This window comes from Petromyzon marinus, unplaced genomic scaffold (genome assembly GCF_048934315.1).
Source record: "Petromyzon marinus isolate PM22_M1 ecotype Great Lakes invasive population unplaced genomic scaffold, UKy_Petmar_22M1.pri1.0 PM_Scaffold_25, whole genome shotgun sequence".
NCBI lineage: Eukaryota > Metazoa > Chordata > Hyperoartia > Petromyzontiformes > Petromyzontidae > Petromyzon > Petromyzon marinus.
This window is the reverse complement of record NW_027423224.1, coordinates 478,006-550,094: the sequence shown is the minus strand read 5'-3', so window position 1 is coordinate 550,094 and position 72,089 is coordinate 478,006. Positions and strand designations below refer to the sequence as shown.

General features: G+C 47.0%; 1 protein-coding gene and 1 long non-coding RNA gene across 2 annotated transcripts; one reads left to right on the top strand and one right to left on the bottom strand.

The window, feature by feature from the left end:
• The first annotated feature begins 48,387 nt into the window (after nt 1-48,387).
• LOC142923031 (uncharacterized) lies at nt 48,388-50,708 on the top strand. Its single transcript, XR_012940480.1, has 2 exons — nt 48,388-48,564; nt 50,623-50,708. It is a non-coding gene; the product is annotated as an uncharacterized LOC142923031 (long non-coding RNA).
• A 9,592-nt stretch (nt 50,709-60,300) lies between these two features.
• On the bottom strand, nt 60,301-69,680 carry LOC142923048 (protein NLRC3-like). The gene is given in 2 exon segments (XM_076063987.1): nt 60,301-67,180; nt 69,398-69,680. A coding segment is annotated over 1 exon segment (867 nt). The 5' UTR covers nt 66,873-67,180; nt 69,398-69,680; the 3' UTR covers nt 60,301-66,005.
• Between the last annotated feature and the right edge of the window lie 2,409 nt (nt 69,681-72,089).

Genomic DNA, 72,089 nt, shown 5'->3' with positions numbered 1-72,089 from the left:
GGAGGAGTGGGTGGAGAGTGGAGAGTGGAGGAGTGGGTGGAGAGTGGAGAGTGGAGGAGTGGGTGGAGAGTAGAGAGTGGAGGAGTGGGTGGAGAGTGGAGAGTGGAGGAGTGGGTGGAGAGTGGAGGAGTGGGTGGAGAGTGGAGGGTGGAGGAGTGGGTGGAGAGTGGAGGGTGGAGGAGTGGGTGGAGAGTGGAGGGTGGAGGAGTGGGTGGAGAGTGGAGAGTGGAGGAGTGGGTGGAGAGTGGAGAGTGGAGGAGTGGGTGGAGAGTGGAGGAGTGGGTGAGGAGTGGAGAGTGGAGGAGTGGGTGGAGAGTGGAGGAGTGGGTGGAGAGTGGAGGAGTGGGTGGAGAGTGGAGAGTGGAGGAGTGGGTGGAGAGTGGAGAGTGGAGGAGTGGGTGGAGAGTGGAGAGTGGAGGAGTGGGTGGAGAGTGGAGAGTGGAGGAGTGGGTGGAGAGTGGAGAGTGGAGGAGTGGGTGGAAAGTGGAGAGTGGAGGAGTGGGTGGAGAGTGGAGAGTGGAGGAGTGGGTGGAGAGTGGAGAGTGGAGGAGTGGGTGGAGAGTGGAGGAGTGGGTGGAGAGTGGAGAGTGGAGGAGTGGGTGGAGAGTGGAGAGTGGAGGAGTGGGTGGAGAGTGGAGGAGTGGGTGGAGAGTGGAGAGTGGAGGAGTGGGTGGAGAGTGGAGGAGTGGGTGGACAGTGGAGAGTGGAGGAGTGGCTGGAGAGTGGAGAGTGGAGGAGTGGGTGGAGAGTGGAGAGTGGAGAGTGGAGGAGTGGGTGGAGAGTGGAGAGTGGAGGAGTGGGTGGAGAGTGGAGAGTGGAGGAGTGGGTGGAGAGTGGAGAGTGGAGGAGTGGGTGGAGAGTGGAGGAGTGGGTGGAGAGTGGAGGAGTGGGTGGAGAGTGGAGAGTGGAGGAGTGGGTGTAGAGTGGAGGGTGGAGGAGTGGGTGGAGAGTGGAGGGTGGAGGAGTGGGTGGAGAGTGGAGGAGTGGGTGGAGAGTGGAGGAGTGGGTGGAGAGTGGAGGAGTGGGTGGAGAGTGGAGAGTGGAGGAGTGGGTGGAGAGTGGAGGAGTGGGTGGAGAGTGGAGGAGTGGGTGGAGAGTGGAGAGTGGAGGAGTGGGTGTAGAGTGGAGGGTGGAGGAGTGGGTGGAGAGTGGAGGGTGGAGGAGTGGGTGGAGAGTGGAGGAGTGGGTGGAGAGTGGAGGAGTGGGTGGAGAGTGGAGGAGTGGGTGGAGAGTGGAGAGTGGAGGAGTGGGTGGAGAGTGGAGGAGTGGGTGGAGAGTGGAGGAGTGGGTGGAGAGTGGAGAGTGGAGGAGTTGGTGGAGAGTGGAGGAGTTGGTGGAGAGTGGAGAGTGGAGGAGTGGGTGGAGAGTGGAGAGTGGAGGAGTGGGTGGAGAGTGGAGAGTGGAGGAGTGGGTGGAGAGTGGAGGAGTGGGTGGAGAGTGGAGAGTGGAGGAGTGGGTGGAGAGTGGAGAGTGGAGGAGTGGGTGGAGAGTTGAGAGTGGAGGAGTGGGTGGAGAGTGCAGGAGTGGGTGGAGAGTGGAGAGTGGAGGAGTGGGTGGAGAGTGGAGAGTGGAGGAGTGGGTGGAGAGTGGAGAGTGGAGGAGTGGGTGGAGAGTGGAGGAGTGGGTGGGTGAAGAGTGGAGCAGTGGGTGGGTGGAGAGTGGAGGAGTGGGTGGGTGGAGAGTGGAGGAGTGGCTGGGTGGAGAGTGGAGGAGTGGGTGGGTGGAGAGTGGAGGAGTGGGTGGGTGGAGAGTGGAGGAGTGGGTGGGTGGAGAGTGGAGGAGTGGGTGGGTGGAGAGTGGAGGAGTGGGTGGGTGGAGAGTGGAGGAGTGGGTGGGTGGAGAGTGGAGGAGTGGGTGGAGAGTGGAGGAGTGGGTGGAGAGTGGAGGAGTGGGTGGAGAGTGGAGTGGGTGGAGAGTGGAGTGGGTGGAGAGTGGAGTGGTTGGAGAGTGAGTGGGTGGAGTGAGTGGAGAGATATAAGCAGCTGTGAAAGTTTGGGATACCACTACTTGAAAAAAAAATACTGTACCATTGAAAATTAGTTTAATGTTTGTCTCTGACCGAATTCGCGTGCACAAATCAGATTTGAAACACGGCAGAACGAATTCTGCCATAGCTGTGGGTGATCACGATATAGTTTTCTCCGATACCAAGATTCTCTGCAAACCCACGGGTTTTTATCAGAGATTTGTCCACGAGGCAATTCAGATTTACAAACACAGACACAATTTCAACCGAGAGGATGGTTTCAAATTAAGCAATCATTGGAAAGATGTTCTAAATCAAACCACACATTAAACTAATTTTCAATGGTAAAGTAATTTTTTTTCTTCAAGTAGTGGTATTCCAAACTTTCACAGCTGCTTATTTCACTCCACACACTCACTCCGTTCACTCACTCCACTCACTCCACTCACTCACTCCACTCACTCACTCCACTCACTCCACTCACTCCACTCACTAACTCCACTCACTACTCCCCCCCCCCCCCCCCCCGCTGCTGGTCCGTCATGGTCCCCACCCGCTCCTGGTCCATCATGGCCCATGCACCTCCTACGTACATCATGCTCATTTTTATGCTAATTCCTTTGTCAAGCGTTTTGCTTCCTCCCATATAGCTTAAAGGACGCGACCTGGGCTTGGCTGTTTTCACTCCAACGCTGTCCTCATGACAGCACGGTCCCTTCACCTGATGAAGGCCACTTGTGTTGTGGCCAAAACGTCGTGATTTTTGTTATTTTCTTTTTTACCTACGTGACGTTACCGAATAGAACCAAAGAGTATGGATCCTTGCAGCCACGAAAGCTTCAAATCTAGAATTGATAACCTCTACGGGGAGGGCTTTCACCTATCTGTTAGAGCTTTCAACAGACAACGGGACAATAAGTCAAAGCTCATCGATACGCTGACCTTCCTCAAAAGATTCTGCGAAAACAAGGTAATACCCATCGCTTTCACACTAACATCTGCTGCTGTATCCTCACCGAATTCTAAACAGATTCTGTTTAAGGCCAGCCTATCTTTAATCTCAGAGAGGATAAGACTACTCCGTTTTGACTCGATACTTTAGACAGGACTCTCCTACAAGCTCATTTAACGCTAACACAAAAAATGTCACCTGCTGATTGGAACCACGTAGACAACATGACTGCTTCTTCTGCCGATTCACTTTCAGTCAAATACAAAGCTAACCTGATTTCTTAATTCAACCACCTATCGAAGAAGAACCCAGTCCCACATATAACAAAACTAGACGTTAACAAAATCGTCATTAATCAGAGTAGCACCCCGATTTCGGACAATCTGAAAACAGTACTGGCTAGAGGGCTAAATTTTGCTGTCACCCCGAAACATATTCCTGTAGATATCATCTCTCAGGTCGATGCGGCCCTTAAAGGCATAGGACATATCCAAGCATACGTTGCGAGAGCTGAAATAGCCACTATTCTTAAGAATGCTAAGAAATTTTGATTGAAAGCTTTCGTGCCTGCAGTAATTCATATTCTTAGCTCTTTCGGTAAAGTCACGTTGAATGGAAACAATAAAATATATAAAACAATAAAAAAAATCTCACGACGTTTCGACCATAACACAAACCGTCGTCATCAGGTGTGTTGGTTTGCATCAATTTATTTATTTTTAAACGGTGTATTTTAAACGGTGTTCTTTGTAAGCCATCTGGCTACCATGAGAGATTCGTTCATGAGGCTATCCACATATACAAGCACAGAGACAATTTCAACCGAGAAAATGGATTATGGCTTAGCAATCATTGGAAAGATTTGATAAACCATTTCAGGTCTTAATTGATTGTTCACGCTTACAGTGGCTTTCAGACAGCATACATTAATTTTTCGTCTCCCCCCTCCTCTTTTCAGAACATAGATGGACTACTCCTTCTAAATAAACTGCCAAATCGCTGCGCGTGGCGCTGACGTTTTTTTTTTTATAAATATATAAATGCACCGTTTAAAAATAAATAAATTTATGCAAACCGCCACCCCTGATGATGACCGTTTGTGTTATGGTCAAAACGTCGTGAGAATTTTTTATTGTTTTATATATATTTTATTATTTATTGTTTCCCTTCAACGTGACTTTACCGAAAGAGCTAAGAATAATGCTAAGAAACCCATTAGCAACATAGGCAAAAATGAACGCTCTGAACTCGCGAATTTAAAAACCAGAAGTGATATAGTCATCCTCTCAGCCGACAAAGGCAACGCTACTGTAATTATGGATAAAGATTGTACAACAACAAAATCCAGAACCTACTCAACGATTGAAGTTACTCAAACATTAAAAATGACCCTACTAATAGCCTAACTATAAAAACCAACAAGATCATCACAAGTTCGACCTCCCTAATCGAACCAACTAAACGTCCCTCCTTAAAACCTTCTGCTGCAAGACCCCCTAGATTTTATGGTCTCCCCAAGATTCATAAAGAATGCACTCCACTAGAACCCATCGTATCCACGATCAACTCCCCTACCTATAAGCTAGCACGTTTTCTGTCAGATACCTTGCTACCTTTCACTGGCAAGATCTCCTCAGCAGTACTTAACTCAGCTCATTTGGTCTCTATGGTCAAAGACGTTGTACTGTCCCCTGACGATATCCTTGTCAAGCTTCGATGTGGTCTCTCTGTTCACCAAGGTCCCGGTACCTGATACTATTGAAATAATTGAAAATTTGGTCCAACATGGACTAGACCCCGATACACCTGCGCTGATTAGACACTGCCTCACCAATACCTACCTACTTTACTTGGAATGGCAGCTTCTACAAACAAAATGAGGGTACCCCCATGGGTTCTCCCTTATCACCAGTGATAGCCAATGTTTTCATGGAGAAATTTGAATCAGACGCCATCCAGACTTCCACCCTCAGACCTTCCCTGTGGAAGAGATATGTGGATGACACTTTCGTCATTTGGCCTCATGGCCTCCCAGCTTTGAACCTTTTTCTACACCACATCAATTCTAGACATCCCGCCATCAAATTCACCATGGAAGTGGAGAAAAATGGCAAGCTACCATTCTTGGATGTTCTGTTTGAGAGGAGACCTGATGGCTCACTGGGGCATTCTGTCTACAGGAAACCCACCCACACAGATTCCTACTTGAAACCTGATTCCCACCACCACCCAGATCAAAATAATTATCTCATCAAAACGTTATACCACAGGGCACATTGCATTTCGGACCAACAACACCTGACCAGTGAATTAAAACATGTACACCTGGCCCTCAAGAGAAACGGATACTCTGACCATACCATCCGCCAAGCTGTTTCTCCCTCCATACAGAAACAACCACTTGATACTCCGGTCAAAACCATCACTCTACCATATATAGCAGGCGTTACTAAAAAGTTCTCCAAAATTCCAAACAAACACAAGATCCTGGTCCGGTTCAATACAGTGCACAAAATCCGTGACCTGATCCCATCCGTGAAGGATGTCGTTCCTGACTTACAGTACCCCGCGGTTTACAAATTGAGCTGCACTTGTGGTGATTGCTATATCGGGGAGACGAAGCGACATGTCTGACAGAATTCGCGAGTACAAATCAGATTTGAAACACGGCAGAACGCATTATTCTGCCGTAGCTGACCACTGTTACAATGCTGTGGGTGATCACGATATAGTTTTCTCCGATACCAAGGTTCTCTGCAAACCCACGGGTTTTTATCAGAGATTTGTCCACGAGGCAATTCAGATTTACAAACACAGACACAATTTCAACCAAGAGGATGGTTTCAAATTAAGCAATCATTGGAAAGATGTTCTAAATCACTCACTCCACTCACTCACTCACTCCACTTACTCACTCACTCCACTCACTCCACTCACTCCACTCACTCACTCACTCCACTCACTCACTACACTCACTCACTCACTCTACTCCCCCCCTCCCCCCCACGGTGCTGGTCCATCATGGCCCATGCACCTCCTACGTACATCATGCTCATTTTTATGCTAATTCCTTTGTCAAGCGTTTTTCTTCCTCCCACACAGCTTAAATGACGCGACCTGGGCTTGGCTGTTTTCACTCCAACGCTGTCCTCATGACAGCACGGTCCCTTCACCTGATGAAGGCCACTTGTGTTGTGGCCGAAACGTCGTGATTTTTGTTATTTTCTTTTTTACCTACGTGACTTTACCGAATTGAACCAAAGAGTATGGATCCTTGCAGTCACGAAAGCTTCAAATCTAGAAAAAAAAGCATTACTACAGATAATACATAGGAAGGCCTTTATCTAGCAGTACAGCAAGTGGGTCTGTGAATTCCATCTGGTTGCAGAACTGTGAGTGTTATTCTCTCATGTGCAAGGTGGAGTTTCTCCCGGTACTCCGGTTCCCTCCCACACAAAGCCAAACACCTGTTTCATGGAAATGGTCAGCCGTTCCAGGGCAGGCTTAAAAAAAGTCTTGGGATGCCGGTGATGTTATCGCAGATAGATGGACAACATTGTTATTATCATATTTGAAATTCTCTCTCTCTGCTAAGAGCACTCTTTCCCTCTCCTCCACACAATAAGCTGAGACAAAGAACCCCTAATAGCCATACAGGCTCTAGAGTCAAGTGCTCTTTGGGAAAATGGCTCAGCCTATTTCTTATCTCGTAACACCCATGTCCCCAAAATGCAGCTCTCCCCTGAGCGCCGTCTTTAGCAAATACACTCGGCTCCACATTCTCCTTTACTGCATCAATCCATCTCTTTTCCAGCCTGTGTGATGTCCGTTTATAACTCTCTATCTGCCCCAACATAAGCTACTTGAGCATGTGGAGGCTGGGTATGTTGGCTAGATGACCCAGTCAACTCAAGCATTGCCCGTTGGAAGAGCTCACGTGATGTGAGCTCACAATCCAGCCTGGTTAAACCCAGGATGGATGGGCATAAGTAGGAGAGGGGGACGATGCCAACCCCAACTGCAAGCGATGATGAAATTATGTATTACAACTTTCATCAGCTGGCTGAAACCAGGCCACTGTCGATTTTAATGGGGTCCGAGATGGACACCCACCACCAGAGTGGAAGACTCTCAAGCGCATCTTCCTGTGACCAAGCCACCATTACCTGACTCCCGATAATGGGGAGGTGAGCCCACCGTTACTTGAGATTCGCAGCTTCCCACACCGCATTCATTGTTTTATTCAAAAGAAGAGTTACTCCCTGTTTTGCAGTTTCCAATCCCATGTTTAGGACTGTCCATGCCTCAGTGGTTGGTACTATGCAACCTACGACTAAAATTAAAATGGACATCCAGAACGCAATGAGAAGAGGCACTCGAGAACAAGGAGACGAGGAAGTATGAAGAGGAAATCTTCAGCAGAATCAGGGGGGAAAAATTTAAAAACCTTAGTATAGCAGGGAGAGAGATCGCGGAGACACGGACTTTGGAGACAACTCGGTGTTTATTTACCAGCTTCACATTCCCTATTGCCGTACTAAAACTGGAGGAAGGGCCTTTGCTATTGATGCCCGTAGGGTCTGGAATGCTATTGCCAATAAACTGCAACTTGAATCACTACCTATGAGATCTTCACTCAAAACTGCTCTAGAGGAGTTGTACAACCCTAGCTGCCACTGCTATTCAGTGGCCTAAAATATGGCTCTAGATTTTGGTGTTATAATTAATTTATGTAGTTTATTGTAAAAAATTCGGTCACAGTCCCTATGATCACTGTTACATTGGATTTATGGCTTTTATTTTGGTGATTTCGAAATGTTTTTTTTGTTTTGGCCATGTTTTTTATTGTAGTATGGAGTTGACTGATGGCCTTAATTTTAGATGTCTTGTGGTTGTTGTTATTTTGACTTGCATCCCACTGGGATTTTTGCGCACAGCGTTGGTGTACGGTGCTATTTCAGGAATATTTTGATATTTTTTTCCTGTATTTTCTGTTTGCACAGTCACATAATCGCTTTAAGACGTTTTCTTGTTCATGTTTTTTGTTTGTTGCGGTTGCACCCGATTCAAGAGCCGAATGGCTCACAGGGCTATACCAAATAAATGAACTATGAACTTATTATTGGTACTTACAGCACACACGGCGTCGCTAGGCAACCGAGCGCGAGGAAAGGGGGGTAGAGATGGTGTTTCTTCATTTGAGTTTAGAAAAAAGTTGATTGGCAACTTGCAGCAACAAAAACATCATCGTCAACATCATCAACATAATGACTCATTCCTATTGGGTTCCAGTTATGGTGGTTGCTTTGGTGACGGTGGTTACTACGATGATTGCTGTGGTGATGGTGGTTTGCTGCTAGAGTGAATGTGGTTTATATGCTGTGATTGCAACTATGTTGATGGTGATTGCTGTGTTGTCATTGCCATATTGGTGGCTGTGGTGATGGTGGTTGTTGCTAGACTGATTGTGGTTTCTACGCTGTGGTTGCTGCGACAGTGATGGTGGTAACTACGGTGATTACTGTGGTGATGGTGGTTGCTGCTATGGCGATGGAAGTTGTTATAATCATGGCGGTCTCTACGGTGACCATCGCGGTGATGTTGGTTGCCGCGATTGCTACGGCGGTTGCCGTGGAGATGCACGCAGTGGTCCTGGCAGTGGAGCAGATCCAGGAGCTCCTGGGCGAAGGACTCCTGGGTGCGAGTCCAGGACGAGACGCGAGACTCGCCGCTGGAGAACTCCGCCTTGAGAGATTCACAGTTACGCGATCAGAGCTGCCTCAACGCATCCAGGGGGTCCTGAGAGAGACACGGAGACTCGTGAACTCGCACAAAGACGCACGCTAAGACTCGCAAATAAACTCACCTCATGATTCACAGACTTGCACAGAGACACGGAGGCTTAAACAGAGACACACAGACTCACAGCTTCACGAGCAGCGCTGCCACTCGCTCACAACTCGCCCACCCGCTCATCCACTCACTCACCCTCCCACTCACCCACCAGCCAGTTACCCATTCACCATCCAGCAATTCACCTACCCCTTCACCACCCAACCACTCAACCGCCTGCTCACCCACTCGCTCACCCAGCCACTCACCTCCTAACCCACCCACCACTCATACACCTACCCGCTTGCTCGCTCACCCACTCACCACCGGCTCACCAACTCGCTCGCCGATTTGCTCACCACTCACTCGTCCACCAACTCGTCCACCCACTCACTCGGTCACCCACGCTCTCAACCACTCACTCACCATCCACCCATTCCTTCATTCACACACTCACCAACCACCTACTCACCCGCCCATCCACTCACCAACCCACCCGCTCACCTACCCACCCACTCACCCACCCGCTCACTTACCCGCTCACTCACCCACTCACACACCTGCCATCTGCTTACCCACCCACCCACCCGCTCGTCCACCCACCCGCTCACTCGCTCATTCACCTACTCACACACCCACCATCTTGCTTACCCACCCATCCACTCACCCAATCACTTACCCACTCACTCACCACCCTCCTGCCCACCCGCCCACCCACTCACCAACCATACCCGCTCACCAACCCAAGTGCTCAACCACCCACCTGCTCACTCACCCACCCACTCACACACCTGCCACCTGCTCAACCACCCACCCACTCACCCATTCGCTCATCCACTCACTCACACATCCACCCAACCACTCACCACCCACCCATTCATCCACCCACTCACCACCCACCCACTCACCACCCACCCACATCCACCTGCTCACCCACCCATCCATCCACACATTCACCCGCTCACCCATCCACACATTCATCCGCTCACCCACCCACACCCATCCGCTCACTCACCCGCTCTTGGGAGGATAGACTTTTAGTTAGTAAAACATCTGTAAACAAATCAGGATTACTTGTTTTACAGATGATAAAATAGATCAGTAGACAGGGGCTGTATGCGTTTCTACGTTGTAATTTATATTCTGCACAAAGGCGACTCCACAGCAGCTGTGGCGAGGCAAGGCCGGCGATCACGAGAGCCAGGTGACAGCAGATAACTCGAGAGAAGCACGCGTTATCGTCTAGCTGTGGGTGTGCTCAACTGCACGTGTTTGTGGCTAAATGCGAGAATGTGGATCGGTGTGTTATTAAATTACGAGGCTGCAATAAGATCCTTGTATGTATGTCGACCTTCTGTTGCACCGTGCTTAGCCAACCGTGATAATCGGACATTACTCAATTGTATTTTACATCGAGCAATCAGCACCCCTACGTGCAGAGCAAAGCCGCTTGCAGGTGAAATGCTGAGTCGCCTTCTTATTGTGCAAAAAAAAAAGTTGCCACTGGGGGTGCCCTTTAGAAGTGCAAAGGGGATTGCATTCCTCGCAAACCACGTGGCCCAGCTTTGCCTTTGAGAGGCAGTCGCGCCGTGCAGGCGTCCCAGTGTCAGCGCTGTCACCACCGTCACCATCGTCACCACCGTGACTATCGTCACCACCGTCACTATCATCACCACCCACACCATCGTTACCACCGTCACCACTTTCACCATGGTTACCACCGTCACCAACGTCACCACCCACACCATCGTTACCACCATCACCCTCCACGTGTAGGATTCACGGAATTTGAAGGGACGGGGAGTAATATTAGATGAAAAGTCATACATAGGTGTGCAGCATGCATGCACCCACCCTCTCCAACTTATCTAGACCAACAGCTCAGAAAAACTGAATTTGTGACCAAGTTGTCGTTTAGACCGGCGGTCCCCAACCTTTTTGGCACCAGGGACTGGTTTCGTAGAAGACATTTTTTCACGGACTGGAGGGGGGGTCATCATTGGACCTTTCCCCCTTTTCAAAGAAACTCTCCAGCGACGTTTGTTTTTTGCTCATTTTGGCGAGGGTTAGCTTGTGGGCTTTATACCAAAACTGTGACTGAGACAAGTGCGCAGTGCGGGAGGGAGGCGCGAACGGAAGTGGTAAATACAATAATGGGCAGGCCACGCGCAGACTATAATAAGTTACGGATTCCGACTTCTCATAAGGAGCGCGCAACCTAGATCCCTGGCATGCGCAGTTGACAGTAGGGTTCGCGCTCCTATGAGAATCTAATGCCGCCGCTGATCTGACAGGAGGCGGATCTCAGACGGTAATGCAAGCGATGGGGAGCGGCTGTAAATACAGATGAAGCTTCACTCGCTCACCCACCGCTCGCCTCCTGCTGTGCGGCCCGGTTCCTAACAGGCCACGGACCGGTACCGGTCCGCGGCCCGGGGGTTGGCGACCCCTGGTTTAGACCACAGACTCAAAGCGTTGAGAACACGTGGCCGTCCCAGCAACAGGCAGCAGTGAGACAAAGACAACTGTGGACCGGTTTCGTCTAATTAGGACTCATTAGTGCAGGACGGTAATCAATACTTTCTCTTGCCATATGCCTCTGGCAGCCCCATATATGGAGATGACCTTTACACTATGGTGACCCCATACACAGTTGTCTAAAGGTAACAGTAATCAAATCTGTAAATGATGAGAAAACCAATCACAACAAATATAAATTATGCAGGCTGGAAACAATAGATTTCACAATGGTATCAGTTAAAATAGTATACTTGTTTTTTTACGGTAAAGTCACGTTTACACGTTCAGATACAAAAACACTCCGCATGTACCCTCCCCGAGCGAATCTAAGTAATTAAAATAAAACAAAAACAGCACCATGCATTACTGCTCTACTTTGTAGTCGCGAAAGTCTAGTGTGACAAGTCTTGATCAAATCGTGTTTATGCATATACACGTGCCTGAGTAAACATTTTAACGATGATAATCCTCTACAATTGAAAAAAACATCGCATTAAGAAGATGTGTGTGGGAATATTTACAAGGCCTAAAAGTTGCACAGCGCATACGACTTAGGGGTCTATAGCTGTACGCACTGCCGTGCAGTTGAAATCCTTTAAATTGTGAGAAAAAATCACACGCGGACAGAGTTATTTGTGGTTGGCGCACTGCTTTATGAACCACATATGTATTAGACAGTCACCCACAGAAGTTGATATAACAGAGCTACCTCTAATTACAAATGTAATTTTCTTCTTGATTTCCCCGCATCTGCCCTCATTCCCCTCCACCAAATAAAAAAATATTCTGCACGAGTTATTTTCAATCTCCCCTTTAATTCTCACAGTTTGCCTCTCCTCCTTCAACTCCAATGGCTTCTCGTTCACTACCACTGTCTTTTAAAATACCTGTCGCTGGTCTTTAAACCTCTCCATGGACTTGCCCTACATAATTTTGCCTCTTTCATCTCCTTCCATGTCCTCTCTCGTCCTCTTTGTTCCCAATCTTCTGTCTCTGTCCCTCCTCTTTGTGCCAAACCTCATTTATGGTCCATCTACTTAACCTTCTTCCATTCCTCCCATAAAGCCCCACCTCTTCTCCATTGCCCATTCTCTACCTCTTCTCTCCCCTTAAGCCTCAACTCCTTCTCGTCCCTACTCTTCTCCGATCCCATTGCTGTCTATCGCTGTCACTTATTCCTCAAACTTTGTACACCCCTGCCATCTAAATCATTCCATTCTGTCACCGCCTTGTGCTTGTTATGTCAAGAGAGAAGGCACTCTATAAATATACACCAAAGCCACCACCGCCACCAAGAAAAGGAACAGATTTATTTGTTGGGTCTGGAAGTGGCCAAAGTGCAAGTCGGCCATGAAAAAAATTTACATTTAAAATTACACCGCCACCAATTAAAACATTAAACACAAACACAAAGGTTGTCTGTATAACCTCAACGGACTCTTGAGGCAAGTGCTTTTAGCGAGCAACTATGAAAGCCAGCATGGTACACAATGGGGAGGGTGGCCAGCACCATGCCTGGCCGCCTTTATCTCCCGAGTAGTGATGTTTACACACCGCACCAGGTACTCATTGGAGGCTGAGTCGACCTCGGGTTAGCCCAAAACCACTTTAGTTCATCGGTACTGGTGTTGCCAAGTTCATAGCGCAATACGCGAAACACTATACAATTACCGGATAATACGCATACCCACACAGGCTTGTGCATGTGTGGGTGGGTTATTTATACAGCAGTATGCAGTATGGCAGTCAGTCGGCACCTTCCGCAATGCACGTTTGTTATTCATGAGGGTGCACATCCTGATGTATTCACTGGATGATCACCCGAAGCCACCATGTGAGCTGAGAGTTTCTCGATCTTACCGGGTACTCGATAGAGCTGAGAAATGCACTGCGGTCAATACTCAGAGTCATCATTTAGAGGTAGGGACCCAGAGATGAAGAGAATCCTTAGCAGTCCGTACATGTTAATGGATAGCAGTGATGGTCCCAGCTGCTGACTTGTACACCAGGGGTGAAGAATTGAGACAAGGCTGTGGTCCCAAGATAATTTCACTCCTTCCATTTGTTTTGTATTGAGTGGCATCCTGACGGGTACGACACGGTTCAGACGCGGCCACCAGCTCAAAAAACACATACAGAACAAACCCTGCGCAGAGAAGCATGCAGAGACGCGTGTTCGAAATCACACCAAGACAGAGGAACGCGCAGATGAGAGAACATACACAGAGGCAAGATCCCTCCTCATGTTGACCATGATGAGAAGGAAAGAGCAACACGCAGATGAAAACGTTTCTGGAAGTGACGATGGCTGATGATCAAGAGTAACTTGGAGGGGAGGAGGTGGGAAGCTCATGCACAGGAGGTGCTGGGGCCGATTGTCACAGCGCAGGCGTCACGAGAAGTGACGTTGGTTTGGGGAGGCCTTCATCAAACAGTGGATTTACCACTGGTGATGATGCCCATAATGATGATGAATGCATGGGCAGTCCACTCACATTCGTGCATAATCAGGTGCACGTCCACTCCCCTAGTCACCCCTCCACCCACCTCACCCCCATTCCTCGAGTCACTCTCACCTCGACTTCTCCACTCTATCGCCAGTCGCCCTGAAGAGGCCCAACTCCGGAGCCTCCCCCAGTGCCACGTTCACTCTCAGCACGAACATCGTGCGGTGCCACCCCCTCCTCTGCTGCATCCCTCCAACTCTTCCTCCGCCATTGCGAGAATCAGCTCCACGAAGGGTCCCACGCTGTCCCCGTCCCTCAATGGACTCGTGTCCTTTGTTGATGAAGGCCATTTAATAAAATAATGATAATTAATTATGCACACACACACAGGTCACCAAAGTAGCCTCAATAGACATGTTAGGGCAAGTTGTGGAGCCTTGTGCTGTGGAACACACGAGGGGGTGGTATGTATTTTGTATGTTGAACTTCTTTTGCACGGTACGTAGCCAACCGTGCTAATCGGAGGTGCAGGGGAAGGGCAACAAAGTAAGCACAAAAAGTAGTTCTAAAGAAATGAGTTTTCAATTTAGATGTAAAAGTGAACAGCTCCAGTGGCTTCTAATATCAGAAGGAAGAGCGTTCGAGACGGCCGCAGAAGCGCTTCTGAAAGTGTGATGCAGCGACCGCCTTTGTTCGATGGTTCGCCAAAATCCGCTGTGGGAATGTGATGTGGCCAACACCATGCACGCGGCCACCTTTGTCTCTCCCAATTGCTGATGTTTATTATAGACACTGCACCAGGTACTCTTTAGAGGGTGAGTCGACCGAGGGAAGGTTCAGGACTGGGTCACACAGACACACACACAGAAAAAGATGCCCTATGTCAAATCCAGAGGCTTCTAAGAAAATGGAGGTGTAAGACGGACACAGCTATTACATGGATGAAGGTGTAATACAGATATTTGTGTTAAGGTGGTGCTGCTCACCTGAAAACAATAACAAAAATCCCAACACTCATTCATCTGTTTAATCTTTGATTGGAAAACGCTGGGCGAGACCTGCGACAATCGAGTGAGCTCACCTACTCGCTCACAAACACAACACTCAACCCAGTCAATCAACATGTTACACACCCTAAATATGACCCGCCTTGTCCTGGGGAAGACCTGCAACATGCTACTGAGCTCACCTCTTCACTCACCTACTCACCCACTATTGCTATGTCATCCACACACCCACACACTCGCTTATCTTAAAAGACCTCAATAATTGACATTTAGCTCTTGAAGATATTGCTACATGCAATAAAACGCGAGTGTGTGAGTGATTGAGTGATTGATTGAGTGTGTAAGTGAGCGTCTGGTTGCGTGAATGAGTGAGCATGTGAGTGCGTGTGTGAGTGTGTAAGGTGAACGGTAGTGTATCGGCGAATGTGCTGTGCTACAAATCTGGTGATCCGAGTTCAAATCTCGTTCACCAGTCTATGGGTCTCTGTGTAAGTCTTTACCTCTCTGTAAGTCTATGGGTCTCTGTGAGTCTACAGGTCTGGTAATTTTACTGGTCTCTGTGTGAGTCCATGGGTCTCAATGTGAGTTCATGGGTATCTGTTATCATCATCTGTGTTTGAATGAGTCGATGGCTCTGTGTGATTGACTCCAAGTCTCTCTGTTCGAGTGAGTTTATGGCTTTCTGTGCGAGTCTATGTCTACGTGACTTTACCGAAATAACCAAAGAGTAATTCCTGCAGTCACGAAAGTGCCAAATCAAGTTTGAGTCTATGTCTCTCTGTGTAAGTGAGTACAACATATCCTTGCTTAACGCGGGGGTCGCGTTGTCGAAAATTGCTGCTTAAAGCTATTTTACGTCAAGCAGAAAACTTTTCTACAAGGAAAAACGGTAAATGGGGAGGCTCCGTTTTAGCACAAGAGAACTTTCATTATTATTTTTAATTGAGAGTACAGTACACTGTTTTCTATGTTTATTTTAAATGTGTTGTGTATATGTAGAAGATCTATCTTATAATCTTTATTTATACTGGAGGAATCTAAAAAGCCCTTTTTCACAGATTTCCAGTTGGGGTGGTACAGAAAGTTACAAGAACAAACGATGCAAAAACACAATCGAAGTGAAAAGTATAGGAAAGGTAAGCAAATCACAAAAAAATAAAAATAAACTATTTTTATCTTACCTAGTAAAGCCCTCTAAGCTATTAGCTTCTATTTCAGAAGCGAACTGGCCACAAATGATAGATGAATGAAGTAGCTTATGACGTGGAAATTTATAGCAGCCAAATAATAATAAAAAATTGTGTTACATTCATCAATATACATACAAAGGACGTGAAAGGGAGATATGATGAGTGAAAACTATAAGGGAGTGAGTGAGATGACACTACACACATGCTGGAACAAAGGCTGAGGAAGAGGATGACACGCCACGTAACACAGCGCGCACCGGTACAGCATCAGCTCCCAGCAATACAGAACAATGCTGCCAACACCCACACCACTCATAAGAGCAGTCCGTCATGTGCTACTCCAGTTATAGTGGGTGTGGTGTGCGCTAAGCGAAACACATTACATAAAAGACGAGGATGTACTGCATATAGTCCTCTGCGTGAGTGAGTCTATGTCTCTCTGTGTGAGTCTGTGCGAGTGACTCTATGGTTCTCTGTGTGGGTTAATCAATGGTTCTCTGTTTGAGTGAGTCTATGTGTCTCCATGTGAGTGAGTCTATGGCTCTGTGTCAGTGAGACTTTGGCTCTCTGTGTGAGTGCTCTCTCTGAGTGAGTCTATGGCTCTCTGTGGGAGTAAGTGGGTCTCTAAGGCCACCACCATCTTGCTCCCTGCCCAGTGCGTCCACCTGGTTGAGCTGCAGAAGTCTATTGTCCACCGCTCCAGACCGCACAGATATCCAGACGTCCACCTCCAGCACAGACACCGGCAGATTCTTAAACCTGGTTGTGGAAGTAAGGACACGAGAGGGGTAATAGTCAACCACCATTACCACCATCAATACCACCATTACAACCACCAAAATCACCGCATTCGTTAAAACCACCATCAATATCACCACCTCCACCACAACGATCACAATCAAAATTACAATCACAATACTCTTTGGTTCTTTCGGTAAAGTCACGTAAGTATAAAAAATAATAGATCACGACGTTTCGATCGCAACACGAGCAACCATCATCAGGCGAAAAAATATAGCGAGAAAGCTGCTGAAACACGAAGTTATATTGGCTTGAGACAAGCTCAGCCCAAGGGTAAGTGGGCGGGGCTAGAGGTATAATTTGCATGTAAATACAACACCACATCGTGGAAAAGGAAAGAGAGACAGACACCGAGAGACATCCACACACACAGAGAGGCACACACAAAGAGACACACGAGAGACGCATATAGAGAAAAACACACCGGCAGAGAGAGACACCCACACAGGTAGATGCAGAGAGAGAGACACAGAGAGAATTACATAATTGCCCATGAATTACTATGGTGTGACAATGCCAATTACCAATGTCAAAGGGAACATCAATGAATGGTAAATGTGGGGTAATATCCCCAGAAGAGCATGTAGACTACATTAAAAAATCAAATAATCAGGCAATATAATATCACATATGGGTTCAGTTTAAAGTTTACTTATGACAAATAATACTGAAATAATTGTGCTCCATAGATTATCTTAATGGCCAAGTTACATAACCATCATGGAATCACTTAAGCTGACCATTTAAAAAGACATTAATTGCAAGATGTTGAGCAAAGGAAATTGTTTGGAAGTTCATCTCACACTAAGTACATGTTATTAATCTAAATCTGCATAGTTCTCGATCAGCAAAGTCGCAAACATGTTTTACCACAAGCAAGGAGTTCGGTGTAAAGCTATCTAGAGTATGTTTGGCTGGTGCTACACATTTCTACGTGATTAGCCATTTCGCTGATCTATCATTTGTGGACAGGTCGCTTCTGAAAAACAGCCACATAGCTCAGTGGGTCTCACCTGGTAAAATAAAAATAGTTTATAGAGTTCGTTCTGCCTTAACGCGTGTTTTCATAACGCTATTTGGATATGGCACGATGGATGTAATAGGGAACACGTTTTATAACACGGATGCTAAGTGGATATAACGCGATTGAGTCAACAGAACCACGTCGCGCGAGTAGGAATGTGCGGTTGTACGGCTGCCTGGGCACAGCATCACACGAGGCATTGGGATGCTGCTGGATGCTTCCTGATGCTCCCCACGCGCCTCAGTCTTTGTTCAGCCGACACACGCATCTCACGCTGTTATCACGGACTGTGCTTTACCCTGTATTAGTCATTGTAACGAGGGAGTTTACATAACGCGGTGTTCTTCAGCAACGCAACTACCGCGTTATAGAACACTGCAGTAAATATTGTCGCGGTGTGGAAGGAGCAATGAACGTCATCTTGTGGCATGGAAAGGCATCGCAGCCCTAGCGAGCAGCCAGAGACAAAGCCTGCACGCACGGCAAAGTTGTGATTGACCCGGAGACTATTAGCAAGTGACACGTATGGACTAATGGTTACTCTAAATGACGATGTTGACGTTGGTTATAACGTGCTACAAATATGCTAAATGCACATCGCATTAGTTCTGACAAATAGCGTACGCTTTTTTAAAAGTTATCGTTTACAATGGTTAATTTGTATATCATGCCAAGTGAGTAATTTGCGTGTGGACCCTGACAGCGGCACTCAATGTCCAACTCTTGCGAATGCTCTCAGGGGATCTTTACCGTGCGCTGCGTTCACTCACTCAGCCCCAATCTCCCTGTCGTGAACTCACCACTCACCCACTCACTCACCTCACCCTTCAACTCATTCACCCTCCTCACCTATTAATTCTCCTCATTAACTCACTCACCCTGCAATCCACTCCCTCACCCCCCCTCTCCATCACCCGGCACTCACCGCCTGTCCGTGACCACCTCTCCCGTGCCTACAACCACAAACACCACCACCACTCCCGTGCCTACAACCACAAACACCACCACCACCTCTCCCGTGCCTACAACCACAAACACCACCACCACCTCTCCCGTGCCTACAACCACAAACACCACCACCTCTCCCGTGCCTACAACCACAAACACCACCACCACCTCTCCCGTGCCTACAACCACAAACACCACCACCACCTCTCCCGTGCCTACAACCACAAACACCACCACCACCACCTCCTGCTGCTGTCGCGGTCTCCGCGTGGCGCCGCGGGCCCAGGGGGAGGCCTCGCGGCCCAAGAGCGGCGCCACGGCTCCCCCCCTCCCGCGCCTGGCCCCTCCCCCTCGTCCCTCCTGGCTCCTCCCCCTCGTCCCTCCTGGCCCCTCCCCCTCGTCCCTCCTCCCGCTCGCGACGTGGAGTGAACTCAGCCCCGCCCCCCCCGCCCCCCGCGTCCCCCCCCTCCGCCCCCCCCACCCTGCGCGGCCCCGCCGCCCATTGCAAGAATGGCGGGAAGCGGACGCGGGGCCTACCGCGCGCCGCCTCTCGCGTGATTGGCTCGATTCGCGTCACGTGGGGAAGGCGGAAGAAGAGTATGGGGGAGGAGCTGCGCGGTTAGGGGCGGGGCCGTATAGTCACGTGGTTGGCAATGATCGACAATAAGTGGGCAGGGATGGCCGTACGTCAAAGCGTACGTCACATCCGGTAATGACGTTAGTATAAATAACACGCCCCTTCGTGACGTGTCTCACACTTCCTTCTGTCCCGGGTGCCGTCAACACGAGCTGAGCATGGCGCTGCTGATCGTTGGCGTTCTGGTCTTGGCCATGCTTGGGATGGAGATCTTCATTTATCGTCGTTTTACGCTTTCCATCTCAGACTTTTACCGCGAGACCATGACGCTGCAAACGGAGAGGATGAGCCAGCAGAATGTGGAGCTCTGTCAGAAGAACAAGATGCTCCGTCTGGAGCTACAGCAGCAGCAGGAGGAGTTGATGGAGAACCGAGAGACTCTCCAGAGAGAGAACAGGCGCCTGGTTCAACAGCTTAAAGAGTGCCAGTTGGAGCTGGAGTCCACGAGAGTGCCTTGCAGGGAGAGCAAGTCTCTCCATGCGGATTTTCTCCGAGACTGCAATGCAGCACAGCGGCAAATGTCGCTGCGCTGTGAAAACAAAGATCTCCGGAGGTCGCTGCACGCCCACCTGACGGAGTTGAACTTCCTGGATCCGCAGAGAGGCCAGGAACAGTTTAGGCTACGCGGGAAGCTGGTGCGTCACGAGGACATGTGGCATGGGGAAAAGAGGCTGCATGAAGAGAACCTTCATCTCAGTAGCCAGCTGAAAGAATTGAAATGCGCCGTGTCTCAAATGTACCATGATGCCACCGATGCCCCTTCCACCGCCGCTTCTGCCACCACCGCCACCAGGCCCAAGAAGAGGAAGAGATTTATCCATTGGGTGCGAAAATTGCTGACGCGCAAGTCGGCCATGTAAAAACATTGGGGAAATTATGAAAATGACACCGCCCCAATTAAAACATTACTCAGCAAGACAAACATACCCCATAGAACATCAACATACTATTGGGGAAAGTGCTGTACAATATATATGTATCTATATTTAACTTTCTTTGCATCGTATGTAGTCAACCATACCAATGGAAGGTGCTGTTAGCGAATAGTACAACTTATGGGTTCCATTCCTGAGAACTGTCCGTAAGTCGAATAGTTCATAAGTCTGAATACAATAGTGTACTGTATTGAAATCCACATGCTGTAAGTTTTTTAAGATGTTATCACGGTTCAGCAAAACATGTAAACATTGTCAAAGTCATATGTAAGACAAAATATCGTACATTTGCATGCAACACTGTAATAAATACTGTATTGTGAGCAAAACATAAAGTTACTTAAATGGAAAAAAAAAATCTGTTTTTATTGTCACTTACCTTTAGTCCGGATGCTGGCCTGCTTGTCGGGAGGGGGCGTAATGAGTCCCTAAAACTGCACACACGGGGGCGGTGGGAGGGGGGTGAACGTCCATACACACACACAACAGCGACAATCATTCGCCGTATAGCCTTACCAGAATGTTGGGGCAAGTGCTGTTAGCGAGCAGCGCCTATGCAGCTTAGAATAGCACACGGGCCAGCACCACGCCCAGCTGCCTTTCTTTCTCTCTCCATACAAGAGACTCACAGGCGTACATGCGTCCGTGCACACACGCACAACACAACAACCATTGTTCACCCCTAAGTGGCGGTGACATCACCACAGCACTTGTGCCATGCTCGATGTATTTTGAGGCCACGTGAAGTGTCGAAGGCTGGCTGGCAGGAGGTCATGTAATAGACGCAGGTGCCATGGATTGACTTAGGAAGATGATGGACAGATGCAACAGCCGTGCTCCCCACTGTGCCAACTTTCTTTGTTTCAGTTGTTTGGCGCTATGCTCGTTGTTTTGAGCCTCTCTTCTCTGCCCTATGCTGTTGCTGGAGGGCGACTGCCTCCACCTCCCCAGAAGCGCCGTTCATGAACCTCCTCCACAGAAGCCGATCATGACACTGCTGATACCAGTCATCAATACGTCCAATCAGCTCCACATCCTTCTGTACCACATCAGTCCATCTCTTCTCTAGCCCGTACCACGCCCACTTAGCGCCATCTATCCAGCCAAATTGAAGCTGCTTGGGGATGCCGTGGCTGTACAAACGGACTGCATGACACAATCAACGCAGCCTTGCTTACTGGAGGTGCCCACAGATGGGCATTTGTCCAGATATTCTAGGAATCTGTGAGCTCATAAAGTCCAGTCTGGTTAAACCCTGGATAGATCGTGGGCAAGCTAACCTAAATGTTCCTTTCGAGAGAGAAAAGGGAGGGTATAACTTTGGCCGAGAAGACATGAAGATTTGTATGGAGTGGCATGCTAGGTAGCTTCCACACTGTGTTGAGCAGCTGATGAAAATATAATGCTGCTCGAATAATTTGAAATGAGACCTCAGCTCCCAAAACGGAGATGATCATCAGCACACTGCCCACTCCACTCTCTCCTCAGGTGCCCCAAATACATGAGGAATTGAGGAAGGGAGCATTTTTATGATGTAAAATACCCAGGGAGGTGATTTGTTTTCGTGGGGCTGATGGTAACGGCCCATATTTTAGTAGCATGCTTCATGTTTGGCTGTAGTGTCTCCAACTTCTCCTTAGAGTGGGCAGTAATCACCAGGTCATCCGCATTCATAATATTATTTAACAATAGAGATTCATACCATGACCGGCTCGTGCATCGATCAGCCTCCCATTATATCTATACCAGATATAAATTCTACTGGTACATCCATGGAAATAGTCTCAAACTACGTAGTCAAAGAAAATGTTCAGTCGTGTAGGGGCCAGAGGACATCCATGTCGCACATTACTCACACATTCTATCATCCCTTAGCTCCATTACGTCGATTTCCCATGAAACAGCAGTTGTCTTTATATTGTTTATATATGCTTTATCGAAAGAAGAAAATAGTATATTTGCTTTAATTACTGTAACTCTGTGTTTTATTTAGCTTTGGTAATTTGGGTGATCCAGGTCTCTCTTGCAAATGAGACTCATCATGGTCGCTTTAGTTCTCGCCTTGTTCAACTCAATAAACTGGTACTCACTCCATTATGAACCTACCCACTTCCTTAAATCTATGACTCACGTAAATACTCCCTCTCTCTCCTCATGAGTCATATATTTACCTGATCACACAATCACCCGATCATTCACTGTGTCAACCTCACTCACGCACTTTTTCATGCTCTCAAGAATGACCCACCCATTCTATCACTACATTAATCACTATCCCCTTCCCTCATTGACCCACTGGTAAAATTAAAATACTCGACAGCAACAACACGTGAGATTGTACTCAGGCTTACACTCACATGTGTAAAGAAGCTCCTTTGCAGGTTCCATTTGATAGATGATTTATTTCACGATAACGTATTTACAACGCAAGAGTACGACTCACACGAACCTTCCCCCGTACAGTAACCTGTACCTGTTTCAACCCATCTCCACTGCCCCCACTATAAACTTTGCCATCCAAGAGAAGTGAAGTAGAAGACAATAGAGTCTGCTGAGAGAATCTACCGGGGAAAACTGCTGAAAGTTACCAGGGCGTGGCCGTGCGGGTATATAAGGGGGAGCATGGCCCGCAAATGGGGTGATGCCTTGGGGACTGAAGAACAACTGCAGGTGGATGACATCGGGGCCGACTGTTGGAAATCAACATGGTGGAAACCATCAAGAAAGACTGTTCGAGATTAATCTACTCTATTAGAAACCACCGGGACTGCAGATAGTCATAGCCTTGTGCAACGTGTGAGTTGCACTCTCACCTTGTAAATATGTTATCGTCGGGAATAAATAATCTAGAAAATGAAACCTGCGAAGGAGCTTCTTTACACATGTAAGAATGCAGGACATGCTTTATCAGCAGGCCGTTGTTTTTGTCTACAACAGACTTATGCACACGATCTTGAAAATGGCATTTGATTAGGATTGTCACCTGCAACCCATTATGAAATCGTCCAACTATCAAAACCCTTGTCTGCATTATACCTAAGACTTTTGACTTGTACATCTCGTAATTTTCAGACGACGGGTTGACCAACGTGGCAATGTTATTTTCTCATTTTATTGACAGTAAACAAAAAACATGGCATAGTTTTTAATTTCCCTGTTAACTTGTACATACGAGTGAAACGGTGGCACAATGGTTTGTGCATTGCACTATGAATCAGGCCACTTGAGTTTGATTCTCGGTTATAGTTAACATCAAACAACTGACCATGAGCCTTTTCGTTATCAACCCACGTTGAAAAGCATGATGGCGTATGGTGAAACAATCTCCATGACTGATCCAGTATGGGAAGACTTCACCCATGACAATGGTTATACATTTATCATTGTTTTTGTTGTATATTAACACCAAAGGAGTAACTTCATACCTGTCAGCCAGCCTATATATACTCATAGATAAACTTTCGCCTAAACAGCACCATTGGGATGAAGCTGACTTGGTATCTTCCATACTCTTTGGTTCTTTCGGTAAAGTCACGTAGGTATAAAATAAAATAAATCACGACGTTTCGGGTGCAACACAAGCGTCCGTCATCAGATGGCAAAGCATGATCTGCTGTTGAGGCAGAATGTTTAAAGGAGTTTGAAATGGGTGTAGCCCAAGGGCCATAAATAAGTGGGCGGGGCTAGTGATGTTAATGTGAGAAATTAGCATGTAAATGTAAGAACGGAGAGCGGCCTCCTCATAGAGGGCATGAAAGTGGCTATGTTAATGTGAGAGATTAGCATGTTAAAGTAATATCGAAGAGTGGTGGAATCCAAAGGCATGAGAGTGCAATCCAAAGGACATGTGAGCATGAGAGATCTAAGAGAGAGGCATAGAGAGAGACACAAAGAGTCGGAAATAACAGCTGACATAGGCAGGTAGGATGGAAATATCAGAGTCATAAAGAAGGTACACCACTCTGTGCTATCGTCTCCACCAAAGAGTATGAATCCCTGCATTCATGAAAGCTTTAATTTAAGATTATTCCAGCAAACTTTACCGTCTTCTACCTCGAACCTTCCCTCGTACGGTACCATGCACCTGTTTCCACCCATCTCCACTGACACCACTATAACTTTTGCCATGTACAGTACCCTACATCACCCTCTTCTGCCCATAAAAATATCTGTCCCGGCTAAAACTCTAATTTAACAGGTCCCTGCAGGGTGGGCTGGTAGGAACATTGGAATTTTGCGCAATTTTATTTTTACACCCCAATAGCACGAGATTTCACTTCGTTAAAGTATTGAAAGGGGACGGACGGACGCATTAATCTATTGCAAGCTGGTACACTCATCTATTGCAGGCTGGTACACTCAGTTTACAACTTCGTTCCTACCAGTAATCGGGAACTCTATGTGGGAATCAATGGGATCGCACACGGGATTCAGTGATGTGGGCATGGAGTACAAAACATTTAACCTCTGGGTTAATGCTTAACATAGGCGCTTGAATCAAGGCGGGGGAAGGCATTACAACCCAACTTGACCATTCAGTATCATCACCAAACTCTTACGTGGGCTGCCCTATTGAAGGTGTACATTCTTAGGCAAACAATACGCAACATCATTAGCCCTACATTTACAACAAGCCATCAATATGTACTGTAGGTGTGGTCGAGCAGCACATTCGACCCGGTGACACTCCTTCTCGGCACCTCTCTAAATTAGTCCGTCGGCCTCCCTCATCGTGGCCATCTTCATTCCGGTCGATCCTGAGAGGAGAGTGCGGGGGCAGTATTTCTGTGAGGAGGATGCTCCCCTCCCTGGCATTCATCACGACGCCCCTGGACACGGCTTTGTGAGCCTGAACGATCCCTTGTGACGTCAGTTCTCTATATGGTTTAGGGCGACTCGGATTAACCACCCATCTCTGGCGTCCCATTTGGATGCGAACACTTTGCGGGCAGAGGATTTTAACAATTCCACTGGGCTTTGCCAAGGATGGTGTAGTTTGGCGGATTTTCTAACCCGGACCTCAGGACAGTGTAACCAGGCCCGATCACCCTGTTCAAAGGGTACAGGCGTCTCCGTTCTTTTCCGCAACCGTTTGTTTGCTATTTGCGATCTGCCTGACTCTGCTATCGCGGCTTCACGAGCTTCACAGAGCTTTTTTAGTGGCAGTCTGAGGGAGGCTGGTGACGACACAACTTTAACAGGGAAAGCCACCAGTTGGTCCTCAATAGGTGGCTCAGGGTCTCTCCCATACATCAAAAAGAAGGGGAAGAGCCCGGCCGATGCATGTGGCACTCTACAATATGCCCCTAGGACCCCTGGGATGTGCAAGTCCCAGTCCATCTGATCACCATTTACAACATGGCACAACATTACGGACAGCGTGCGGTTAAGCCTATCTACTTGTCCATCACACTGCAGGTGGTATGGTGGCGTTCGAAATTTTCTTAGTGCCCACGATATTACAAACCTCTCGCAACAGGTTAGTAGAAAAATTCTGACCCTGGCCTGCTAGACGTTTCTCAGTGGGGCCCTTGTCCAATACATATCCATGGAGAAAGGCTTCTGCTATTATTGCAGCCATTTGGTCATTTATCGGCCATGCAACGAGCCAGTGTGTGCAATACTCCATCCCCTCGAGCAAATATTTATTTTATCCTTGCTGTTTTAGGAAATGCACCCAGGATATCCAACGCTACTAGTTCGTTTACCCTCACCACTGCGATCGACTGCAGTGGAGGCTGTATAGGATGGGGAGCAGGTTTCCTTTTTGCACACTCCTGACAATGATTACCCGCTCGCGTACATCTTTTGACATCACTGGCCAAAAATATCGAGCCTGCAGTGTGAGCAATGTGTTTCGGTGGCCCAAGTGCATTTGTTGTTTGGCGTGCACTTCTAGTAGCAACTGTTTTTGCAAGGGTTTTTGCACCACTAGGCAACAACGCTGCATCTTCATGTCCCACCTCATCAGGAGTCCTCGCCATGGGATGAATGGCTCCCCATTTTGACCAGTTTGAGCACATTCAGCTGCCTGTGCAGCCAATGACTGTATAATTTCATCCTGTTTTTGCAATCGGATTCATTCGGTCCTTATCAGCCCAAGATCATGATCTGTGGGTGGTACATCATTTTCTATCGTTGCTGTGTTTATTGACATCACCTGTCTCGGCGAGTCAGGGAGGGTCGGTTTACACCATGCTGCTCCTGTCGCTGCTGCTACGACCGATCTCACTAACTTTTTCCACTTAGCCCGAGATGTTGGCCGAATTTTCCCTGTTGTTTCACTCCAGGTCGATGTGATCGAGTGGTGTGCTAGTGATGTTGGTGATGAGGGTTTTGGAAATGAGGTGCACGTGTGATCTGGCTGGGTGTACAGGCGACACGCCTGGGTGTTTCTTGGTTGTCTCGGGATGACTTCCCCTCGGCAACCTCTCGCGATGTGGCCCGACCTCCCGCAGTGGTAGCAGTACATCACCGCATGGTCCTGAATTCCTCCGTGGTTGTGCCATGGTCGCTGATGCTGTAGTTGACACCTTGAATCGTTGAACCCCTGGATGGCCACAGCCATCTCTTCCAAGGTCGCCTGCAGATCACCCTCCATGCTGGGCATTGCGGCGGTCCCTGTTGTTGCTGTCCCTGTTGGCTCCGTTGGTCCTCCTGCTCCTCCATTCTCCATCACCCTTGTCACATGGGCTGCTACTTCACATGGTGCCCTGGGATCTGTGTGTGCCCAGAGGCATTTAGCAAACTACATTGAAGTTTGCTCACTCTCTGGCAAAATCGGCAATGTAATGCCACTTTGATAGAGGAGAGTTTGTAGCCGCTCCGCCACTAGCACGTCTCAGGTTGTCATGTCCATCCTTGGAAATGCCACATCTGCAACCGCATGCAAGGCACTTCTATAAGCCATCAGTGGCTCGCTATCTCCTCTTCTCCAGGATGAAAATTGCTGCCTTGCGCTGGACGCAGGACAGAAAACATCGGCCATCCCTTGACAACCTTGTTGGGTTGTGGCAGGTTGATTTTCCGGGATCATAAAGAAGGCCAATAGTGCTCTGTCATCCAACACCGTAGGCAGCAGTCGTAGCACTTCATCGTCAATCAATCGGCTGACTCTGACAGCTGCTTCAAATCTTTTGATGAATGCAATACAATCGCCTCCCGTATTTTTATGCATGGTGGTCAAGGTCTGTTGAACAGCTTCTAGTTGTGGTTGAGTCATTTGATTGGTTCCCGCCTGCTGCTCGACGGGGGGAAGCGATGGCTGCTGCCCTATGGCGCTTTCTCCTCGCCATTGCGGTCCATGGTGGAGATGGATCTGGCTTCAGCCGCGCACTACCTGTTCCTTCCTCTTCTCTTTTCTTCATCATCGAAATTATCAGTCGATCCACCACTGAGGTAAGGTGGTCCAACCTGTCCAACAGCTGCCGCCAATTTTCTTTGTTCGGTGATGCTGGTTCTTGGGTCTTTGGCGGAGCATCCACTTCCATCGGGAACTTGGCTGCCAACGGGGTCCGGCTGTCACTCCCGCCATCTGCCGAGTCTGAAAAACCTGGAGCGCTTAGGGTTGATAACTTCCAAGGTCGCCTGCAGATCACCCTCCATGCTGGGCATTGCGGCGGTCCCTGTTGTTGCTGTCGGGTTTTCCTTCTTGAACTTGTTTTCCTTCTTGAACTTGTAGACTGTATCCCACCACTGCCACCAGAAGCTTCTTTGCAGGTTCCATTTTTGAGAAGAGAGTGCAACTCACACGCTTCACAAGGGTATGACTATCTGCAGCCCCAGTGTTTTCCACTACATTCATCTCGAACAATCTTTCTTAATGGTTTCCACCATGTACAACAGTCGGCCCCGATGTCATCCACCTGCAGTCGTCCTTCAGTCTCCGAGCTACCGCCCCAATTGCGGGCCTCGCTCTCCCTTTTCTACCCACTCAGCCTCGCCCTGGCAGCTTCCAGCAGTTTCCTTGGTACATTCTTCCAGCAGACTCAACCGTCTTCTACGTCCTTTCTCTTAGATGGCAAAGGATATAGTGGTGTCAGTGTTGATGGGTGGAACAGATGCAGGGTACTGTACGAGGGAAGGTTCATGTGAGTCGTACTTTTGCGTTGTAAATACGTTATCGTGAAATAAATCATCTAGACAATCTAACCTGCGAAGGAGCTTCTTTAAACACGTGAGTGTTAGACTGCGTATTTCCATTTTACCAGTGGGTCAATGAGGGAAGCGGATGGTGAGTAAGGTAGTGAGTGATGGGATGAGTAGGTCATTGGTGAGATTGTGAAATAGTGCGTGAGTGATGTTGGCACAGTGAATGATCAGGTGGTTGCCTGGGTTATCAGGTCAATATATGACTCATGAGGAAGGAGAGAACGTATTTATGTGAGTCATAAAGTAAGGGAAGTGGGTGAGTTCATAATGGAGTAAGTAGTAATTTATTTAGTTAAAACAGGCGAGAACTAAAGAGACTAGGATGATTCTCATTTGCAAGAGAGACCTGGATCACCAAAATAACAAAAGCTAAATAAAAACACAGAGTTACAGTAATGAAAAGCATATATAAACAATAGAAAAACAACTGCTGTGTCTCATGGGAAATCGATATAATGGAGTTAAGGGATGATAGAATATGTGAGTAATGTGCGACATGGATGTCCTCTGCCCCCTACACGACTTAACATTTTCTTTGACTACTTAGTAATGAGACGATTTCCATGGATGTACCAGTAGAATTTATATCTGGTATAGATATAATGGGAGGCTGATCGATGCACGAGTCCGGTCATGGTATGGCTCTCTATAGTTAAACCATATTATGAATGCGGATGATCTGGTGATTACTGCCCACTCTAAGGAGTTGGAGACACTCCATCTAAACACGGAACATGCTACTAAAATATGGGCCGTTACCATCAGCCCCACAAAATCAAATCACCTCCCTGGGTATTTTACATCATCAAAATGCTCCCCTCCCTCAATTCCCCATGTATTTTGAGGCAGTTGTGGAGAGAGTGGAGATATTTCCGTACTTGGGCAGTGTGCTGATGACCAACTCTGTTTTGGGAGCCGAGGTCTCACTTCGATTCATTCGAGCGGCATTATATTTTCATCAGCTGCGTAACATTGTATGGAAGCTACCTGATCTGTTACTCCATACAAACCTTCATGTCTTCTGGACCACAGTTATGCCTTCCCTTATTTATCTCTATAGGATTATCTGCAATGGTTTGAAACATTTGGTCTAGCCTGCCTACGATCTATCCAGGGTTTAACCAGACTGGACTTTGTGAGGAGGCCAAAATTTCCTGAAATATCTGGACAAAGGCTCATCAGTGGGCTCTTCCGGCAAGTCAGGCTCCATTGGCTGGGTCATGAAGTCTATATGCACTGTCACCGCATCCCCAAGCAGCTTCAATTTGGGCGGATAGATCATGCTAAACAGGCGCGGCATGGGCTACAGAAGAGATGGACTGATGTGGTACAGAAGGATGTGGAGCTGATTGAACTTGCTGATGACTGGTAGCAGCAGTGTCGCGATAGGCCTATGTGGAGGAGGTTCATGAAAGACTCTACTGGGGAGGTGGAGGCAGTTGCCCTCCAGCAATAGCGTAGGGCAGCGGAGCGACACTCATAACAATGAGCAGAGCGCTATACGACTGAAACACTGAAATTTGGCACAGTGGGGAGCACGGCTTTTGCATCTGCCCGTCATCACCTTAAGTCAACCCATGGTACCTGTGTCTATTCATGACTTCCTGCCAGCCATCCTTCGACACTTCAAGTGACCTCAAAATGCGCTAAGCACCGCACAAAAGCGCTGTGGTGATGTCACTGCCACTTAGGGGCAAACGGCGAAAATTGTCTTCTTGTTGTGCGTGTGTGCACGGACGCATATACCCCTGTGAGTGTGTGTGTGGGGAGAGATAGTGCAATGGTGAACACTGTCTACCATCCCACCGATCCCAGTTCGATTCCCACTCACGACCAACACCTTTAACGATTATATTAATGGTTGCTGGGCTTTCCGTCGATTGACTCAGCCTCAAATAAGTGCCTGGTGTGGTGTGTAAATATCACCACTGGCGAGACAAAGGCAGCCGGGCGTGGTGCTGTCCACGCACCCCATCGTGCGACATTCCAGCCTTCATAGGCGCTGCTGGCTAACAGCACTTGCCCCAACATTCTGGTTAGGCTATTCGGGTGGATGACTGTCGCTGTTGTGTGTGTGTGCTTGCGGGCGTTCACCCCCAACCCTCCCGTGTGCAGTTATGGGGACTCATTATGCCCCCTCCCGACAAAAGGTCCCACATCCAGACTCAAGGTAAGTGACATTAAAAACATATTTTTTGTCCTATTTACGTAACTTTATTTTTTGTTTACCATACAGTATTTATTACAGTATTATTTGCAAATGTATAATATTCCGTGTTATGACTTTAACAATGCTTCAAAATTTTTGTTAAACCGTAATACATTTTACAACACTTCCAGTATGTGAATTTAAATACAGTACACTATTTTATTCAGACTTATGAACTGTTCGACTCACTAACGATTCTCTGTAATGGAATCCAAAAGTTGTACTATTCATTAACATCTCCCATTGGTATGGTTGACTACATGTGATGCAAAATAAGTTAAACATAGATAAATATATATTGTACAACACTTTCCCCAACAGTGTTGAGGCTACATGGGGGACCTTTGTGTTTGTGCTTGTGATTGTATTGTGGAGGCCTTCTTAGGTGCTGCTCCTTGCTAATAGCACTTGCCCCAATAGTCTCTTGAATCTATACGGGGAACGTTTGTCTTTGTGAATAATGTTTTAATTGGGGCGGTGTCATTTTCTAAATTGCCCCAATGTTTTTAAATGGTCGACTTGCGTTTCAGCCATTTTCGGACCCAATTAATACATCTCTTCATTTCTTGGGCTTGGTGGCGGTGGTGGCAGCTGTGGCAGCGGCGGTGGCAGTGGCGTTGGTGGTGGTGGCATCTTTGTAAATTTGAGAAATGGCGCATTTCAGCTCTTTCAGCTGTCTATTGAGATGCCGGCACTCTTTGCGCATCTGCACTTCGCCGTGCCACATTTCCTCGTGACGCGCCAGCTTCCCGCGCAGCCTAAACTGCTCCTGCCCTCTCTGTGGATTCAGGAAGTTCAACTCCCTCAGGTGGATGCGCAGCGACCTACGGAGACCTTCCTTTTTACAGCGCAGCGACATTTGCCGCTGTGCTGCATTGCAGTCTTGGAGAAAATCCGCACGGAGAGACGCACGCTCGCAGCAAGGCACTCTCGTGGACTCCAGCTCCAACTGGTGCTCTTTAAGCTGTTGAACCAGGCCCCTGTTCTCTCTCTGGAGAGTCTCTCGGTTATCCATCAACTCCTCCTGCTGCTGCTGTAGCTTCAGATGGGGCGTCTTGTTCTTCTGACAGAGCTCCACATTCTGCTGGCCCATCATCTCCCTTTGCAGCGTCGTGGTCTCGCGGTGAAAGTCTGAGATGGCAAGCGTAAAACGAAGATAAATGAAGATCCCCATCCCAAGCAGGGCCAAGAGCAGAACGCCAACGATCAGCAGCGCCATGCTCAGCTCGTGTTGACGGCACGCAGGACAGAAGCAAGTGTGAGGCAAGTCACGAAGGGGCGTTATTTATGTAACTTCATTACCGGATGTGACGTACGCTTTGACGTAACAGTCATCCCTGCCCACTTATTGTCAATCATTGCCAACCACGTGACTCCACGGCCCCGCCCCTAACCGCGCAGCTCCTCCCCCATACTCTTCTTCCGCCTGCCCCACGTGACGCGAAGCGAGCCAATCACGCGAGAGGCGGCGCACGGTCGGCCCCGCGACCGCTTCCCGCCATTCTTGCAATGGGCGGTGGGGGGGCGAGATCACCCCACGTCGCGAGCGGGAGGAGGAGGGACTAGGGGGAGGGGCCAGCAGGGACGAGGGGGAGGGGCCAGGAGGGACGAGGGGCCAGGAGCGGGAGGGGGGGGGGAGCCGTGGCGCCACGCGGAGACCGCGACAGCAGCAGCAGCACGGGAGATTAATTAATTCGTGGACGGAATTGTTTAAGGAAACCGGTTTAATACGATTTCTCCCCGTGAGCGAAGCTCCGTGGCGAAACACTGGCCTACTGTACACCATCCATATCACTAAAAACACACGCGTCATTGACAAAGGCCTAATTCTCAAGACGGGAACCATCGGTGGCCGTGAAGGTATCGTGACAGACCGAGTGATAACCATCCGTCGTTTATAAGTATAGTAATAATTTTTCCATCTTAACTATTTGTTTTGGATTGTACTTCTAATCGCATAAATTACCAACAGATCCATCAATCCGAATTAATTCCTGACACCTTCGCCACGGAGCTTCGCTCACGGGGAGAAATCGTATTAAACCGGTTTCCTTAAACAATTCCGTCCACGAATTAAATAATCTCCCGTGAGACAGCATGCACCCCATCACACAACCTCAATCCAAGCCATTTCTGTAATCATCTGATCTTGCCAATGGATCTATTGATATATTTGTGCCTTTGGGAATAATAACTGTTTTGATCGCCTTTTCGTATGAATTTCGTCATATAATCTTTAAGCACCTTCGTTAATGATCGCCGCACGTACTCGCGTACTCTACAGAATACTCAACTGTTCCATGACCCAATGTGCTAACAACGTGATAAGGGTTTCTTATGGATCTCTGAATGAACGCCATACTGTGTGTGCAAATTCCAGTATAATCTTTCATAATAGAGTTATCAAGGTTTGTTTTGTTTAGATGTTTAACGACTCTCTCACCAACTGAGCTCGCGTTATGCGGCGGAATTAACCACAGGTGCTGTTGTCAAAGTGAAACAACGCAGTCGTGATGGTTACTGTGATGATAATGTGTTGAAATTCCAAGATCGAGAGTTCGCATATTATGTTAGAATTAAAGTTTAGTTAGAAAATAAAATTGATTAACGCATAAGTGATTGTGTGATTCTTTCCTGAAATCTATGCATAAAAACTGGTTCTGCGTTGAGATATGAACTTGGTGACCTTACATAAACACTCTAATCCATACTCAGTAAATGTTAAAGCAAGAATAATTGTATTATACTGATCGATAATACGAAGTTAAACAACGAAGCCGAGTTGACTCTGGCATACTCGCATCACACTAGCATAACTGCATACGATTAATTATATTATCCCGATTGATAACCAACCCTCGTCAACGAGGCGGGGCCTGATTATCATAAAGGCTGTCATTAACATAACCACACCCACTCGCATAAATTAATACAACATTAGCATAATTTATATGCATGATTACCCAAATTAACATAATTGCAGATAAATTATGCACATTTCTAACTTCATTTAATATTTTTATTTTCATCAAATTTTCATAACCCACATATACAACAACCTCCACATCGTCCTGCCATCCGTCGACAAAGACGACTTGTCTTCTCTCAAAGTTGCAAGATGCATCCAGGCGCACCTGCTCTTGCAACGACATGAGGGGTTGGCGGTGTATACTGTGCCTAGTGAGATGCATGATACACCCAAAGATGTAGAGCCCATCCAAGCCTGTGCTTCAACCCAAGGCGGAGGCTGGCGGGGGGGGGGGGGCATGGTGTGACAGGATGAACAACTTTGACGGCAAGATACCTCTCCTCATCCTGAGAACGGGCACCACAGTCATCCACCTGACTGTCCACCACTCCACTGCACCCGAAGGCAAGTCGCCTTCGGCTCCTGAATCCACCGCACTCATCACGTTCGGTCGGTTTTCATTCCCGTCGTGTGTCGGTGCATGAGGGTTCAGATTTTGCTCAGGCTGACTGGCCGCTCCGACCAGGTCGGTGATCGGAGTTGGTCCATAGAGCGATTGCTGTGACCGCAGGTTCATCCGCTATTATCGGATTGATAGAGGGGGTTCAAATCAGAATGTTCGTCAATACTGGTGCATCCGCGACTATCATTTCCAAGTTGATTTTTAACATTCTGCCCCCTAAATGTCGTACCCTATGTCCCGTCAGAGTTCCGTGCTTTTATGCAAATGGCTGCTCATTGGGCCTCACTGGGAAAATAACAGCGGTGGTGTGTATTGGAGATATCAAATTGACGGGGCCAGTTCTTTTATCAACGTCGCTTGCTGTTCCTTGCTTGCTCAGGACTGACTTCTTGAGGAAGATGCCCCTGAAAATTTTGATCGATCAAGGTTCCCTTGAGTTACCATTGGGTCATCGAATGGCCTTTTGCCTTCTCCCACTCGATTGTTCTTTGCCAACACTACTGTACAAGCGCTTGCGAGTAAGACCGTAAAGATTCCCCCCGGCACACAAATGTTAGTTCCTTTACGATTGCGCAGGCCGCTAGACCAGGAGGCGACTGAGGGGGGAATTCTTCTAGGATCCTCAAACAAAGACATTCGTGGTTTGCCATTGGTGGGGGCCCAAACTATCATATCCAATTACCAGGAACCGCTCATTCAAGTCCTGAATGCAGGGTTGGACATGTTTGTCATTCAGGAGGGCACCGTGCTAGCTCACGTGTCGTCCATGCTTCACGAGGGAAACATCGTTGGCGGTGTGGGGGTCACGTTGAATACGAAGCCGCAACAGGTTTCTTATGAAAAATGGATGGATACGCTTTGTTCTGAAAATTCGGAATTGTATGAGTCCCAGAGTCACCACATCGATATGGGCGACGCCGCTCCCATCCAGCAGAACCCCTCCCGGCTGAGCCCTAAGGAAAAAGAACACGTACAGTTGGCAGTTGATGAAACGTTGGCCGCCAATATTATCTCACCGTCCACCAGCCCGTGGGGAGCCCCGATTGCTCTTGTTAAAAAGCAGGATGGTAGTTTGCACTTCTGTGTTGACTTCCGTAAGCTTAATAAGATCTCTGTAGCTGACCCGTACCCTCTTCCTCGGATGGACGATTCCCTGGACGCTCTCGCAGGGGCATATTATTTTTCGACTATTGACCTATCTTGATTTTCGCAGTTGCCCTTGAATGAATCCTCTAAACCTAAGACAGCTTTTTGCACATCAGAAGGCTTATTTGAATTAAATCAGCTTCCGATGGGTCTTCACTCCACTCGGCTACGTTCCAGCGATTGACGGAACTAGTTCTGGCAGGCCTTCAGTGGGACTCATGCCTAATATATCTGGACGATGTTATCATTTTTAGCCGTACGTTTAAAAAACATCTGGAATGGTTACGTGCTGTCTTTCTTAAAATGCCTGCGGCGAATCTCAAATTTAAACTGCAGAAGTTTCAACCTGCTCTAAAACTGGGTTTGGTATCTTGGCCACATAGTCAGTAAATCAGGGATAGCGATGGACCTGAACAAAACCACATGTGTCCGTACTTGGCTGACCCCCACGTCGGTGGGGAAGGAGGTGCAGAGTTTCAATGGACTTGCATCCTATTACCGCCGTTTCGTCACCGGGTTTGCCACGATCGCCAAACCTCTCCACGCCCTGACGGCAAAAGGTCAGAAGTTCCATTGGGGGGAGTAGGAGGAGGGCACATTTGTTGTGCTCTGGGATGGCTTGGTGAACGCCTCTCCCCTCCACTACCCCGACTTTTCCTTGCGGTTCATCCTTGATACGTATGCTAGCAATTCCGGAATTGGCGCTGTTCTGTCTCAAGTCGTTATGGCATGGAAAGTGTTGTAGTATATGGCAACAGAGTGATGTCTCCGGCGGAACTTTTGGCAACTGTTTTTTTTATGCAACAGTATCGCGCCTATCTTTATGGCAGACGCTTTGAGATGCTCTCTGACCATGCAGCGCTACAGTACGCGCTGCATATTGAGCAACCATCTGACCAATTTTCATGTTGGTTGGAAGTCCTCCAGGACTATTCCTTTACTGTTTCCTTTTGTAAAGGTACCCAACACACGAACGCGGATGCCCTGTCGCGATTACCAACGAGCGACGGGTGAACGTGTTTCTCGGGCTGGGGCGCTGTAAGGCACCTGCTGAGGACTCGCCTCATCCCCTTCCGGCATTGGCTGAGGTTGACATCTCTGAGGAAAGCCGACGGTCCTGTGGCGCATGACGCCGTTATTGGCATGAACCATGCAGACTTCGGACCCCTTCAGGTGGAAGACGCTTCCCTGTTCAAGTTACAACGCCGTGTCAAGGAGGTGGACGGGGGTTGGAATCGATGGGGTGTAGCCTCTGTCATCCTCAGAGGCAGATTGCTCATGCATTGGAATGGAGGGTTGACACGTTACAACATTGTCGTGCCTACTGCCCTACGGAGTAAAGTCATCTGGGCTGTGCATGAGCGACTGTTGCACCTTGGGGTGCATAAGATGCTAGCCACACTTAAGCTCGACTTTTTCTCGCCTGGCATGGTGGAAGATGTCGCTATTGTATTCAAGGGGTGTGTGCAGTGTGCACGGCGGAAACCCCCGTCCAAACTCTGCTGTCCACCATTGCAATCCATTCAGGTTTCCCGCATAAATGAGCTGGTCGCTCTTGTTATCCTTGGTCCATTTCCTACCACCCCTCGTGGCAATAAGTATTTACTGGTGGGCATCGAATATTTTGGCCGATGGCTTGGCCGCCGCCCAACCAATCGGATGTGGCCATCACCGAGGCATTCCTTGATTGCTATGTGATGGACAAGGGGGGCCCTGAGCATCTTCTGACCGATCAGGGCAATGAATTTTCTTCAAAATTGCTGCGGGAGGTGTATGACTTGTTGGGAACAAATAAAATACGAACGTCACCATACCACCCTCAGACAGATGGAATGGTGGAGCGGCTGCAGAGGACTCTGACCTCCATGTTGAGCCATCAAGTCAGCGAGTCCCGGCTTGACTGGGACTTGCATGTTACCGGGGTCCTGGCTGCCTATAGAATGGCCCCTCACCCATCCACCGGCTTCCCACCATTTTTTTAATGTATGGAAGAGAACACGACCCCCAGATTTATGTCCAATTATGAGCCGAGCTAAACAAGGCTAAATATTAAAAATTTCGGAGTCCATGCGCTTTACTCTTCAGAGGCTTTCAGAAGCACGCGAGGCTTCCAGAGAAAATTCCAATTCATGCGAATTGTCAAATGAGCAGCTGAGGGGTCTCCATCTTTCCGGACATGAGTGGGCTTCAGGCGACAGAGCCTGGCTGCACTGTCCCCACATACTGGTGGGTACATCACCGAAATTGTTTAAACCCTGGAGGGGGCCGTTTGGCGTGATTTGGGTCGTTTGGCTCCAGTGTGAAAAAAATTTGCTTGGGTCGGCGGAGTTGGTTTGTACATCCCTCTCGCCTCAAGCCTTTCATCACGCTGCGTGAATTCATCCCATCTACACTACACAGGGGCCAAGTGTCATATGTGTCTGGCGAGCTGAGGTGTGTACCCACTGAGGTTGGTCCTCAGGGGAGTCATGTGATCCCATCCTCAGATGCCGCACGTTTAACATCCCCCAAGCCGCCACCTGCGCCGTCTTAACAAGCTTCGGGAGCGGAAGGCTCGTCTGCCCGGCCGACTGCTCTTTGCTCGATGGGACATTTTGAAATTCCCCCTGCGACCTTCGAGGAGAGTACGCCCACCTCTCCTGGGAGCCTGGCCACAAGGACTCGATAAAAGACTCATCGGTTTTTGTATATATTGTATATATTGTATAGATGGGTTGAAGTATTTGTTTGTTGGTGCACACTAACGGGTTGTTTGTTTTGTTCTTTTATTTAAGGGCGAGTTGACAAAGGGGCCCCAAGTGAGGGCTAGGGAAGTCACGTGGTTGGGATCCAGATCCTGCTTGAGGATTCTGGAAGGTGGTCATGGCCAAGGGTGGAGGCAGCCACGCCACAGAGAATATAAGCCGGGTCCCGAGAGGGACCAGGGTTGTTGTTGTTGTTGTTCATCCTGGAAGAAACATTCGTCGACGGTCTACGTTCTATGATCTACGTTCTCCGTTCAACGAGTCTCCAACACGTGTACCTGGACCCGAGCTGTTGGTCCCGGTCTGTAGTAGCTAGTTACGTTGTAATTAGTGTAGTTAGCCTGGTGGTCACCACCATAGGTTGTTATTCTAAGGGGAAGTTACCCTGTGTGTTGGAGTTAAATAAATGTGTTGCCTCCAAGTCTACGTCTGCGACTCAGTTGAACTCACTACACATTTACAACTTAGAGCATTATTACTACGGCTATCAGTCAGCCCTGATGGTTTCCACCTTATCACTCCACAATTAGTTTGTCCCAATCTCGTCCACCTTGTTCTTTGTGCATCCCCGGGCAAGTGCGGAGATCGCGGGCCTCGCTCCCCTAATATACCCCCTTGGCCCCGCCCCTATCAGACAGTGCCCCCACTCCACTGTGGCAAGTGTATTGTTTATTGGATAATTTATCATCATCAATACAGTACCTTCCGGCCACCTGTTTCTAATTATCTCAACGTGTACGCTCTAGAACTTTCTCTTTACAGTCCCCTATACAAATACAATGTCACTGCTTATAGTCAACACATCTTCTATCCTCTCACATATATTCCTTCTGCATTCTCCAATCCGTACTCACCAGCAAGGTGAATTATGATGAAAAAGCAACAATCGACAACACACTTGGCATTGAAAAACCCTCTCCCAGCCTTGTTGTGATAAATTATTTCCCTGATCCTGTTCAGGTAATGCTATGAACAATTGTATATTTCTCTGTGCACTTGCATCATCCTGGATCCATGGTACCACCGTCAAATAATCATTGCAAATTCATCACCTTAATACAGCAGTGACATTTTTCCTACGGTGTTGAAGTAGACAGTACCTCCAACTGATGAAGCAATTACATTCTGAGTATTCCAGATGTTGGCTCTACAGATATCCATAGATTATCAGACGTTCGGATTACGGAATTTCGCGTTCATGCAATTGACAAATGATGGACATTTTTCTATTTACGAAATCGAATTTCCATGTTAACGAAATTTTACACGGCACACGCAATGAAAGCATCAAAGAAGAAGCACCCAGGAGGATGCGTCATCCATCCGCGACACTGTCACAGTATATCCCTACAGCTCACCAGTAACGCCTCACATCGCCTTTCTAGGCATTCCAACATGCAGATCGTTTGGTGAGTTCCCTTAAAAGTATGTATCCTTGCAGTCGCGAAAGCTTGAAATCTAGAATTAATTATTAGTCTTAAATTAGTTATTATTCAATCTTATTAACATTTATGTACTTTCTTATTATTTCTGATTTGTCAATATGTGAACAATTTTTGGTTAGGAGTGGGGTGGAATGATTGCCTGAAATTCATCACTAATTTTTTGTATTGAATATAATGGGAAAAGATTTTCCGATAAAAAAATTGTGTTTGACTCAAGAACTCATCCATTTCTTAATTCGACGGATGCCAGTACTATGCATGGTGTTCTCAGGCTCATGTCTAATCTGACATTATCATGTTGGAGGACTTCTGACATCCGACTGACGACGTTCATGATGGTCATGGCCTTTCTTTTAGTGAACAGAAAAACACATTGTATCAGTTCAATACTGTAAAATACAGTAATTGAGAAAAAAAGGCAATCGGATGGGTAACCATCTCGTAAATATTAAAAATGAAATATCTTTGTTTAAAAGAGCCTGCGGCAGTGGCACCAGGTCAATGGCAATTATGAATGCCTATCATAGTTGGCACTTTCCAAGGAATAGCTCATGTTAATGTCCCACAAAGAGGTACTCATCAACTCCAGAGGGATGAAAGGATGATTCAGTACCTTATCGAGATATTATCTTATGATCTTTAATGCTAGCTTTCTGTCTTATTGGACCCCTCACCCTCCAAAAACTATTGACAATGGCCATCAAAATCATTTGGAACAATATGACATGGTTCAAACGAATAACTGCCCACTGGAAGCATTTCTGAAGACAACAGATGAATAATTTAGAGAATGCAGAAATCTCGTGTCAACCTTAATTCACTGTGTTCCACTAAATCTTCTCATCTCAACTATTTTTTTTCATCTGCTTCCTTTTTCCCTTCCAGAATTTGGCCACCATTGCATTGTTAATGTTGACCTTACATCTGATGTGCTAGATAATCACCTGCCAACTCTAGTTGGCAGGTGATTATCTAGCTAGTTTTGTATATAGGATTTTTTACTGAAAAAACTTTTTTTGCCGTTGGTCAGTTCCATTCTTTGTCCAATTTTAGCTCAAAAGAGAATGCGTCTTGCCTTGAATCTCGTTGAAAATTTCACGCACAACGAGGCTGCTACAGAGAGCAATGCACATTATACCATCGGCAAGCCAATGTTTTATTCGTATATGTGACATTTAGTAAGATCAAGTGCAGATGCAAATGTAATTTCATTATTTGTGCAGTCATTGATGACCTGGCTGAGGCCATGAAATATCTGCACTAGAAAAGTCGCTCAATAACAGGAAGCTGTCTTGATTCAGATGAAGGATATTGGCAGTACCAGCATCACGCTCTGCCCTTGGAGCTGCCTGGCTACTGTTTTCATGCCTTCTTGACTGATTGCATGACTGAAATATTAATGGGGATGATATAACGCTCTAACGTTGTTCACGTCTCACAGCCGGAATACTGCCGACTGCTTCGCTCCTGACAAAGCGCTGATACACTGCTGGATCGAGTAGGATGGTCCTTGTGGCGAGGCTCTCAAAGTGGAAGATACCAAATCAGCTTCAACCCAATGGTGGTGTTTAGGAGAGCATTTATCTATGAGTATATATAGGCTGGCTGACAGATATGAAGTTATTCCTTCGGTGGTAATAAACAACAATAATAATAATAATTGTTACCCTTTGTCATACCACTTATGGGTGAAGTCTTTCCATACTGGATAAGTCGTGGAGATTGTTTGACCATACTCCATCATGCTTGTCAACGTGGGTTGATGACGAGAAGGCGCAAAGGCCAGTTTGCTTGATGGTAACTATGACTGAGAATCAAACTAAAGTGGTCTGATTCATATTGCAATGGCCAACCATTGTGCCACCGTTACACTCGTATGCATAAGTTAACAGGGAAAAAAACTATACCATTTTTCTTACTGTGAATAAAATGACAAAATAACATTGCCACTTTGGTCAACTCGTCGTCTTGAAATTACGGAATGTACAAATCTAAAGTCTTAGGTATAATTGAGAGAAGGGTTTTGCTAGTTGGGCGATCTCAGAATGGGTAGCAGGTGGCAATCCTAATCAAATGCCATTTTTCATATTTCGTGTGTTTAGGTCTGTTGTAGACAAAAAACGGCCTGCGATGAAACATGTCCTCTATTCCGACATGTGTAAAGAAGCTCATTCGCAGGGTACATTTTCATGATGATTTATTTCACGATAACATATTTACAGGCGAGAGTACGACTCACACGTTCCACAAGGCTATAACTACCGCAGTCCTGGTGGTTTCTAATAGAGTAATATCGAACAGTCTTTGTTGATGGTTTCCACCATGTAGATCTCCAACAGTCGGCCCCGATATCGTCCACCTGCAGTTGTTCTTCAGTCCCCAAGGAATCAACCCATTTGCGGGCCTCGCTCCCCCTTATATACCCCTACGGCCACGCCCTGGTAACTTCCAGCACTTGCCACCGGTAGATTCTATCAGCAAACTCTATCGTCATCTGCTTCCCTTCTCTTCGATGGCAAAGGTTATAGTGGCGTCAGTGTTGATGGGTGGAGACAGGTACAGGGTACTTTACGGGGGAAGGCTCGTAAAAGTCGTATTCCTGCGTTGTAAATACTTTATCGTGAAATAAATCATCAAGAAATTGGAACCTGCAAAGGAGCTTCTTTACACATGTGAGTGTAAGCCTGAGTACAATCTCACGTGTTGTTGCTGTAGAGTATTTTCATTTTACCAGTGGGTCAATGAGATAAGGGGATGGTGATTAAGGTACTGAGTGATAGGATGGGTGGGTTATTCTTGAGAGCATGAAAAAGTGCGTGAATGAGGTTGACACAGTGAATGATCAGGTGATTGTGTGAATGATCAGGTAAATATATGACTCATGAGGAGGGAGAAGGAGCATTTATGTAAGTCATAGAGTAAGGGAAGTGGGTGAGTTCATAATGGAGTGAGTGAGTACCAGTTTATTGAGTTGAACAAGGCGAGAACTAAAGCGACCAGGATGAGTCTCATTTGCAAGAGAGACCTGGATCACCCAAATGACCAAAGTTAAATAAAAACACGGAGTTACAGTAATGAAAGCAAATATAAATAATACAAAACAACTGATGCGTCACATGGGAAATCGACGTAATGGAGTTAAGGGATGATAGAATATGTGAGTAAGGTGCGACACGGATGTCCTCTGGCCCTTTCACGACTTAACATTTTTTTTTTACTACGTAGTTTGAGACGATTTCCATGGATGTACCAGTACAATTTATATCTGGTATAGATATAATGGGAGGCTGATCGATGCCCCAGTCCGGTCATGGTATGGCTCTCTATTGTTAAACCATATTATGAATGCGGATGATCTGGTGATTACTTCCCACTCTAAGGAGAAGTTGGAGACACTACAGCTAAACATGGAGCATGCTCCTAAATTATGGGCCGTTACCATCAGCCTCACAAAAACAAATCACCTCCCTGGGTATTTTACTTCATCAAAATGCTCCCCTCCCTCAATTCCCCATGTATTTTGGGGCAGTTGTGGAGAGAGTGGAGATATTTCCGTACTTGGGCAGTGTGCTGATGACCAACTTTGTTTCAGTAGCCGAGGTCTCACTTCGAATCATTCGAGCGGCATTATATTTTCATCAGCTGCTGAACACTGTGTGGAAGCTACCTGGCATGTCACTCCATACAAACCTTCATGTCTTCTGGACCGCAGTTATGCCCTCCCGTATCTCTCTCGAAAGGAACATCTGCGCTGGTTTGAAACATTTTGGTTAGCCCACGATCTATCCAGGGTTTAACCAGACTGGACTCTGTGAGGAGCTCAGATTCCTGGAATATCTGGACAAATGCCCATCTGTGGGGCTCCTCCAGCAAGCGAGGCTGCGTTGGTTGTGTCATGCAGTCCGTATGCACAGCCACGGCATCCCCAAGCAGCTTCAATTTGGCTGGATAGATGGTGCTAAATGGGCGTGGTACGGGCTAGAGAAGAGATGGACTGATGTAGTACAGAAGGATGTGGAGCTGATTGGACTTATTGATGACTGGTATCAGCAGTGTCACGATCGGCTTCTGTGGAGGAGGTTCATGAAAAGCGCTTCCTGGGAGGTGGAGGCAGTTGCCCTCCAGCTACAGCATAGGGCAGAGGAGCGAGGCTCAAAACAACGAGCAGAGCGCCAAACAACTGACACAAATAAAGTTGGCACAGTGGGGAGCACGGCTGTTGCATCTGCCGATCATTTTCCTCAGTCAATCCATGGTACCTGCGTCTATTACATGACCTCCTGCCAGCCAGCCTTCGACACTTCACGTGGCCTCCAAATGCACCGAGCATAGCACAAGTGCTGTGGTGACACTCTTTGGTTCTATTGGATAAAGTCACGTAGGCAAAAAATAAAATAACAAAAATCACGACGTTTCGGCCACAACACAAGCGGCCTTCATCAGGTGAAGGGACGAGACTGTCTGGAGGACAGCGAAAGCTTTAAATCTGCTGTGGTGATGTCACCGCCACTTAGGGGTGAACAACAGTTGTTGCGTTGTTGTTGTGCGTGTGTGCACGGACGCATGTACGCCTGTGAGTATCGTGTATGGAGAGAGAAAGAGAGGCAGCCGTGCATTGTGCTGGCCAGTGTGCCATTCTGAGCTTCATAGGCGCTGCTCGCTAACAGCACTTGCCCCAACATTCTGGTAAGGCTATACGGCAAATGATTGTCCCTGTTGTGTGTGTGTGTATGGACGTTCACCCCCCTCCCACCGCCCCCGTGTGTGCAGTTTTAGGGACTCATTACGCCCCCTCCCGACAAGCAGGCCAGCATCCGAACTAAAGGTGACAATAAAAACAGATTTTTTTTCCATTTAAGTAACTTTGTTTTGCTCACAATACAGTATTTATTACATTGTTGCATGCAAATGTACGATATTTTGTCTTACATATGACTTTGACAATGTTTCTATGTTTTGCTGAACCGTGATAACATCTTAAAAAACTTCCAGTATGTGGATTTAAATACAGTACACTATTGTATTCAGAATTATGAACCGTTCGACTTACGGACAGTTCTCAGGAATGGAACCGATAAGTTGTATTATTCGCTAACAGCACCTTCCATTGGTATGGTTGACTACATACGATGCAAAGAAAGTTAAATATAGATACATATATATTGTACAGCACTTTCCCCAATAGTATGTTGATGTTCTATGGGGTATGTTTGTCTTTCTGAGTAATGTTTTAATTGGGGCGGTGTCATTTTCACAATTTCCCCAATGTTTTTACATTGGCTGACTTGCGCGTCAGCAATTTTCGCACCCAATGGATAAATCTCTTCTTCTTGGGCTTGGTGGCGGTGGTGGCAGAAGTGGTGGTGGAAGCTGTGGCAGCGGCGGTGGAAGGGGCATCGGTGGCATCATGGTACATTTGAGACACGGTGCATTTCAATTCTTTCAGCTGGCTACTGAGATGAAGGTTCTCTTCATGCAGCCTCTTTTCCCCATGCCACATGTCCTCGTGACGCACCAGCTTCCCGCGTAGCCTAAACTGTTCCTGGCCTCTCTGCGGATCCAGGAATGTCAACTCCGTCAGGTGGGCGTGCAGCGACCTCCGGAGATCTTTGTTTTCACAGCGCAGCGACATTTGCCGCTGTGCTGCATTGCAGTCTCGGAGAAAATCCGCATGGAGAGACTTGCTCTCCCTGCATGGCACTCTCGTGGACTCCAGCTCCAACTGGCACTCTTTAAGCTGTTGAACCAGGCTCCTGTTCTCTCTCTGGAGAGTCTCTCGGTTCTCCATCAACTCCTCCTGCTGCTGCTGTAGCTCCAGACGGAGCATCTTGTTCTTCTGACAGAGCTCCACATTCTGCAGGCTCATCCTCTCCGTTTGCAGCGTCATGGTCTCGCGGTAAAAGTCTGAGATGGAAAGCGTAAAACGACGATAAATGAAGATCTCCATCCCAAGCATGGCCAAGACCAGAACGCCAACGATCAGCAGCACCATGCTCAGCTCGTGTTGACGGCACGCGGGACGGAAGGAAGTGTGAGACACGTCACGAAGGGGCGTGATATTTATATCAACGTCAATACCGGATGTGACGTACACTATGACGTACCAGCCATCCCTGCCCACTTATTGTCAATCATTGCTCACCACGTGACTCCACGGCACCGCCCCTAACTGTGCAGCTCCTCCCCCATACTCCCCTTCCGCCTTCCCCACGTGACGCAAAGCGAGCCAATCACGCGAGAGGCGGCGCGCGGTCGGCCCCGCGTCCGCTTCCCGCCATTCTTGCAATGGGCGGCGGGGCCGCGCAGGGTGGGGGGCGGAGGGAGGCGGGGGGGAGGGGCCAGGATGGACGAGGGGGAGGGGCCAGGAGGGACGAGGGGGAGGGGCCAGGAGGGACGAGGGGGAGGGGCCAGGAGGGACGAGGGGGAGGGGCCAGGAGGGACGAGGGGGAGGGGCCAGGAGCAGGAGGGGTGGAGCCGTGGCGCCGCTCTTGGGCCGCGAGGCCTCCCCCTGGGCCCGCGGCGCCACGCGGAGACCGCGACAGCAGCAGCAGCAGGAGGTGGTGGTGGTGTTTGTGGTTGTAGGCACGGGAGAGGTGGTGGTGGTGTTTGTGGTTGTAGGCACGGGAGAGGTGGTGGTGGTGTTTGTGGTTGTAGGCACGGGAGAGGTGGTGGTGGTGTTTGTGGTTGTAGGCACGGGAGAGGTGGTGGTGGTGTTTGTGGTTGTAGGCACGGGAGAGGTGGTGGTGGTGTTTGTGGTTGTAGGCACGGGAGAGGTGGTGGTGGTGTTTGTGGTTGTAGGCACGGGAGAGGTGGTGGTGGTGTTTGTGGTTGTAGGCACAGGAGAGGTGGTGGTGGTGTTTGTGGTTGTAGGCACGGGAGAGGTGGTGGTGGTGTTTGTGGTTGTAGGCACGGGAGAGGTGGTCACGGACAGGCGGTGAGTGCCGGGTGATGGAGCGGGGGGGGTGAGGGAGTGGATTGCAGGGTGAGTGAGTTAATGAGGAGAATTAATAGGTGAGGAGGGTGAGTGAGTTGAAGGGTGAGGTGAGTGAGTGGGTGAGTGGTGAGTTCACGACAGGGAGATTGGGGCTGAGTGAGTGAACGCAGCGCACGGTAAAGATCCCCTGAGAGCATTCGCAAGAGTTGGACATTGAGTGCCGCTGTCAGGGTCCACACGCAAATTACTCACTTGGCATGATATACAAATTAACCATTTTAAACGATTATAACTTTTATAAAACGTACGCTATTTGCCAGAACTAATGCGATGTGCGTTTAGCATATTTGTAGCACGTTAACCAACGTCAACATCGTCATTTAGAGTAACCATTAGTCCATACGTGTCACTTGCTAATAGTCCCCGGGTCAATCACAACTTTGCCGTGCGTGCAGGCTTTGTCTCTGGCTGCTCGCTAGGGCTGCGATGCCTTTCCATGCCACAAGATGACGTTCATTGCTCCTTCCACACCGCGACAATATTTACTGCAGTGTTCTATAACGCGGTAGTTGCGTTGCTGAATAACACCGCGTTGTGTAAACTCCCTCGTTACAATGACTAATACAGGGTAAAGCACAGTCCGTGATAACAGCGTGAGATGCGTGTGTCGGCTGAACAAAGACTGAGGCGCGTGGGGAGCATCAGGAAGCATCCAGCAGCATCCCAATGCCTCGTGTGACGCTGTGCCCAGGCAGCCGAACAACCGCACATTCCTACTCGCGCGACGTGGTTCTGTTGACTCAATCGCGTTATATCCACTTAGCATCCGCGTTATAAAACGTGTTCCCTATTACATCCATCGTGCCATATCCAAATGGCGTTATGAAAACACGCGTTGAGGCAGAACGAACTCCATAAACTATTTTTATTTTACCAGGTGAGACCCACTGAGCTATGTGGCTGTTTTTCAGAAGCGACCTTTTCACAAATGATAGATCAGCGAAATGGCTAATCACATAGAAATGTGTAGCACCAGCCACAAATACTCTAGACATGGGATCCGCTTTGACAGGGCCAGTGTCTACTTAGATTCACTCACTCCGCCTATTGTCATGTGGCGTGTGCAGCTGCGTCGTGACACTTGGTAGAGTGCTGTCTTTGAGGCAGAGAACTTTAAAACCGTGTGCAGTGGTTAATTTGCTTAACAGCTTTACACTGAACTCCTTGCTTGTGGTAAAACATGTTTGCGACTTTGCTGATCGAGAACTATGCAGATTTAGATTCATAGTAACATGTACTTGGTGTGAGATGAACTTCCAAACAATTTCCTTTGCTCAACATCTTGGAATTAATGTCTTTTTAAATGGTCAGCTTAAGTGATTCCGTGATGTTTATGTAACTTGACCATTAAGATAATCTATGGAGCACAATTATTTCAATATTATTTGTCATAATTAAACTTTAAAATGAACCCATATGTGATATTATATTGCCTGATTATTTTATTTTTTAACGTAGTCTACATGCTCTTCTGGGGATATTACCCCACATTTACCATTCATTGATGTTCCCTTTGACATTGGTAATTGGCATTGTCATACCATAGTAATTCATGGGCAATTATGTTATTCTCTCTGTGTCTATCTGTCTCTGCATCTGTCTGTGTAGGTATCTCTCTCTGCCGGTGTGTTTTTCTCTATATGCGTCTCTCGTGTGTCTCTTTGTGTGTGCCTCTCTGTGTGTGTGGATCTCTCGGTGTCTGTGTCTCTCTTTCCTTTTCTACGATGTGGTGTTGTATTTACATGCAAATTCTACCTCTAGCCCCGCCCACTTACCCTTGGGCTGAGCTTATCTTAAGCCAATATAACTTCGTATTTCAGCAGCTTTCTCGCTATATTTTTTCACCTGATGATGGTTGCTTGTGTTGCGATCGAAACGTCGTGATCTATTATTTTTTTCTACCTACGTGACTTTACCGAAAGAACCAAAGAGTATTGTGGTTGTGATTTTGATAGTGATCGTTGTGGTGGAGGTGGTGATATTGATGGTGGTGTTAACGATAGCGGTGATTTTGGTGGTTGTAATGGTGGTATTGATGGTGGTAATGGTGGTTGACTATTACCCCTCTCGTGTCCTTACTTCCACCACCAGGTTTAAGAATCTGCCGGTGTCTGTGCTGGAGGTGGACGTCTGGATATCTGTGCGGTCTGGAGCGGTGGACAATAGACTCCTGCAGCTCAACCAGGTGGACGCACTGGGCAGGGAGCAAGATGGTGGTGGCCTTAGAGACCCACTTACTCCCACAGAGAGCCATAGACTCACTCAGAGAGAGCACTCACACAGAGAGCCAAAGTCTCACTGACACAGAGCCATAGACTCACTCACATGGAGACACATAGACTCACTCAAACAGAGAACCATTGATTAACCCACACAGAGAACCACAGAGTCACTCGCACAGACTCACACAGAGAGACATAGACTCACTGACGTAGAGGACTATATGCAGTACATCCTCGTCTTTTATGTAATGTGTTTCGCTTAGCGCACACCACACCCACTATAACTCGAGTAGCACATGACGGACTGCACTTATGAGTGGTGTGGGTGTTGGCAGCGTTGTTCTGTATTGCTGGGAGCTGATGCTGTACTGGTGCGCACTGTGTTACGTGGCGTGTCATCCTCTTCCTCAGCCTTTGTTCCAGCATCTGTGTGTAGTGTCATCTCACTCACTCCCTTATAGTTTTCACTCATCATATCTCCATTTCATGTCCTTTGTATGTATATTGATGAATGTAACATTTTTTTATTATTATTTGGCTGCTATAAATTTCCACGTCATAAGCTACTTCATTCATCTATAATTTGTGGCCAGTTCGCTTCTGAAATAGAAGCTAATAGCTTAGAGGGCTTTACTAGGTAAGATAAAAATAGTTTATTTTTATTTTTTTGTGATTTGCTTACCTTTCCTATACTTTTCACTTCGATTGTGTTTTTGCATCGTTTGTTCTTGTAACTTTCTGTACCACCCCAACTGGAAATCTGTGAAAAAGGGCTTTTTAGATTCCTCCAGTATAAATAAAGATTATAATATAGATCTTCTACATATACACAACACATTTAAAATAAACATAGAAAACAGTGTACTGTACTCTCAATTAAAAATGATAATAAAAGTTATATTGTGCTAAAACGGAGTCTCCCCCTTTACCGTTTTTCCTTGTAGAAAAGTTTTCTGCTTGACGTAAAATAGCTTTAAGCAGCAATTTTCGACAACGCAACCCCCGCGTTAAGCAAGGATATGTTGTACTCACTTACACAGAGAGACATAGTCTCCAACTTGATTTGGCACTTTCGTGACTGCAGGAATTACTCTTTGGTTATTTCGGTAAAGTCACGTAGACATAGACTCGCACAGAAAGCCACAAACTCACTCGAACAGAGAGACTTGGAGTCAATCACACAGAGCCATCGACTCATTCAAACACAGATGATGATAACAGATACCCATGAACTCACATTGAGACCCATGGACTCACACAGAGACCAGTAAACTTACCAGACCCGTAGACTCACAGAGACGCATAGACTTACAGAGAGGTATAGACTTACACAGAGACCCATAGACTTACAGAGAGGTAAAGACTTACACAGAGACCCATAGACTGGTGAACGAGATTTGAACTCGGATCACCAGATTTGTAGCACAGCACATTCGCCGATACACTACCGTTCACCTTACACACTCACACACGCACTCACATGCTCACTCATTCACGCAACCAGACGCTCACTTACACATTCAATCAATCACTCAATCACTCACACACTCGCGTTTTATTGCATGTAGCAATATCTTCAGGAGCTAAATGTCAATTATTGAGGTCTGTTAAGATAAGCGAGTGTGTGGGTGTGTGGATGACATAGCAATAGTGGGTGAGTAGGTGAGTGAAGAGGTGAGCTCAGTAGCATGTTGCAGGTCTTCCCGAGGACAAGGCGGGTCATATTTAGGGTGTGTAACATGTTGATTGACTGGGTTGAGTGTTGTGTTTGTGAGCGAGTAGGTGAGCTCACTCGAATGTCGCAGGTCTCGCCCAGCGTTTTCCAATCAAAGATTAAACAGATGAATGAGTGGTGGGATTTTTGTTATTGTTTTCAGGTGAGCAGCACCACCTTAACATAAATATCTGTATTACACCTTCATCCATGTAATAGCTGTGTCCGTCTTACACCTCCATTTTCTTAGAAGCCTCTGGATTTGACATAGGGCATCTTTTTCTGTGTGTGTGTCTGTGTGACCCAGTCCTGAACCTTCCCTCGGTCGACTCACCCTCTAAAGAGTACCTGGTGCAGTGTCTATAATAAACATCAGCAATTTGGAGAGACAAAGGTGGCCGCGTGCATGGTGTTGGCCACATCACATTCCCACAGCGAATTTTGTCGAACCATCGAACAAAGGCGGTCGCTGCATCGCACTTTCAGAAGCGCTTCTGCGGCCGTCTCGAACGCTCTTCCTTCTGATATTAGAAGCCACTGGAGCTGTGCACTTTTACATCTAGATTGACAACTCATTTTTTTAGAACTACTTTTTGTGCTTACTTTGTTGCCCTTCCCCTGCACCTCCGATTAGCACGGTTGGCTACGTACCGTGCAAAAGAAGTTCAACATACAAAATACATACCACCCCCTCGTGTGTTCCACAGCACAAGGCTCCACAACTTGCCCTAACATGTCTATTGAGGCTACTTTGGTGACCTGTGTGTGTGTGCATAATTAATTATCATTATTTTATTAAATGGCCTTCATCAACAAAGGACATGAGTCCATTGAGGGACGGGGACAGCGTGGGACCCTTCGTGGAGCCGATTCTCGCAATGGCGGAGGAAGAGTTGGAGGGATGCAGCAGAGGAGGGGGTGGCACCGCACGATGTTCGTGCTGAGAGTGAACGTGGCACTGGGGGAGGCTCCGGAGTTGGGCCTCTTCAGGGCGACTGGCGATAGAGTGGAGAAGTCGAGGTGAGAGTGACTCGGGGAATGGGGGTGAGGTGAGTGGAGGGGTGACTCGGGGAGTGAGATTAGTGGAGGGGTGACTAGGGGAGTGGACGTGCACCTGATTATGCACGAATGTGAGTGGACTGCCCATGCATTCATCATCATTATGGGCATCATCACCAGTGGTAAATCCACTGTTTGATGAAGGCCTCCCCAAACCAACGTCACTTCTCGTGACGCCTGCGCTGTGACAATCGGCCCCAGCACCTCCTGTGCATGAGCTTCCCACCTCCTCCCCTCCAAGTTACTCTTGATCATCAGCCATCGTCACTTCCAGAAACGTTTTCAACTGCGTGTTGCTCTTTCCTTCTCATCATGGTCAACATGAGGAGGGATCCTACCTCTGTGTATGTTCTCTCATCTGCGCGTTCCTCTGTCTTGGTGTGATTTCGAGCACGCGTCTCTGCATGCTTCTCTGCGCAGGGTTTGTTCTGTACGTGTTTTTTGAGCTGGTGGCCGCGTCTGAACCGTGTCGTACCCGTCAGGATGCCACTCAATACAAAACAAATGGAAGGAGTGAAATTATCTTGGGACCACAGCCTTGTCTCAATTCTTCACCCCTGGTGTACAAGTCAGCAGCTGGGACCATCACTGTTATCCATTAACATGTACGGGCTGCTAAGGATTCTCTTCATCTCTGGGTCTCTACCTCTAAATGATGACTGAGTATTGACCGCAGTGCATTTCTCAGCTCTATCGAGTACCCGGTAAGATCGAGAAACTCTCAGCTCACACGGTGGCTTCGGGTGATCAGCCAATGAATACATCAGGATGTGCACCCTCATGAATAACAAACGTGCATTGCGGAAGGTGCCGACTGACTGCCATGCTGCATACTGCTGTATAAATAACCCACCCACACATGCACAAGCCTGTGTGGGTATGCGTATTATCCGGTAATTGTATAGTGTTTCGCGTATTGCGCGATGAACTTGGCAACACCAGTACCGATGAACTAAAGTGGTTTTGGGCTAACCCGATGTCGACTCAGCCTCCAATGAGTACCTGGTGTGGTGTGTAAACATCACTACTCGGGAGATAAAGGCGGCCAGGAATGGTGCTGGCCACCCTCCCCATTGTGTACCATGCTGGCTTTCATAGTTGCTCGCTAAAAGCACTTGCCTCAAGAGTCCGTTGAGGTTATACAGACAACCTTTGTGTTTAATGTTTTAATTGGTGGCGGTGTAATTTTAAATGTAATTTTTTTTCATGGCCGACTTGCACTTTGGCCACTTCCAGACCCAACAAATAAATCTGTTCCTTTTCTTGGTGGCGGTGGTGACGGTGGTGGCGGTGGTGGCTTTGGTGTATATTTATAGAGTGCCTTCTCTCTTGACATAACAAGCACAAGGCGGTGACAGAATGGAATGATTTAGATGGCAGGGGTGTACAAAGTTTGAGGAATAAGTGACAGCGATAGACAGTAATGGGATCGGAGAAGAGTAGGGACGAGAAGGAGTGGAGGCTTAAAGGGAGAGAAGAGGTAGAGAATGGGCAATGGAGAGGAGGTGGGGCTTTATGGGAGGAATGGAAGAAGGTTAAGTAGAGGGACCATAAATGAGGTTTGGCACAAAGAGGAGGGACAGAGACAGAAGATTGGGAACAAAGAGGACGAGAGAGGACATGGAAGGAGATGAAAGAGGCAAAATTATGTAGGGCAAGTCCATGGAGAGGTTTAAAGACCAGCGACAGGTATTTTAAAAGACAGCGGTAGTGAACGAGAAGCCATTGGAGTTGAAGGAGGAGAGGCAAAGTGTGAGAATTAAAGGGGAGATTGAAAATAACTCGTGCAGAATAATTTTTTATTTGGTGGAGGGGAATGAGGGCAGATGCGGGGAAATCAAGAAGAAAATTACATTTGTAATTAGAGGTAGCTCTGTTATATCAACTTCTGTGGGTGACTGTCTAATACATATGTGGTTCATAAAGCAGTGCACCAACCACAAATAACTCTGTCCGCGTGTGATTTTTTCTCACAATTTAAAGGATTTCAACTGCACGGCAGTGCGTACAGCTATAGACCCCTAAGTCGTATGCGCTGTGCAACTTTTAGGCCTTGTAAATATTCCCACACACATCTTCTTAATGCGATGTTTTTTTCAATTGTAGAGGATTATCATCGTTAAAATGTTTACTCAGGCACGTGTATATGCATAAACACGATTTGATCAAGACTAGTCACACTAGACTTTCGCGACTACAAAGTAGAGCAGTAATGCATGGTGCTGTTTTTGTTTTATTTTAATTACTTAGATTCACTCGGGGAGGGTACATGCGGAGTGTTTTTGTATCTGAACGTGTAAACGTGACTTTACTGTAAAAAAAAGTATACTATTTTCACTGATACCATTGTGAAATCTATTGTTTCCAGCCTGCATAATTTATATTTGTTGTGATTGGTTTTCTCATCATTTACAGATTTGATTACTGTTACCTTTAGACAACTGTGTATGGGGTCACCATAGTGTAAAGGTCATCTCCATATATGGGGCTGCCAGAGGCATATGGCAAGAGAAAGTATTGATTACCGTCCTGCACTAATGAGTCCTAATTAGACGAAACCGGTCCACAGTTGTCTTTGTCTCACTGCTGCCTGTTGCTGGGACGGCCACGTGTTCTCAACGCTTTGAGTCTGTGGTCTAAACCAGGGGTCCCCAACCCCCGGGCCGCGGACCGGTACTGGTCCGTGGCCTGTTAGGAACCGGGCCGCACAGCAGGAGGCGAGCGGTGGGTGAGCGAGTGAAGCTTCATCTGTATTTACAGCCGCTCCCCATCGCTTGCATTACCGTCTGAGATCCGCCTCCTGTCAGATCAGCGGCGGCATTAGATTCTCATAGGAGCGCGAACCCTACTGTCAACTGCGCATGCCAGGGATCTAGGTTGCGCGCTCCTTATGAGAAGTCGGAATCCGTAACTTATTTTAGTCTGCGCGTGGCCTGCCCATTATTGTATTTACCACTTCCGTCCGCGCCTTTTTCCCGCACTGCGCACTTGTCTCAGTCACAGTTTTGGTATAAAGCCCACAAGCTAACCCTCGCCAAAATGAGCAAAAAAGAAACGTCGCTGGAGAGCTTCTTTGAAAAGGGAGAAAGGCCCAATGATGACCACCCCCCCAGTCCGTGAAAAAAATGTCTTCCACGAAACTGGTCCCTGGTGCCAAAAAGGTTGGGGACCGCCGGTCTAAACGACAACTTGGTCACAAATTCAGTTTTTCTGAGCTGTTGGTCTAGATAAGTTGGAGAGGGTGGGTGCATGCATGCTGCACACCTATGTATGGTTTTTCATCTAAGATGACTCCCTGTCCCTTCAAATGCCGTGAATCCTACACGTGGAGGGTGATGGTGGTAACGATGGTGTGGGTGGTGACGTTGGTTACGGTGGTAATGATGGTGAAAGTGGTGACGGTGGTAACAATGGTGTGGGTGGTGATGATAGTGACGGTGGTGACGATGGTGACGGTGGTGATGGTGGTGATGGTGGTGACAGCGCTGACACTGGGACGCCTGCACGGCGCGACTGCCTCTCAAGGGCAAAGCTGGGCCACGTGGTTTGCGAGGAATGCAATCCCCTTTGCACTTCTAAAGGGCACCCCCAGTGGCAACTTTTTTTTAACAATAAGAGGGCGACTCAGCATTTCACCTGCAAGCGGCTTTGCTCTGTACGTAGGGGTGCTGATTGCTCGATGTAAAATACAATTGAGTAATGTCCGATTATCACGGTTGGCTAAGCACGGTGCAACAGAAGGTCGACATACATACAAGGATCTTATTGCAGCCTCGTAATTTAATAACACACTGATCCACATTCGCGCACTTAGCCACAAACACACGCGCAGTTGAGCACACCCACAGCTAGACGATAACGCGTGCTTCTCTCGTTATCTGCTGTCATCTGGCTCTCGTGATCGCCGGCTTTGCCTCGCCACAGCTGCTGTGGAGTCGCCTTTGTGCAGAATATAAATTACAATGTAGAAACGCATACAGCCCCTGTCTACTGATCTATTTTATCATCTGTAAAACAAGTAATCCTGATTTGTTTACAGATGTTTTACTAACTAAAAGTCTATCCTCCCTTGAGCGGGTGAGTGAGCAGATGGGTGTGGGTGGGTGAGCGGATGAATGTGTGGATGGGTGAGCGGGTGAATGTGTGGATGGATGGGTGGGTGAGCAGGTGGGTGTGGGTGGGTGGTGAGTGGGTGGGTGGTGAGTGGGTGGATGAATGGGTGGGTGGTGAGTGGTTGGGTGGATGTGTGAGTGAGTGGGTGAGCGAATGGGTGAGTGGGTGGGTGGTTGAGCAGGTGGCAGGTGTGTGAGTGGGTGGGTGAGTGAGCAGGTGGGTGGTTGAGCACTTGGGTTGGTGAGCGGGTATGGTTGGTGAGTGGGTGGGCGGGTGGGCAGGAGGGTGGTGAGTGAGTGGGTAAGCGATTGGGTGAGTGGATGGGTGGGTAAGCAGATGGTGGGTGTGTGAGTAGGTGAATGAGTGAGTGAGCGGGTGGGTGGACGAGCGGGTGGGTGGGTGGATAAGCAGATGGCAGGTGTGTGAATGGGTGAGTGAGCGGGTAAGTGAGCGGGTGGGTGGGTGAGTGGGTGGGTAGGTGAGCGGGTGGGTTGGTGAGTGGATGGGCGGGTGAGTAGGTGGTTGGTGAGTGTGTGAAGGAATGGGTGGATGGTGAGTGAGTGGTTGAGAGCGTGGGTGAGCGAGTGAGTGGGTGGACGAGTTGGTGGACGAGTGAGTGGTGAGCAAATCGGCGAGCGAGTTGGTGAACCGGTGGTGAGTGGGTGAGCGAGCAAGCGGGTAGGTGTATGAGTGGTGGATGGGTTAGGAGGTGAGCGGCTGGGTGAGCGAGTGGGTGAGCAGGCGGTTTGAGTGGGTGGGTGGTGAAGGGGTAGGTGAATTGCTGGATGGTGAATGGGTAACTGGCTGGTGGGTGAGTGGGAGGGTGAGTGAGTGGGTGAGCGGGTGGGCGAGTTGTGAGCGAGTGGCAGCGCTGCTCGTGAAGCTGTGAGTCTGTGTGAGTCTCTGTTTAAGCCTCCGTGTCTCTGTGCGAGTCTGTGAATCATGAGGTGAGTTTATTTGCGAGTCTTAGCGTGCGTCTTTGTGCGAGTTCACGAGTCTCCGTGTCTCTCTCAGGACCCCCTGGATGCGTTGAGGCAGCTCTGATCGCGTAACTGTGAATCTCTCAAGGCGGAGTTCTCCAGTGGAGAGTCTCGCGTCTTGTCCTGGACTCGCACCCAGGAGTCCTTCGCCCAGGAGCGCCTGGATCTGCTCCACTGCCAGGACCACTGCGTGCATCTCCACGGCAACCGCCGTAGCAATCGCGGCAACCAACATCACCACGATGGTCACCGTAGAGACCGCCATGATTATAACAACTTCCATCGCCATAGCAGCAACCACCATCACCACAGTAATCACCGTAGTTACCACCATCACTGTCAGCAACCATAGCGTAGCAACCACAATCAGTCTAGCAACAACCACCATCACCACAGCCACCAATATGGCAACGACAACACAGCAATCACCATCAACATAGTTGCAATCACAGCATAGAAACCACATTCACTCAAGCAGCAAACCACCATCACTACAGCAATCATCGTAGTAACCACCGTCACCAAAGCAACCACCATAACTGGAACCCAATAGGAATGAGTCATTATGTTGATGATGTTGACGATGATGTTTTTGTTGCTGCAAGTTGCAAATCAACTTGTTTCCAAAGTCCGTGTCTCCGCGATCTCTCTCCCTGCTATACTAAGGTTTTTAATTTTTGCCCCCCTGATTCTGCTGAAGATTTCCTCTTCATACTTCCTCGTCTCCTTGTTCTCGAGTGCCTCCTCCTCTTCTCATTGTGTTCTGGATGTCCGTTTTAGTTTTAGTCGTAGGTTGCATAGTACCAACCACTGAGGCATGGACAGTCCTAAACATGGGATTGGAAACTGCAAAACAGGGAGTGGCTCTTCTTTTGAATAAAACAATGAATGCGGTGTGGGAAGCTGCGAATCTCAAGTAACGGTGGGCTCACCTCCCCATTATCGGGAGTCAGGTAATGGTGGCTTGGTCACAGGAAGATGCGCTTGAGAGTCTTCCACTCTGGTGGTGGGTGTCCATCTCGGACCCCATTAAAGCCGACAGTGGCCTGGTTTCAGCCAGCTGATGAAAGTTGTAATAAATAATTTCATAATCACTTGCAGTTGGGGTTGGCATCGCCCCCCTCTCCTACTTATGCCCATCCATCCTTGGTTTAACCAGGCTGGATTGTGAGCTCACATCACGTGAGCTCTTTCGACGGGCAATGCTTGAGTTGACTGGGTCATCTAGCCAACATACCCAGCCACCACATGCTCAAGTAGCTTATGTTGGGGCAGATAGAGGGTTATAAACGGACATCACACAGGCTGGAAAAGAGATGGACTGATGCAGTAAAGGAGAATGTGGAGCCGAGTGTATTTGCTGAAGACGGCGCTCAGGGGAGAGCTGCATTTTGGGGACATGGGTGTTACGAGATAAGAAATAGGCTGAGCCATTGTCCCAAAGAGCACTTGACTCTAGAGCCTGTATGGCTATTAGGGGTTCTTTGTCTTAGCTTTTTGTGTGGAGGAGAGGGAAAGAGTGCTCCTAGCATAGAGAGAGAGAGAGAATTACAAATATAATGATAATAACAATGTTGTCCATCTATCTACGAAAACATCACCAGCATCCCAAGACTATTTTTTTAAGAAATTCCTGCCCTGGGACGGCTGACCATTTCCATGAAACAGGTGTTTGGCTTTGTGTGGGAGGGAACCAGAGTACCGGGAGAAACTCCACGTTGCACATGAGAGGATAACACTCACAGTTCTGCAACAGATGGAATTCACAGACCCGCTTGCTGTACTGTTGGATAAAGGCCTTCCTACATATTATCTGTAGTAATGCTTTCTTGCTATATTTCACCATTACGCCCATTATGGGTTGGTGAAGCGAGGGGGGCAGGACCGATTCTTCTGTCACTCGACTGATTTCAGGCCATGGGTTTCTAGTGCCGGTGCTCTAAGCACTGCAGCTGCTCCACCCGATATTCCTGTGCAACGTTGCACGTAAGATATTCTATCGCAATGGATTTTCCAGATGAAATATTTTCTAAAATAAAAAATGCAATGCAGGAAAAACAGAAAAACTGCCACGACACGGTGGGCAGGTGTGAGATAGAATGGATTAAAATGATCACGACTGAACACCCATGCCGAGCACACCGTAGTGGTGTTCACTTCATCTGGTGGCGAGATGTTAACGAACACCTTGTGAAAGGCCCAAGGCAGATCCCTGGGTTTGATCTTCCAAGAAGCTCATGGTCCACCCTAAACCGCATCCACTGCACAAACCATGGCAGATGCAGATACCTGATGCACAAATGGAAAATTAAAAACTCTCCAGTGTTCAACTGTGGTCATCCAGAACAGACCAATCAACATACAATGAAGCAATGTCCGATCCACATGACAATGACACACTGCGCTACTCTTGACGTGGTTATCTGGCTTGACCACCTGAATGTGAAATTGTAGTTGTTACTCTGCATCTACATCAGCCATCTGAAAACAGAAGACAAAATGATAGGGGAGGGAGGGGTAGAGAATGGGAAATGGAGAAGCGGTGAGGCTTTAAGAGAGGAACAGAATGAGGTTAAGGAGGGGGACTACTTAATGTGCTGGGGAAGATTATTCCAGTGTAGGTGTGCAGGGAGAAGGATTGAACGCAGGGAGATGGAGGAACAGAGAATATTGGGAACGGAGAGGACGAGAGGGGACATGGAAGGAGATGAGAGGCAAGAGAAGGTGGGGCAAGGCCATAGAGAGATTTGAAGATGAGCATCAGACATTTGAAAAGACAATGGTCGTGAACGGGAAGCCAGTAAAGTTGATGGAGGAGAGGCAAAGTGTGAGAATAAATGGGAGATTGAAAATAACTTGTGGGAAGTCTTTTTTATTTGTTGGAGGGGAGTGAGGGCTGATGCAGGGAGACCAAGACGACGAGAATTGGTGGTCCAGACGGTTAAAAATGAGAAAATGAACTAGCAGTGGGATAATAGTGGGAGGTATTAGTGATATAGTGGACGTGGCAAGTTATTAATTTGGCGGATCTAAATGGTAGTGGGCTGGGTTAGTGGTGGAGTGGGGGCTACGACTGGAGTGGGCAGGGCTAGTGGTGAAGTGGGTTGGACTAATTGAGGAAGTGGGCGGGCCTCGTCGCGGAGTGTGCGGGTCTAGTCGGGAATGGGCATCTCTAGTGGTAGTGTGGGCGGGGCTAGTGGGGGAGTGGCTCTGTGTATGAGTCTGGACGTTTTCGTGAGTGTGTAGATTTGAGTTGATATACGAGCCTCTTTGTGAGTGTGTTTGTCGAAGCGAGACTGTCTGTGTGCCTCTGTGCGAGTCTATGCACATGGCCTGGCACAAGCGTCGTGGTGATGTAACCGCCACTTAGTGGCGAATGGCGGTTGTTATTGAGTCTATGCAACCCTGTACGTCTAGCTCAGTGCGAGTACATTTCGCTGTTTGTCTTTTTGTATCAACATGCGTCTTTATATATCAATGTGAGTCTGTGGATCTCTGTGAGTTTATGGGTCTGTCTGAAACTGAGTGTCAGTGGAAGGCATTTGACTGGTAAGCCCTGTGATATCCACTTTTGTGGGCCACTTTCTAACACAAATGCTTGCACTGCATCATGAGATATCCAAACAGGTTATATTATTAGTCTCGTGACACCATTAGTAGGTCGATGAAAGTATTGGGTACAATATCAAAAATATGCAATAATATTGAAACCTTTAAATGGCAACGCCGCATGAGTAACCAGGAGAGTCCTCTTGTGAGTTACACCGAGTTTGTATTCTCCAGCACGTAGTCCATGCGAGAAGTTTGAATGCTTGACAAGCAAGAGAAGGAAGTGGAGTGAGCCATATGGAAATTTACTAAACCTCCTGCACCAAAAGCTCAATGCGCTGAAACTGAGAGCGCAGGAGTGGGGGTCACTGGGAGTCTCTTCTCTGTTTCCGTGTTTCATCATCACCACCTACAGTCACGGCTACCCCCAGACACAAATACAACACAAATCCCCCATATACAGTACACACACACAAGGAAACCATACACAGATCCCTCATGTAGTCTACACAGGCTGTTGGGGAAAGTGCAGTTAGTGAGCACCTATTCAGGCTGACATGGCACACGAGGGTGTGGTGTGGCCAGTGCCATGCTCGGCCACCTTTGTCTCCGCACTGCTGATGTTTACACACTGCGATGGGTACTCGGTTAAGGCTGAATATACAAATACAAATCTACACCTAATAGCAGAATCTGAATATTTATACTGGAGTAATCCAATGAGTGGAGTCAAGAGAGGACAGGAAATTACAACAACCAATATAAATACACGATGAGAGTGCAAACTATAGTAAAGGTGAACAAATCACTTAAAAATATGGAAACAAAATAAACTCTGTTTTATCATACCAGGTAAGGCCCAGAGCTATTATCTTGTTTTTCAGAAGCGACCTGGCCACATATAATAGCTCGAGGAAGTGGATTACCACTTGAAAATTTATAGTAGCAAAATAATCTAAACGGATGTTTCTAAATGTGGAGGGAAAAACTGGAGGACCCAGAGAAAATCTCCATGTGTCCACGGAGAGAACTTGAACACTCCACATGTACAGCAGGTATCAGGGTCGGACCCCCAAACTCCTGCATACCAGCCGAGGAAGATAGCATCACACCACCGTGGCGTCACTTAATACATAATAGCATGCAAGTTCAAATTACATCAGATCCCAAGCTTTGGAAAGGCAGTAAAACAACAGCAATACACATTTCCAGACCACACCGAGACAATGACAGTCTCCCAATAAAATTGTACATTTAAATTTAATTATTGGTACATTTTCTGGGTTCTTTCGGTAAAGTCACGTAGAATGGAAATAAAAAAATAAAGATAAAACAATAAAATAAAATTCTCCCTCAACGTTTCGGCCACAACACAAGTAGCCTTCTTCAGGTGAAGAAACAGAACTGTCGGGACAACAGCGCTTCAATGAACACTGCTAAGCTTGGCAGCGTCTTTAGGAAAACTACCCATATGGATGCTTACTTAAAACCGGATTCCCACCACCATCCATCCCAGAAGAATTCCCTCATCAAGACTCTATACCATAGAGCCCAATGCATTTCCGACCAGGAACACATTGCCAGTGAACTCGAGCACGTACACCAAGCTCTCAAGGCTAATGGTTACTCCGACTACACAATCCACAAAGCCATCACTCCAACCAAGAAGAAGGATCCTCTTGAGGAGCCATTCAAAACCATCACCTTACCCTACATTGCGGGGGTCACAAAAAAGATCTCCAAAATCCTGAATAAACACAAGATCCAGGTCCGATTCAACACAGTACATAAAATCCGTGATCTGGTTCCGTCTGTAAAAGATGTGGTTCCAGACATACAGTACCCGGGCGTCTACAAACTAAGTTGCCTCTGTGGTAGCAGCTACATTGGAGAAACCAAACGACATATCTCAGACCGCATCCGTGAACATAAAGCAGACTTGAAGCACAGTAGGACGAATACCTCAGCCGTGGCAGATCACTGTTATAATTCAGTGGGCTCACATGACATTGACTTCTCCAAGACGGAGGTTCTCTGCAAGCCATCCGGCTACCATGAGAGATTCGTTCATGAGGCCATCCACATATACAAACACAGACAATTTCAACCGAGAAGATGGATTTTGGCTTTGTAACCATTGGAAAGACGTTATAAACCATTTCGGTTCTTGATTGATTGTATTTTACGGTGACTTTCAGACCGCAGTCCATTCGCTGGCACTGCCTCTTAGTACCTTTCACACGACGGTCAATGGTATGGTTTTTAGCATGTTGTATAATAATAAATAGTATAACAGTGTAATGTTTAACATAATTCATAAGGCAATATATAGTATCGTAATTGTATAGTGAATATACAGCAGTGTTGTATAGAGTAGGGTTGGTAGAATAATACATAGTGTAATATTACAAGTCTAATATTTTATAGTCTAAAGTATAGGGTAGTGTATAGTAATGCATTGTATAATTCAATGGTGGGGTTTGTCTATGGCAGTGTATATTACGGTGTATAGTCGTGTAATATATAAAAAAAAAGTTTAATTGGAGGCATATCAATATAATGCATAATGTTAGAGCTTACATTGGGCTGTATATACGATATTATACAATGTAGTTTAGATTGGAAGGTTGTAATGTATAGTAGTCTAGTTTATAGCATAGTTGTAATGCAACACAGGATAGAGCAGCGCATCATGGCTGTTTCTCTTTCTCCCCCCTCCTCCGTTCCGAGCATAGATGGACTCGTCCGACTGAACAAAGCTTGTCGCTTTCCGTGGTGCTAACATTGAAAAGAAACCGCTACTTTTTTCGTCATAGAATTGTAATGTATAGTAACTCATTGCTAGTAGCTCAGCTGATTGGATAGTATATTGAGTTTATTGATAATGTTGATGTATACTCTTTAGTTATATTTGATAAAGTCACGTAGGTAAAAATAAAATAACAAAAATCACGACGTTTTGGCCACAACACAAGTGGCCTTCATCAGGTGAGGGACTGGACTGTCCAGAGGACAGCGTTGGAGTGAAGACAGCCAAGCCCAGGTCGCGTCCTTTAAGCTGTGTGGGAGGAAACAAAAGACGCCTTGACAAAGGAATTAGCATAAAATGATGTACTGGACCGGCACGGTTGGGGAGGGGGGGGGGGATTTTACATAATGTTGGTGTGAAGGGAAATAACCTGCTATTGAAGTTTGGGATACCACTACTTGAAAAAATATACTGTACCATTGAAAATTAGTATAATGTTTGGTTTGATTTAGAACATCTTTCCAATGATTGCTTAATTTGAAACCATCCTCTCGGTTGAAATTGTGTCTGTGTTTGTAAATCTGAATTGCCTCGTGGACAAATCTCTGATTAAAACCCGTGGGTTTGCAGAGAACCTTGGTATCGGAGAAAACAATATCGTGATCACCCACAGCGTTGTAAGTGATCAGCTACGGCAGAAGAATTTGTTCTGCCGTGTTTCAAATCTGATTTGTGCTCGCGAATTCGGTTAGAGACATGTCGTTTTGTCTCCCCGATATAGCAGTCACCACAGGTGCAGCTCACAGCTTAAAGGACGCGACCTGGGCTTGGCTGTATTCACTCCAACGCTGTCCTCTGGACAGTACGGTCCCTTCACCTGATGAAAGCCACTTGTGTTGTGGCCGAAACGTCGTGATTTTTGTTATTTTATTTTTACCTACGTGACTTTACCGAATAGAACCAGAGTATGGATCCTTGCAGTCACGAAAGCTTCAAATCTAGAATATTGATGTAGTTTATATTTTAGTTTTTTTTTATCAGTTTACTATTTGGTATTCATTATACAGTGTAGTGCATACCCAGTTACTTTACGTTAATAGCTCAACTTATTGAAGAATATATTGAGTACATGTATTATATTGATGTAGTTTATTCTTAGTTCTTTCACATCGGCTTATTGTACGACAGTTGGGTAGTTGCAGTTCTTTAGCGTCAATATACTAAATGCCTCTGTTGATATGTAAACTCTGACTTTAACATAGCTACTTCCATGACCAGTTACATGCTAATCTCCCAGTTACATGCTAATTTCTGACTTTAACACTCTGCTAATCCAACACATTAACACAGCTACATCAATGATACATTCTTCTGTTGATATGTAAACTCCTTTGTCAAGGCGCTCTGCTCCTCCCACCCAGCTTAAAAGACGCCGCCAAGCTTAGCAGTGTTCATTGAAGCGCTGTCGTCCTGACAGTTCTGTTTCTTCACCTGAAGTAGGCTACTTGTGTTGTGGCCGAAACGTCATGAGAATTTTATTTTATTATGTTTTATTTTTATTATTTTTTTCCATTCTACGTGACTTTACCAAAAGAACCAAGAAGATGAATCCCTGCAGTCACAAAAGCTTTAAATCGAAATTTATTGATATTGTTAAGCATTCCGAGGCTGTTGAAGTGCTGTTATTCGGTATATAGATATATGTTGACATAGAAATTTGAAATATCAGGTGTATTTTTAACCTGTTTTTTTTACCTGGATAGCCTAATTTGCAAGTGTGACCTGACACCAAAAAATAAAACTAATAAATTAGAGCAATGAAGCAAAGAGAAATCAGAGCAAAAACAACTTTAATGCAAGAAATGAACATTCCACAATCATTACATTTCGATTTAAAGCTTTCGTGACTGCAGGGATTCGTATTCTTGGTTATTTCGGGAAAATTCTCACGACGAAATGTCGTGAGAATTTAAGTTAAATTTTTATTATTTTATTATTTCCCTTCTACGTGACTTTACCGAAAGAACCAAGAATATGAAACAATCATTAATTAAACAAAATAAATCACGTTACAGTTGCAACACAAGCGCCCGTCTTCAGGTGACAATCGCGATAGCCGCGATGTCTGCTGCGAGCAGCACGATGTCTGCAGCAGACACACCAATTGAAAGTTAAAATACATACATTTTAAACAGATATAGGATGACTATCGAAGTCATACGTAAAGTGGCTAAGATATGTGCATGTTGTGTGATACACACCTCTATGTACGCACCAGTGATGTGCGGTGAGGTCAATGGCTGGGGAGGCACTGGCTAGTGTCAGAGCCAGATTCACATAGAGGGCGTGGCCTCACGGAGGGGGGCGTGGCCTCACGGAGGGGGTGCGTGTTAGACACGTCCCCCTCAGTTATAGCTGCCTCCTCTGGTGCTTTTTCATTGCAATTTCATGACGAGACCAGCGAGCCTAAATATATTTATACACATACGTGAAATAAGTTACCTCGAGTATGGAAGGCGAGGACATGAAATGAAGGGGTCTACAAACATTACACACACGAACATATGCACACACAATTTGTGAAGTAGTGAATGCGAGGTGTGCAAGTCTCACACTAGCTCTTTACATCTGTGCAGTCCAGGCTGAAGCCTCTTCATTTCCTCGGTGCCAATGCCGCAGTCAAACAGGTTGAGTGTCTCCACAGGTTCCTCTCGATGCAGCAGGATCGAGGTGATGGCAGCGCAGTCTGGCAGGGACAGCCTTGTGAATGACAGGTCTATCTCAGTCATGGACCGAGTGGCATCACTCATGGACTTGCGGTCGTGCAGCTCGTGCACACAGTGCAGGAGACTGATGAGCCTGTGTTTGTCAACCTTCTGATTTTCCATGTTGTGATTGAGCCACTCGATTATTTCCTTTTGAGAATCTGCAGATGGAGGATCCAAGATACCCTCAAAGAACATCCATGGAGTGCTTGATGCTAGTCCACAAAAAAACCTCTGAAACACATCAAACCTCCCATCTTTGCTGTCCTCAATAGCTTTGATTATGTCACTCACTGGCCGTGTTGAATGTGTCAAATGCATGGCTATTGCTGCAAAGAATTCCTGGATTGTTAAGTGTGAAAACGAATAACAACTCCCTTATTCTTAGTTCTTTCGGTAAAGTCACGTTGAAGGGAAACAACAAAATAATAAAACGTGACTTTACCGAAAGAACTAAGAATATGAATTACTGCAGTCACGAAAGCTTTAAATCAAAACAACTCCCTTGTTTAATGCCCTCACATGTGAACACTTTGTTGATGAATGTACTTCCTAGTTCAGAAGAACTAACAACACACTCTTCTAGATCTTTTTGGCTGAACACCTGGATGTTTTGCTGAACCCCTTTCAGAGCCATATTTGCAAGAGACAATAAAATTTCCTTGGCTCCGTGGCTGCCACGTCCATGGTGTTCTACGAGCCCAAACACGTATTGTGTGAAGAGGTCGGTCATTGATTTGAGGATAATCTCAGAATGATCAGACTTTTGTAAATGTTCCTTCAGTGTAATGGCTGCTATATGACAGAATGAAGGGTTCTGGGACAATGTATTCACTGTTTCATTTTCCTGCAGGAGCTTGAGTACTCTTTCTGCTAGATTCCTATCTTTGTAAAAATTGCGTAAAAATTATATTTTATCCTCATGGGAAAACCCAGCAATTTCAACAGCTCGATCAACATTCACTCCACTCAGCTGCGCCATGGCAATAGGTCTGGTCGTTATCAAGACCGAGGCCCTGGGCAAGAGGTTTCCATTCACTAGTGCAGCAATGATGCCTTCTACTGTTGCCGTCTTACGTGGATCAGTGCAAGCATTGGCATAGTGAAGGCACTTTCCAAACTCATCCAACCCATCCATAACAAAAAGGGTTCTCTCTTGGTTTGCGTAAACCTCATCCGCTTTTTTTCCCAAACATGAGTGCAGCAGAGAAAACAGCTCTGCGAGTGACACCTCTCCAACATCATTTATCTCCCTGAACGTTATGAGCACGATGTGCTCAAAGCGTCGTGCAAACACTCTCTCACCTGACAGCAGGCTGTGCACAATGAATTTGCTCAACATGGTTTTACCGCTGCCTGGAGTCCCAACTACAATAACCAGTCGGGGGTGTGTTTCTTTTCCAATGAGATCAAAGATATTATTGTAAGTCATCCCTTCTCTCTGTGCTCTCTTCATCAGCTCCTTGTGCTGTTTGCCTCTCGCTAGTAACTCGTGCTGCTTGGTTTCTTGATGGCGGTAGTAGGGAACCAGAATTGGCTTCACCATTCTCTCCAGCAAAAATACTGCAGGTTCTCCAGGTCGTGCGTTGTAGTCTCGTGTTAATGATGTCAGCTTCAGCAAGAATTCTCTGTAATCATCACCAGGGTTATCTAAATTAAACAAATCATTTAAAAAACAAATTAGTTTCATTTACACTAAAAAAACATTCCTATAACAGACAAATATGTTTAAAATAAACTACGTAAAAAAAAGCATATTTCATCATGGAAAATGTATTGCCATCATGTACATCACAAATTATTGTGTGGACATTTTCCCGATGTGTATTCTACATATCTCAACAAAAATTTACCACCACTTGTCTTGTTTGTTTTGCATGTGAAACAAGATAGTACCACCACATTTGAAATTACGATGTACATCAGCATAATCCCAACCTAATGCTATCAATTTGTGTCTAAAATGCACTGTTGCCTTGTCCTACAATTATTATTTTTTGTTGTTTAGGATGTTGAATTTTACTTTTTATATTTCACTGGTATTGGGGTTGTGTTTCCTTTTCCATTTCAAGCTGGCCTACATCACCTAGCAAGGGGGCTACACTGTGGTTGAGTGCAGTACACCAGGCACGGTCCTAGCAGCAGAGAAGATGAAGTGCTTTCACCTCCACAACAGCCACATGAATTACAGAATTCGTAGCATCCCACGTGTTGCATCGTAGGTTCACTTAAACTTCAAATAATCTGGTTACTGCATCATCAGCAAGCACTGTGGCATCCACTACATTGGGGAGTGTCGATTTCCAATAGCAAATTTGCTCAACAACTTCCATCTGCTTTCCAAGTAAACACTGAACCCAGAGGCGCACCACTTGGGCAATGTTGACCATAAGAACCGTGATACCTCTGTATCTGATGTTATTTTAATCTCTCGGGAATCATATATTCAGAGTCATTTAATCACGTCGACTTTTTTTCTAAATGAGAGGGATACAAATTTGACGTTTAATCTGGAGTGAATTATAACCAATCCAGTTTCAGTTTCATTTATTTTGTATAGCCCTGTGAGCCATTCGGCTCTTGAATCGGGTGCAACCGCAACAAATAAAAACAGGAAAAAGAAACATCTTAAAGTGACTACGCGCAAACAGAAAAATCCAGGAAAAAACAGCAAAGTCTTCCAGAAAAAGCACTGTATATCAATGCTGTGTGCAAAAATCCCAGTGGGATGCAAGTCAAACAATAACAACCATAAGACAATTTAGAGTAAAGTTATCAGTCTAACTCTGTACTACAACAAACAAATATGGCTAAACCAAAACGTTTTCGAAATCACCAAAAGAAAGCTATAAAAGCAATGGAACAGTGATCATAAGAACTGATTGAAATTTTACAATAAACGATATAAATAACATGTACTACCAAACTTTGCAGCCATAGCTGGCTGCATGAGTCACTCCATAACAGCAGGAGTATCAGTAGGAGTGTCAACATTTTTAAAGAGTTAAGAGGATAGAGTAGGTTCCGTTTCATGAGTCAATGGCAATAAAAGGCTGGGTGTCCTTAGAAATAGCAGTGATAGCTAGTCAATATAAAAAAAATTAGGAGTAAAAAATGTCCACAAAGGAGGAGACATTGTACTGAGAAGAGCAGATAGCCAAGGACGGAGCCATGTGGAACACCATAGAATGGGGGCTTCTGAACGGAAGGCAGTCATTGCTTGGAAAAAATAGGGCTCACTTTTAGAGGGTGAAGCAGAAGCAGTGGGGAAGTGTGTGAGAGATGCCTGCGTAGCAATGCCGATTCAAGAGGATGGAGTAGAAGCAGCTTCCATAATTTAAGAGAGGTGGTCATTCACCCTGCAGTTTCAACGACATGGCCTTGGTGGAATCCAGATTGTACCAAGTCATGGAGACCATGGCAGCAGATGGGTTTGCTGCCATGGCCAAACATCTTGGGCTTGACACTTGAAAGAGCTTCATAGCTCATTACATTCTTCCAGCTGAAATAAAATGTCTGTGTCTGAAGAGGTGAGAGAAAATCACCATGTTTAAGTCTTTTGCAAGGAAAATGAGGTGTAGGATAGGACAGAAATTCAGGAATGTTGGGGTCCAGTGTGGATGTAATGTTTTGATACTGACACACATTTCCATTATCCATCCATCCTTTCCTCCAAGTTGCTGATTCCTTGTACATACCCTGCTATGGAATGGAATATTAATGTCCTCCTTCTGAGAGGAATGTTGTCATGCAAGGGTGGTGCAGTTTGCTAATATTAAATGACAATTCATATAAGTTCAAAGCAATTATTTCACTTAAATTTGCCAGAGACATGCAAATGAATATGTGAAGTTTAGCATCACTCACGAGAAGCTGCTCCAGGGATGGCTTTACCCGCAGTTCAGCTCAGATCGACACCCATCACGTTGAGCTGCTGCTCATGCTGTGATATCCACTGATCCATGAGAGGGATCTCGGATCTCAGCGGCACCAGCACGGCTTCAATGAATCTCATGCACACTTCTTCTCCCTTGCCGAGCACCAGGTCAACCAGGTGCCGTGTTCGCACAATGGGGTCATTCTCGTTTTTGAGGGACGCGTATTCGCCGTACAGGACTATCTCTTCTTTGGTTCTTTCGGTAAAGTCACGTAGAATGAGAATAAAATAATAAATTGATAAAATAAAATAACACAATAATATTCTCACGACGTTTCGGCCACAACACAAGCGGCCTTCATCAGGTGAAGGGGGCGAGACTGTCTGGTAGGACAGCGCACTCCAGCGCTGTCCTACCAGACAGTCTCGCCCCCTTCACCTGATGAAGGCCGCTTGTGTTGTGGCCGAAACGTCGTGAGAATATTATTGTGTTATTTTATTTTATCAATTTATTATTTTATTCTCATTCTACGTGACTTTACCGAAAGAACCAAAGAAGATGAATCATTGCAGTCACGAAAGCTTTAAATAGGACTATCTCTGTTTGACAGGAATGGTCAAGCACTTCTGAAGACTTCGCCTGGAGGTATTCCTGCAGTTTCACTTTGTTGGTTCTAATAATCTCATATGCAGGATCATTTGATGCCATCACGACCAATGCATCGAGTCACCTGAGGAAAATGAAAACAAACCACGTGTCACCTGTAAGCATAGTCATGTAATTTTAGCCAGGTAAAAGAAATAATAATTATAAAAATAAAATGTTGCTACTAAATTCTAAGAGGTCTCGGTTAGGTACAATTGTGACTCTAGCTATTTGATCGTGAATACATTGGGTTATTTAAATTGTAATAAAAGCTTAAAATTGTTATTGGAATATATAGAAATACGTAAAATTGCATCGAAACACTTTAGGCATCTCAAAACACTCTTCAGTGCAAGCATTTGAACATTCACATGAACACAACACTACGATAAAAAAGTAAAATGTAAACCTAATTCAAAACACCACACAGGTTTAGCAGATTAAGCAGCTGTGTGACACCACGTGCTCACTGCCTCGACCATCGTGATGCCACGCAGACGGCGAATTGCGCTGTAATGTGCAATGATGGAGATAGCGTCACCTCTAGTTGAGTGACGATTAGAGGGTGGGAGCCAGGTTTGATCTTGGGTAGTCCCTATGTAGTGGGCACTCCCATGCTCTCAATGTATGGGTAGAGGGTGCTCTGAGGTTGTCTAGAAGTGGTATGACGTCACATACCGCGTTCCCAGCAACGGCTGGCGGGGCCGTTTGTGAGGGGGCCGGGGGAGCTGACGGAGGGAGCCGACGGGGCCGGGGGGGGGGCGACGGAGCCGGGGGCGGGGGGCGACGGAGCCGGGGGGGGGCGACGGAGCTGGGGGGGGGCAACGAAGCCGGGGGGGGCAACGGAGCCAGGGGGGGGGGCGTGGGCGACGGAGCCGGGGGGGGGGCAATGGAGCCAGGGGGGGGCGATGGAGCCAGGGGGGGGCGATGGAGCCAGGGGGGGTTCGACGGAGCTGGGAGGGGGGGGCGACGGAGCCAGGGGGGGGGCCGATGGAGCTAGGAGGAGGGGGCGACGGAGCCGGGGGGGCGGGGGCCAGACGGAGCCAGGGGGGGCCGACGGAGTTGGGGGGGCGACGGAGCCGGGGGGGGGGGCGACGGAGCCGAGGGGGGGGGCGATGGAGCCGGGGGGCGGGGGGGGGGGCGATGGCGCGAGCAGAGGGAGCCGACACTGACTTTCTCATACATTATGCACTGACTCACTCACACATCATGCACTGACTCGCTCATCATGCGCTGACTCGCTCATCAGGCGCTGACTCGCTCATCATGCGCTGACTCACTCACACATCATACACTCGCACAACCACTGACCCATTCACTCATCATACACAGGTTCACTCATCGTGTGCTGGCTCACTCGCACATCATACACTCACTCTGCCGCTGACTCACTCACACATCATACACTGACTCACTCATCATACGCTGACTCGCACATCATACACTCACTCAACCTAATACTGACTCAATCATCATATGCTGACTCGCACATCATACACTCACTCACGCTGCTGCTGACTCACTCACACATCATACACTGGGAGTGTCGTGCTGCCAGCTATGGCTGCAGGTTTTGTCGTACGTGTTATGTATATCGTTGTTAAATTTAAAATCACAGTTCTTATGATTACTGTTGTTACATTGTTTTTTTAGCTTTATTTTGGTCTGGTTGTGGTGTAATAGGTTTCTGCAATGTAGATTCATATTTTGTTTGTTGCGGTTGCACCCGACTTAAGAGCCGCATGGCTCACAGGGCTATACCTAATAAATGAAACTTGAAAACTTGAATACGCTTCACGGAAATGAGTAAACATGACCTTTTGTGGAGGTAGTGTTTGTGTGGGAAAGCCAAAACTTAAAGTACACACATGAGGCAGCGTCAATGTTACTGTAATGTTCATTATGTTAAATAAATCACTTATACAGGACAGCAGTGGTCCATGCGTCTGTGCAGCCACCTTCCTACGACTTTGAATCTCCACCTACATTGTCTCTTAGGAATCCTTCAAAATGAGCGGCACGTTACATCATCATCA